The sequence below is a fragment of the Indicator indicator genome, chromosome 36 (genome assembly GCF_027791375.1).
Source record: "Indicator indicator isolate 239-I01 chromosome 36, UM_Iind_1.1, whole genome shotgun sequence".
In the NCBI taxonomy this organism is placed as follows: Eukaryota; Metazoa; Chordata; class Aves; order Piciformes; family Indicatoridae; genus Indicator; species Indicator indicator.
In genome coordinates, this window is record NC_072045.1 from 4,166,082 (window position 1) to 4,231,164 (window position 65,083).

General features: G+C 51.5%; 1 protein-coding gene and 2 non-coding genes across 9 annotated transcripts; 1 reads left to right on the forward strand and 2 right to left on the reverse strand.

The window, feature by feature from the left end:
• Nucleotides 1-3,765: 3,765 nt before the first annotated feature.
• Nucleotides 3,766-30,034, reverse strand: DPP9 (dipeptidyl peptidase 9). 7 transcript variants are annotated; one of them, XM_054396166.1, is made up of 21 exons: nucleotides 29,973-30,028; nucleotides 25,208-25,461; nucleotides 20,700-20,812; nucleotides 18,972-19,145; nucleotides 18,597-18,765; nucleotides 17,812-17,925; nucleotides 17,461-17,589; nucleotides 16,333-16,394; nucleotides 15,674-15,774; nucleotides 13,321-13,498; nucleotides 12,258-12,423; nucleotides 11,715-11,794; nucleotides 9,512-9,664; nucleotides 8,698-8,833; nucleotides 8,025-8,026; nucleotides 7,744-7,860; nucleotides 7,298-7,444; nucleotides 7,005-7,157; nucleotides 5,383-5,525; nucleotides 4,787-4,898; nucleotides 3,766-3,858 (listed from the first exon to the last, which is right to left on the reverse strand). In XM_054396166.1, exons 1-21 carry the CDS (start codon nucleotides 30,026-30,028, stop codon nucleotides 3,766-3,768), a joined length of 2,652 nt encoding a protein of 883 aa, XP_054252141.1. The 7 variants fall into 7 exon arrangements, with proteins under 7 accessions (XP_054252141.1, XP_054252144.1, XP_054252139.1 ...); XM_054396169.1 differs by lacking the exon at nucleotides 8,025-8,026 and having other exon boundaries at nucleotides 7,744-7,889; nucleotides 29,973-30,034; XM_054396164.1 differs by lacking the exon at nucleotides 8,025-8,026 and having other exon boundaries at nucleotides 7,744-7,889; nucleotides 17,812-17,928; nucleotides 18,633-18,765.
• Nucleotides 30,035-32,731: 2,697 nt separating this feature from the next.
• TRNAG-UCC (transfer RNA glycine (anticodon UCC)) lies at nucleotides 32,732-32,803 on the forward strand. Its single transcript has one exon. It is a non-coding gene; the product is annotated as a tRNA-Gly (tRNA).
• A 317-nt stretch (nucleotides 32,804-33,120) lies between these two features.
• On the reverse strand, nucleotides 33,121-33,193 carry TRNAV-CAC (transfer RNA valine (anticodon CAC)). Its single transcript has one exon. It is a non-coding gene; the product is annotated as a tRNA-Val (tRNA).
• Between the last annotated feature and the right edge of the window lie 31,890 nt (nucleotides 33,194-65,083).

Below are 65,083 nucleotides of genomic sequence, written 5' to 3' on the forward strand. Positions count from 1 at the left end.
CACAACCTCCCTGGGCAACCTGTTCCGGTGCCTCCCCAGCCTCCCTGGAAGGAATTTCTTCCTACTCTCCAGCCTAAATTCACCCTCCTCAAGCTTCAATCCATTCCCTCTCATCCTATCATTACAAACCCTTGTCAAAATTCCCTTCCCAGCTTCCTTGCAGCCCCCTTTCAGGTGTTGCAACACCAGGAAGTTCTCCATCTGAGCATCTTTCAGGGTGAAGTGGTGGCTTTCAGGAGCTAATTCCATGGCTTGAGAAGTGTTTGTGTTGTAAAAATAAGTCCCCAGGAACATCTGTTCTCCCTCCACATCCTCTGCCTAAAAATAAAGCCCCACATGTTGGCTGTTCACAGGAGAAATGCCTCCCAGGCTGCTCTCATGCTCAGTCCAACTTCTTGAGGCAGAGCTGTTTGTGCCCAGTTTCAGCCAGTGCAGCCCCAGCCACTTCCCCCAGCCCTCACCTCGCTCAGGAAATGAACTCAGCTCCACTCTACAGCTGCAAACCCTCCCTCCAAGAGCCACCCTGAAACCCAGCTGCCCCCTGGCTTGGTGCTCCCTCACTTTTCCCCACAGGACAGCTGGGTGGGCACCATCCACAGCATTCTTATTTCAATCCCTGACCGAGGCTGTTCCGTGCTGGAAAGCACAGGTTTGGGCTTGGTGATTCCCCAGTTAATAATTCCCAGGATTTCTCAGCCTCCCTCCCCCCTCAAAAGGAAAAAAAAAAAAAAAACCCTTAAAACAACCTCTTTTTGATGGCATCAAATAATCCTACAGCTTCTGCTGCAAGCTTGGAGGATCAAAGGAGCTGACAGCTTTGTAAACTCTTGCAGACAAGAGCATTTCGAGAGTGCATTGCAGGCATTTTAAGAAACACTTGGCTCATTCAGGACAGGAAAAAGCAATTCAAGTTAAGACTGAAAAGAAACAAAACCCCCCGCAAAATGAAGCTCCTTACCATCCACCAGCACCCACCAGGCTCTAAGGGCAGCAGGGAGAAACTTTCCTCTCTCAAGGCAGCTTCAGAGATGTGCAATTTCCTCCATCACTGTCCCCTTCCGCCCCTCCGACCTCAAAAGCTGCACCAGGGGCTGCTCACAGGGGGGTGTGGGTGGAAGGTGAAACAGCTGCAACAGTCAGGGCAAGAAAGCTCAGAGAGGTTCTCCTCCCCCTCTGCTCTGACTTAGAGAGGCCACATCTGCAGTACTGGGTCCAGTTCTGGGCTCCCCAGTTCAGGAGAGCCAGGGAACTGCTGGAGAGAGTCCAGTGGAGGCTACAAAGCTGCTGAGGGGCCTGGAGCAGCTCTGTGAGGAGCAAAGGCTGAGAGCCCTGGGGCTGAGAGCCTGGAGAAGAGCAGCCCCAGAGGGGAGCTGAGCAATGCTCAGACAGAGACAAAGGAGCTGTGGGGGGCAAGAGGCTGGGGCCAGACTCTGCTCAGTGGTGCCCAGGGACAGCACAAGGGGCACTGGGCACAAACTGGCACCCAGGAGGTTCCATCTGAAGAGGGGGAGAAACTTCTTTGGTGTGAGGCTGCTGGAGGCCTGGAGCAGGCTGCCCAGAGAGGTTGTGGAGTCTCCTTCTCTGCAGAGCTTCCAAGCCCCCCCATGGCATTGTGCTCCTGGGCAAGCTGCTGTGGGTGCCCTGCTGGAGCAGGAGGCTTGGACTGGCTATCTCCAGAGGTTCCTTCCAACTCCTACCATGCTGAGTTTCTGTGCAGGGGGTGACAAATACATTCACATTTATGTTCAGACAGCAAAATGCTCCAAGGTCTAAGATGCTTTGCATTTAAAACAGAAGCCTCCAGCTCACACCCTGGGGGCATATAGCCATGGTTTAATTAATGCCTGACTCTCATATAGAAAGGAAAACAGCAAGGCTGGGGTTTGTAAGCTTTGAGCTCCAGAGAGGACAGGCATGGGCAGGCCCAGCACCTGCAAGGAACAGCTCCCCATGCGCTGGGGTGGGAGCAGAGCAGCTGCATCCCCCCCAAGCCACGGCAGGCATCAGGGTGCTGGGCGAGGCAGTGACCTCCAGGGCTGGCATCCAGCAGCCCAAGCTGCCGAAGTGGCTCAAGGTCACGCAGCTCCTGGCTGGCAGAGCCAAGGAAACACAAGGCCCAGGATTCTCAACTCTCCACCCTGCATCTTCAATTGCTTGGATCATGCTTCCCCCGAGGAACATCAGGGCCTTTAATATTCTCTCCACTGCTCAGCCCAGAAAGTGAACAGAGCTCTTTGCTTTCAGCACAGACAGGGCTTTGGCTACGGGCAGCCAGCTGCTGCTGCTTCCTCTTCCCTGCCTTCCCCACTGCAGGCACAGACACCCAAAGGCTCGCTCTCTCTCTCTCTCTCTCTCTCTTCCCCAATATTTTATTGAGTTGCTACATCTTACACTCATAATTATAAAAGAATAAGAATCCATAAAAATATTTTCTTTTCATAATACGCACTTAAAATACTCCAGGGAGAGTCCAGGTGGTTCAGCTGGGGGAAGCTGGGGGGGTGTGGTTGGTTTCTGCTTTCTTTTCTTCTTGCCCCCCACAGCAGAACCCTTGGCTTGAGGAGGGGGATGGGGGTGGGGGTTGTGTTTATTTGCTCCCCTGAGGTGCAGATTGCTCAATCCCCTCCCCCCCTTACCCCCAACCCCACCCCAACTCTCCTCCCCCCAGAACTGCAGTTCCTGTTGAGCAGGTAAATAAAAACCAGCAGAGAGCATTTGCTGAGTAGATGGGCGAGGGGGGAACAGTCACTGACCCGCAGAGAACTGAAGCACAGCCAATTTTCAGTGCACATCTGAAAGCTCAGGGAGCTGGGGTAGGAGAAGGTGGGATGGGGGAGGCAGCACAGAGGATGGAGGGAGGGAGGATTTGCATAAATATCATCCACCTTGCCTTGCAAAAACCCCAAATGCTGCTGTGATCTCTGGAGAGGTGACCTCTGCTTGTAGCCAGCTGCTTCAGGCTGCTGTGCTACCTTGTTGGCACAACTCTGCTGGTGAGCTGCCATTAGAGAGAGGTGGCAGAGGAGGCCCCTGAGTGACCTTCAAGCCACTTCCCTCCATCTGCTCTGCAAAATTCAAATAAAAACTCCAAAAAAAAAAAAAAAAAAAAAAAAAAAAAAGACAAAAAAAAAAGACTATAGTGTTGCATGCTTCTGTAGAGCTCTCCTTGCATCACAGGGCTCCACCTTGTCACAGCAGGGCCAGGACACAGCAGTGGTGCTCAGCTCCCCCCCAGGGCTCACCAGCAGGTAGAGTTCTTCTCTTCCCTCCTGCTCCTGGCTTAAGGCAGCTGCTGAATCAGCTCTTCCATTTCCAGCACAGGCACTGAGTTCTTGCAGGTTGAGAGTTTGGGAACTGCAGAGGTGCAGTGGAAAGGTGGGGGTCAAAAAAAGGACAGGGGAAGAGAGAGATGGACACAAACCTCAGCCTCAGGAGACAGACCACAGTCCATTGATTCCCAGGATAAAGAGGGAGTAGCAGCAAAAAAAGCATTAACAGACAGGCTGGAGGAGAGGAAATGGGATGAGCAGCCGAGCAGGGGCAGACCTCCAGCTTGGGAAGTGAAAGAAGGTGGCACTGTCCAAAAGGGAAGGTGCCCCCCAGCCTCCCCCCTGGCTCTGGTGGGGGACACGCACACACCCCCCAGCCCGAGGCCGCGGGCAGGCAGCCATCTGGGGTCAGCTGGCTGTGGAGGGAGGTGGTGGTGGCAGGGCAGGGCAGGGCAAGGCGAGCTGTCAGTGTCCAGTCTGCAGAGGCCTGGTGCTCTCAGAGGTATTCTTGTAGAAAGTGCAGCAGTGTGATCTCGTAGTGCTCCCCCGACTCGGGGCACCGAATACTGTGTCTCTCGTTGGGGTAGATCTGGGCAGAAGCAGAGAGATGGAGCAGTGAGCCAAGAGCTGCTCCTTCAGCATGGACAACCCCCCCTGATAAACCATGGGGTGGGTTGGGTTGGAAGGGATCTTAAAGATGGTCCAAGTTCCACCCCCCTGCCATAGGCAGGGACACCTCCCCCAGCCCCGGTTCCAACCTGGCCTTGAACACCTCCAGGGAGGAGGCATCCACAGCCTCCCTGGCCAACCTGTTCCAGTGTCTCCCCATCCTCACTGGAAAGAATTTCTTCCTCTTCTCCAGCCTAAATCTCCCCTCCTCAAGCTTCAATCCATTCCCTCTTGTCCTCATAACGAGTCCCTTCCCAGCTTTCTTGTAGGTACCTTTCAGGTACTGGAATACCAGGAATTTCTTCCTCCTCTCCAGTCTCCATCTCTCCTCTTCCAGCTCAAAGCCACTGCCCCTCATCCTATCACTCCCAGCCCTTGTCAAAAGTCCCTCCCCAGCTCTCCTGCAGCCCCTTCTCAGGTACTGGAAGGCAGCTCTGAGGTCTCCCTGGCAGCCCTTTTCCCTCAAGCCAGTCTCTATCAGGACAAAGAGGTGCCAGGGAATGCCACAAGCAGCAGCTCCCTCCCTCCCCACCACTGCTGCCACCAGCCAAGAGAGACATAGCAGCAGTTCAGCCAGAAGGAAAGTTCCAGGCCTGAGAGCAGGAGCCCTGTTTGCAAAATGCTTTTAGGCACAGGCCACAGCTGCCAGCAGTGGAACAGCCACAGTGCCACCTCCCGGCCTCAACCGAGGCATTTCCTGGCATCTACATCCAGCAGGATGTGCCAGCAGCTGCCTGCCTCCCTCCACCTTCTCCCACCCCCAGAACATACAGCACAAAACTTCCCCCATCTCCCCCCTCCCTTTCCAAATGTAAAAGACCTTCCCACTTCACTCTTCTTCCTCCTACCTGCAGCTGGTAAGGTTTTCCAGCCCGGATTAGCTGTGATACCAGGAAGTTGGTGTGAAAAAAGTGCACATTTTCATCCAAAAAGCCATGGAGGATCAGCAAACGGTTTGGCCTGCAGATAGGGGGAGAAAGGAAGGTGAGAAGGAAAGGTGAGAATCCACCTAAGAAGCTCTGCAGTAGGTCTGCTGCCAGGCAGCAAGTCAGAGTTGAGTGATGGACAGAGAGCCCAGCAGCCATGGCCATGGGGCTGGGGGTACAAAGGGGTGAAGCACTGGAACAGGCTGCCCAGGGACGTGGCCCTGTCCCTAGAGACATTCAATATCAGACTTGCTGTGGCCCTGGGCAGCCTGCTCTAGTTGGGAGATATCCCTGCTGCCTGCAGGGGGGTTGGCCAAGATGCCCCTGGAGGGTCCCTTCCAACCCAAAGCATTCCTGTGACGCTCCAAAACCAGTGGCACCCCAGTTAAAACCCGGCTGGATTCCAAGCCGCTTCTAGTCCAGCCCGCCGGGATTCAGCAGAGGTGCCTCTGGTGGCACCACAGAGGAGCCAGGAGGAGGTGGTGAGCTGCTGACCCACCCAAGGCTGCAGCACTCACTCGTTGGGGAGCTTCTCCACGTGCAGTGCCACGGAGCCAGCCTCATAGCCCTGCTGGTTGTTCTCTGGGACGTCCATGTACCGCTCGGTGTAGCCGGTGTCGTAGGCCATCCACACTGTCACTGGAGCTCCTGCTATAGCAATCTGCCAACACACACACCCCCCCTTCACTTGCACCTCAACAGCTCCCTGTTTTCTTCAAGGGGCAAGGAATCATCAGGGAATTGTCAGGGTTGGAAAGGAGCTCAAGGCTCAGCCAGTCCCAACCCCCCTGCCATGGGCAGGGACACCTCACACCACAGCAGGTTGCTCACAGCCACCTCCAGCCTGGCTGCAAAAACCTCCAGGGATGAGGCTTCCACCACCTCCCTGGGCAACCTGTGCCAGTCTCTCACCACCCTCATGGGCAAGAATTTCTTCCTAACATCCAATATGAATCTCCCCACTTGTAGTTTTTGCTCCATCACCCCCAGTCCTATCCCTCCCTGACGCCCTAAAAAAAGTCCCTCCCCAGCTTTCTTGGAGCCCCCTTCAGATCCTGGAAGGCCACAAGAAGGTCTCCTCAGAGCCTTCTCTTCTCCAGACTGCACAACCCCAACTCTCTCAGTCTGTCCTCATAGCAGAGCAGCTCCAGCCCTCTGCTCATCCTCATGGCCCTTCTCTGGACACCTTCCAGCAGCTCCAGATCCTTCTTATAATAGAGGCTCCAGAACTGGATGCAGTACTCCAGGTGGGGTCTCACCAGAGGGAAAAAGAGGCTCTGGATTTTCTGTCACTCAAGGCCAGGATTTGTCTCCAGCAAAGCCACAGAAAAAGCTGTGGCCCCTCCTGGCTGCAACAGGGCAAATTCCTGCACAGAAAAGCAACTGGGGAAGGGTCTGGAGAACAGGGCTGGTGAGGAGCAGCTGAGGTGTTTAGCCTGGAGAAGAAAATGCTGAGGGGAGACCTCATTGCTCTCTACAGCTCCCTGAGAGGAGGCTGGAGACAGATGGGGTTGGTCTCTCCTCTCTAGTGACAAGTGATAGGATAAGAGGAAACAGTCCCAGGTTGCCCCAGGAGAAGTTTAGGTTGGACATGAAGAACAATTTCTTCCCCAAGCAGGTTGTCAAACCCTGCAATAGGCTGCCCAGGTGGAGTCCCCATCCCTGGAGGATTTAAAAGCCATGCAGATGTGGTGCTGAGGGCCATGGTTTAGCACCAGCCTTGGTGGTCTTGGGTTAATGGTTGGGCTCAGTGACCTTAAAGGTCTTCTCCAGTCTGAATGATTCCATGACTCCATAGCAGCACTAAAGGCTTCCTCTTTTCAAGGACATGTAGAATTATCCAGAAACTGTGCTGAGGACTTGAGAAGGGGATTAGGCTCAGTCCTCCACTGACAGTCCCTGGGGAACAACTCCATCCTCATCCATCTACAACCTGGAAGCCCAATCCAGAGCTTCACCAGCAGCTACAGGCAGGACCAAGAGACATGTTCACCCAACCATCAGAAACATCAAGCACAAAAAACCCCACAAACACCAAAAAAAAAAAAAGCCAACCTCAGATACCAAGCTAAAAAAAAAAACAAAACCAAAATCTGAGAGAACTAAATGTCCTGAGGTCCAGCTTGATGTCCAGACTCACCTTGAAGACATTGGGCTTACAGATGAGGCCCATGAGGGAGAGGAACCCCCCATAGGACCAGCCATGGATGGCTACCCGACTCAAGTCGATGAACCCGTATTTTTCTGCTACATAATGTAAACCTTCCACCTGGTCCTCTATCTCCACCTGACCCTAGAAAGGGCAACAGGGAAGCTCAAGTTAGCAGCTTGCTAAACCTACAGGCAGAAAAAGAGCAGCACTCAAGAGAGGAGAGACACAGGGAACACAGAGCCTTAAACACCAGAGCTTCATCACCAAAAGGGGCAGGTTACCATCTGGTTCTTCAGGGCCCCTTCGAACTTGAGGCCTCTCTGGCAGGATCCCCTTCCATCAATCACCACCACAGCATAGCCCAGGGAGGCCAACGTGTTCAGCCTCAAGTACTTGATTCCCTTGAAGGAGTTGTTCACCAGCTGCACCTGCAGGAGGAGGGAAGAAAGGTTGCAGAGCTGAGCAGCTGCCTTCTAGTACCTTCTGCTGCCTGTCCCACGCTGTAGCATCTTCAGTTGGACAGCAGCCACTAATGGAGCTATCAGAGCCAGGCAGATCAGACTAAATGCTGCAAAAATCATCTGAGGTTTGAAGCAGAGTTCAGAGCAGAGGTTCAGAGCTTGCTGCTAACTGAAGTGTGAGTCCTGCTGCGTGACTGAGCCAGCCAGAGCTCTGCCCTGGGCAGCAGTCCCACACCTGCCAGCAGCCATTTCATCTGGGTGGTTACCTGAGGGCCTCCATACACAAAGAGCACCGTGGGATGCTTCTTCCCAGGCTGGACATCATGAGGTTTGTAGACCATGCCATAGAGCTCCACGTCTGACTGAGTGTGGAAGTGAAAGATCTCAGGTGGGACGTAATCCGGGGGACAACCTGCAGGAGGGAGGTGCAGAGAGAGCCTGGCAGGGCAGCCTGCAGCAGGGAGGTGCAGAGAGAGCCTGGCAGGGCAGCCTGCAGGTGGGAGGTGCAGAAAGAGCCTGGCAGGGCAGCCTCTGCTTCCTACCCTACCTCTGAGCTCATCCTGATCAAACCTGACCTTAGCTACGGCTCTTCCCATGCCAACAACACCAAACTGAAAGCACTCAGCCTCTGCCTGCCTGCACAGGGCAATGTGCAATGTGCAATGTGAGTGAAGAGATCAACCTGGGCTAGGGCAAGCTGTCCCTGCCCATGGCAGGGGGTTGGAACCAGATTATCTTGAAGGTCCCTTCCAACCCAAAGCATTCTATGAATCTATGAATCATCAGCTGGGTGTTAGATGAGGTACCCTGGGCCCCAACAGCAAGATGTGGAAGGTTAAGGACAGGGATGGGGTCACCACACATGCAGGAAGGGTTCAGGTGCTGTTGTGAGCTGTATCTAAAGCTTTAAAGGCTTGGAAGGAAGCAGCCACTGCACCTCAAATACTGGTCCCCTGCCTGTTCAGAGAAATCAAGAAACCACAGCCATGTAACCCTGCCCCCCTGGAGCAATGCTTTCACTCCAGACATGACACAGTGACACCCTGAAAGCCCAGAAGCCATCTCCTGGATGAGCCACCCACTGGAGATCCCTCCCCTGCCACACAACACAACCATTCTCCCTCAGAAGGAAGTGTCTCAGGCCACTCCCCTGTCCATCAGCACAGTGGGAAGGGACCCAGAGACATACGCAAGCATTGCCAAGGTGCTCCAGGACTTACTGGCTGCCTCCATCATGCTGGCCCAAAACTTGGGCTGCTTGTGGAGAGGGTCATCATCAGAGCCACTGAGCTTGTAGACGTGCACACAAGGTGGAGTGCTGACACTGCTGTAGTGGCTGATGAACATGTCAAAGTTCTGCAGGGGGAGAGAGCAGAGTCAGGAGAACAAGGTCCCACCCTTAATCCCACATCTGACCTCCCCTGTGCTCTTCTCAGCTCCCACATCATAGAATGGTCAGGGTTGGAAGGGAGCTCAAAGCTCAGCCAGTTCCAACCCCCCTGCCATGGGCAGGGACACCTCACACCACAGCAGGTTGCTCACAGCCACCTCCAGCCTGGCTGCAAAAACCTCCAGGGATGAGGCTTCCACCACCTCCCTGGGCAACCTGTGCCAGTCTCTCACCACCCTCATGGGCAAGAATTTTTTCCTAACATCCAATCTGAATCTCCCCATTTCTAGTTGTTCTCCATTCCCCTCCAGTCCTATCCCTCCCTGACAGCCTAAAAGTCCCTCCCCAGCTTTCTTGTAGCCCCCTTCAGATCCTGGAAAGCCACAAGAAGGTCTCCTCAGAACCTTCTCCTTTCCTGACTGCACAACCCCAACTCTCTCAGTCTGTCTCCAGAGCAGAGCAGCTCCAGCCCTCTGCTCATCCTCATGGCCCTTCTCTGGACACCTTCCAGCACCTCCAGATCCTTCTCAACTGAGCAAAAGAAGCCCTCAGGACTCATTACTGGCCAGAGTTCATTGCCATTCCCAGTCTGGATCTCTGTCAGCTGGGAGAGGAGGGCATCTTGTAGCCAAGAAACAACCAACCTGGCTCATGGAGCAGCTGTGGGAGAAGCCTGGGGTGGTGAGCCGCACGATTTCGCCGGGAGCCTCGTAGCTGACTACGTAGAGGTGGTGCTCCAGGGGGGTGTCCTTTGTGCCTTGGAAATACACCAGCTTGGTGGCCTCATTGACCCAGATCTGTGGGGAGAAGAGAGGGCTGAGAAACAGAAGGAGGACAACTGCTGCTCTTCTGCCACTTCAGTCTGTCCCCAGGCGGAGGCAGCTTCAAGCACCAACAGCCCATGACAGACTGGGGGGAGCCTGTGGGGACCACTGTTGGTGGGAGAGGACAGAGAACACACACACAGCATGGACAGGGAACTGCAGAGGGTCCAGGAGGTCATGAGAAGTGGTCACTGAGAGACTCAGACAAAGCATTTGTTAAATGAGCATAACAAGTTGGGCTCTCAAGTGAAACAAGGAAGATTCTGTGCTTAAATGTGGCACCTTCAAGAGAGGTTGTGAGGGTGCAGGTGTTCATACAGCCAGCTCCAGGAAGGCAGGAAACTGCTGGAGAGAGTCCAGCAGAGGCTGCAAAGCTGCTGAGGGGCCTGGAGCAGCTCTGTGAGGAGCAAAGGCTGAGAGCCCTGGGGCTGAGAGCCTGGAGAAGAGCAGCCCCAGAGGGGAGCTGAGCAATGCTCAGACAGAGCTAAAGGAGCTGTGGGGGCAAGAGGCTGGGGCCAGACTCTGCTCAGTGGTGCCCAGGGACAGCACAAGGGGCAATGGACACAAACTGGCACCCAGGAGGTTCCATCTGAACAGGAGAAACTTCTTTGGTGTGAGGCTGCTGGAGGCCTGGAGAGGGCTGCCCAGAGAGGTTGTGGAGTCTCCTTCTCTGCAGAGCTTCCAATCCCCCTGGCCATTGTGCTCCTGGGCAAGCTGCTATGGGTGCCCTGCTGGAGCAGGGGGCTTGGACTGGATGATCTCCACCAGAGGTCACTTCCAACCCTCAGCATGCTGAATTTTGGGGATTCTGTGTTCTTTCCAGCAATCATGAGAACAGCCTCACCTGTGCAAGGCTCAGCCTGACAGCTCTAACAGCACCAAACTCCAAGCCACATCACAATGTGTTTTTCATGCCCAGACAAGGCTGCTCCCAAACCCCACCTGGGCCAGCCAGGGATAGAGCCTACAGCTTTTAAATACTGCATTGATCCAGCAGCAGGAACTGAACTGTTTTCCACCTTACACTTTCCAAATGCTATTTCTGGCTAACCCACAGTTTGAAGACCAATGTGGACAGCAAAGGGAAAAAGAAAGAAAGAAAAAAATCCAACTCAATTGGTCAGAGAAACCAGGCAGAGCCCTGTGGAGCACCAAATGCATCAAAATAATTGCTGCTAACACAATTTTAGCTATAACACATGCAGGGAAGAGCTGTGGCCAAAATCAACAGCCTGTACAGTGAGAATCCACATGGGGAGGGGACAGCAGGTTAATTGCAGACTGAGGACAAGCAACAGAACCCAAAATGTGTGGAGCTGCAGGGCCTTTTACCAAGTGAGAAGTGAAAATTCAGATTAATTGGAAGGGAACATACAAGGTCTTTATTTTGACAGGAATCATCTGGGAGCATTAAAAGATCAGACTCAGAGTTAATTCCTGGAGAAAAAAATTAAAAATAAAAAAAGAAAAGGAAGTAGGTTTCTACAGGATTTAAAAAAAAATAATTTCTGGCTATTTTGCAGCCAATAACAGATTCAGTTTCTCCATATCCTAAATTGCTCTGGAACCCCTAAGCTGCCTCTTTCCCAAAGGCTCTTCTGGAGGGATCAGCTGGAGGCCAAGAGTTCACCCAAAGCACTGGGACCTGCCCCCAGCTCACAACTGCTCACTGGAGTTAAAATGCTGCAGCAATCCTGAGCTTCTCCCCAAAACAGTTCTTTGTTGGCTCCTGAAGCTCAGCCTTGTGTGTCCTTTATTTCTTTATTTATTTTTGTTTTATGGGGCTGACTTGCTCCTGGGATTTAGCTAAGGAGCAATCTGCAGCCTGATTAAAAAGGCAATCAGTTCAGTGTGCAGCAGGCTACAGCACTTCTGGGGAAAACAGAGGCAGCAATAAAAAGAGAAACAAAATGAAGCTTAAGTGGTTCTAGCAGGTCCCAGGTGTAGCAGGGGGTGTGGGCCAGGACTGTGGGCAGACAATGCAGAGCTCCAGCACTGCAAGAGAATAAAAATAACAACTTACCTTCGATCCATGCCTGGCCAGCACCTCCCATTCCCCACCAGTCAAGGCAATCTCCTCTTTAATAGGGCACTTGAAGTCATCTGGAGAAAATAACAGGAGAATCAATCACTGCCTTCCCCCCCCAGAGCCAACACCAAGCAAATCAAAGAACCACAGACTGGTTTGGGTTGGAAAAGGAGCTTCAAGAGCACCCAGTCCCAACCCCCTTGCCATGGGGAGGGACACCTTCCACTAGCCCAGGTTGCTCAAGGTCCCATTCAACCTAGCCTTGAACACTTCCAGGCTGGGAGACTCCACAGCTTCTCTGGGTAACCTGTTCCAGTGCCTCACCACCCTCCTGGGGAAAAATTTCTTCCTAAAGCCTCCTCCAAATCAAGCTTCTTCCAGTTTGAAGCCATCACCCCTTTGTACAAAAAATCTCTCTCCTGTAGCCCCCTTCAAATCCAGGAAGGCTGCTGTAAGGTCTCCTCAGAGTCTTCTCTTCTCCAGGAGAAGGGAACTCCTCCTCCAGAGAGGGAATGGCCACCAAAGCACAGCTCTTACCCTCACTGTGGACATATGGCTGCACCCAGTCATGGCTGCCTGGCTTGAGGACTGCTGTGACTCTGTAGAGGTGACAGAAGCCTGTTTTGCATTCGTTGGCTCGGATAAAGCAGAGCTCTTCCTCCTCTCCCTCAGGTTGGATGAAAGGATAGAAGATGTCATGAACCTGGCACAGGAGGCAAAGGAGCCATGAGTGATGTGTGCTGAGCCTGGGGAGACTCAAGGGAGGGCTTTCAAAGGAATGGAGAAGGGAGAATGGGGAAAAGCCATTCCACACTTTCCCACTCCCACACAACCTCTGGGCTCACAGAGGACCAAGTGGCTCTGGGCCTCCCATAGCCACCACCAAGAGCCCTGCCTCTGAGGTGGACACTTCAACCACGTGAGCCTCACTAGGTGGCTGCCATCCAGCACCTCAGGAGTGCCATGGTGGCGACTCCAGGCCCCTTTCTCACTTCTTAGAGGCTGAACTTTATTCTCTGTCCCCCCCTAAAAATAAAAAAATACACCAAACCCCAGGGCTTAAGGCTGCTCACACTTGAAGAAGCCATTTGATCCTGGAAGAGAACACCCCCAAATGAATGGCAGTGTCACATCCAAAGTGCCTGTGTCTCCCAGGAATGTCAGCAAGAATTAAAGGAACAATTCCAACTGTAAGGAGATGGCAGGATCACAGAATTGTCAGGGTTGGAAAGGACCTCAAAGATCATCCAGTCCCAACCCCCCTGCCATGGGCAGGGACACCTCACACCACAGCAGGTTGCTCACAGCCACCTCCAGCCTGGCTGCAAAAACCTCCAGGGATGAGGCTTCCACCACCTCCCTGGGCAACCTCTGCCAGTCTCTCACCACCCTCATGGGGAAGGGATCCTCATCCCTTCCAGTGCTGAGTGCATGGGAGTGAAATCCTTCCCATGGATTGAACAACCCTCCCTAAACCAACACCAAATCTGGCATTGCTGCAAAACAATCTGCTGGAGCATGGCCTGAACCAGACACACAGCCAACAGGAAAATGGTTATCTGTGGAGGAAGAAGGGCCCACCAGCCCCTGAGCCTCTCACATTTATCCACACATCAGTGGTTTCTTCATAGATGACAAATGGCTGGACGTTTTCTGGCACACTTTTGGCAAGTTCAGCACGCTGCTCCTCGTTCTCTGGGACTGGGATGAAGAGTGCTGGAGGCAAAAGGATCAGCTGCAGTCGCTGCTGAGGTCTGTCTAGGAACATAGCCCAGGCACTGGGGAAAGAAGTTGGGAGGTGAATGTCAGTACCACAAAATAGATGTCCCTTCCTACCACTCAGAACATGCAGCCCTCTCTTGTTTGGTTTTTTTTCCTCCCTCCCCACCCTTCACTGGCAGAAAGGATTGAGGCATCTGAACGCAGAGCTCTTCTCCTCCTTGCTGCTCTCTAATCTGCTGGAAGCTTTGCCAACAAACATGGATTGCCAGACATCTCTAGGATTTCACCAGGGTATTGCTCAGACAAGATGTCTGACAGCTTTGCCAGTGTCTGTTCCAAGGGAGCACTGTTAACAGAACCCTGGCTCCAGCACATCACTCTTCCTCGGGCGGCCCCTCCACAGCAGGCAGCACCATTTGTTTCCCAGCAAGCTGCTAATGAGCTGGAGTGATCCCCCTGAAAGTGATCCCATTTGTAGCTTCCTCCCCACAGGCTGCTTTGGGCTGGAAGGGACCTTCAGGATCACCCAGTGACAAACCCATGTCTGAGGGCTGGGTGTCAGGAAGGAGGGGACAGCCTCTGCTCACCTGCTCCCTGTGACAGGACAAGGAGCAATGGATGGAAACTACAGCAGAGGGAGTTGCACCTCAAGGGGAGGAAAGGCTTCTTCACTGTGAGGGTCACAGAGCCCTGGTGCAGGCTGCCCAGGGAGGTTGTGGAGTCTCCTTCTCTGGAGCCTTTCCAGCCCCATCTGGATGTGTTCCTGTGTGACCTGTGCTGGACTCTCTGGTCCTGTTCTGGCAGGGGGTTGGACTTGAAGACCTCCAGAGGTCCCTTCCAACCCCTACCATCCTGTGAAGCCATGGGCAGGGCCACCTCCTCCCAGAGCAGGCTGCTCTAGCAGAGAAAAGCACAGACCAAAGACAAGTGCTGAGTGAAGAAGCTACTTCAGTCTCAGCCTTGTTCCTCTCCAAGGAGAGTCATTTGAAGCAGTGCTGCACTGCAGGCCTCTCAACATGACAGATGGCAAAGCCTCCACTGCATAGTGAGGCTACCCCAAGGCCTGGAAGTGCATCAAGGGAAGTCTCATCATTAAGGCAGACTTTGCAAAGGAGCTAGGCTCTGCTCAGCACCTCAGTGCCTGTGGATTTCATGGACTGATATATTCAGCACATTTAGATAAGCTCTGGTGCAGAACAGCAGCAGCACCAGTGGGGATTATCTTCCATAAAGCTGTATGAATTTAGTTTCCAGAGCAGAAAGTTAATGATGAGTTACAGAATGCAGTCTTCAAAAAGAGAGCTAAGTCACCTTAACTCCATCTGCATGGAAGATGCTTGACAGCCAAGCAAGCTTCTGAGGGGCCACAAGAGGAGAAATCAAGGGGCCACCAAGGAGGAGGAGGAGAAATCAGGGGGTCACCACCAAGGAGGAGGAGGAGAAATCAGGGGGCCACCAAGAAGGAGGAGGAGAAATCAGGGGGCCACCAAGAAGGAGGAGGAGAAATCAGGGGGCCACCAAGAAGGAGGAGGAGAAATCAGGGGGCCACCAAGAAGGAGGAGGAGAAATCAGGGGGCCACCAAGAAGGAGGAGGAGAAATCAGGGGGCCACCAAGAAGGAGGAGGAGAAATCAGGGGGCCACCAAGAAGGAGGAGGAGAAATCAGGGGGCCACCAAGAAGGAGGAGGAGAAATCAAGAGCTTTAACATTTGAGATCAATCAGATGGGTGTGAGTTCTGGAAGTCCCCAGGCAAGGCTGGCCAGCACGAGGCTGTGGCTGGCATATGGAACAAGTGAGCTGTGGGAGCAGCCAGGTCTCAGAGCAATCTTTTCCCTTCTCCACAAACTGCTCCCTTCCCCCTGATACATTTAGCATCGATCACAGCCTGGACCAATGAGCAGTGATAAAACTCCTGCCAGCACATCCTCCTTGTCAGCAGGAAGCATATGGGGCTTGTGTTAAACATCTTCAAACTCCCAAAGAATTCTGCCCAATGTCATCTCAACTTGGTGGCTGGAACTTAAGCCTCACAGCTTGGCACTCTGGACTCCATCTGATCAATTCCTACTTTGTAGGACGTCGTAACACTGAAGAAGTCAAATCCTCATGTGCCATTTTTTTGGCATTCAGCTTTTAAACCAGGTTGTGACTACAGAAACAAAGCATGCTGAGGGCCTGCAGTGGCCAGGGAAGCCCTTGGGAGCCTTAGTTTGGAAGCAAAACTTATTTACTATTTGCCATCTCGGGTCCATCCGGCACGGGCAATGTACTCCACGGTTGGAAACAAGGCAGCAAAAGGTTGCACCAGCTCCTTGTCCTGGGCACACAGGATCTGCAGCACAAAAAGAAGGTCCAACAGCAAGTCAGGCTGCAGCCAGATCACCCCCCAAACCTCCTCAGTGAAACAGGAGAATAAGGAAGTTTAACTCCTGGCATCAAGAGTCAGGCCAGGAGAAGCAAATCTGCCTACAAATGGCAGGAAGGGAGAAAAAAAAAAAAAAAACAAAAACAAAACAAACCAAGATCCAAAGCAAAATGATTTTGGCATTCAGCCACCACAGAGGATACAGCCAGGGACTGATGCCCAGGATTAGATTGAGCTTCAGCTCTCCTGCTCTACTACTGAGCATGGAGTACCAGCCTAACCCAACCTCTCCCTCCCTTCTCCCAGCTGCCTCCCCACCAGAACAATACTTCTCAGCATTTTAAAAGTGCTTCTGTTTCTTGGATAAACAAATTACAGACCCAGCTGTTGAAAAACAAAGGCTGACACTCTCTAGGAATTCCTATTGGAACACTATTTAGGAATTCTTAAGTGTCCTTGTCTCAATTCTAAGGAGCAAGTGAACCCCCCCTGTGCAATGTCCCATTCTGAGTTGGCAGCACTTACCTTACCCTTGCTGTCTGTCTTAAATTCTGCCAGTTTTAATGTAATCTTGGGGTTTTTGCTGCCTGTAGGAGGGAAAGAACAGCAAAATAAGTCAACTTCAACGCACCATGGTTATGCACAGCCTCAGGGACTGCAGCCAGTGCTGGTGTCCCCAGCAGAAGGGCACAGAGCTGTTGGAGCAAGTTCAGGAGACCACAAAGATGATCCAAGGGCTGGAGCAGCTCTGCTATGAAGCCAGGCTGAGGGGGAGCTGGGGGTGTTCATCCTGGAGAAGACTCCAGGGGGACCTTAAAGCTGCCTTCCAATACCTGAAGGGATCCTTACAGGAAGGCTGCAGAGAGACTTTTCCTGAGGGGTGTCTAGAGACAGGACAAAGGGGAATGGTTTGAAGCTGAGGGAGAGCAGGGTTAGAATGGATCTTAGGAAGTTCTTCAGGGTGGTGGGACTCTGGAAGAGGCTGCCCAGGGAGGCTGTGGGTGCCTCCTCCCTGGAGGTGTTCAAGGCCAGGTGCAGCTGAGTCTAGTTGGGAGGTGTCCCTGCCCATGGTGGGGGATGATCTGATCCCTAAGGTCCCTTCCAACCTAAGCCATTCTGTGATGATTCTGTGACTCTAGAAGAGAACTGACTCTGCTCCTGCTAAAATGGCTGTGTGTGGATGTACACAGATCAAAGTGCTGGGAGCAAACACCACTGTGATCACGAGAGCTGCTCTGGGCATGGCTGAAGTTTGCTTCTGCCTTGCATAGTTGGCTCTGTGTGTTCTCAGGAGGGAGAGGAAAGCTGGTATTCAAAATGCATTCCACCAGATACATTCCATCTTCTCAGCAATCCTCTCACTGAAGCTGAATTTTAAATCTCATTGCTTTCTTTGGGACTCAGAGACTCAATTAGGTCTCAACATTTACAACCAGCTCCTAGCTGCAGTGCTGAGGGCCATGGCTTAGCAGCAGCCTTGGCAGCATTAGAGAATGGTTGGAATGATCTTAAAGGTCTTTTCCAACCAAAATGATGCTGTGGTTCTATGATGCACCACCCCACTAGGTACCCAGATTCATCCAAGAGTTCAGAGCACCAATCCCACAGCAGGAGCCAAGAGCAGCATTAGCAGCCCTGTGGTATTTCACTTACCTGTCCTGGGGTATCGATAGGAGTCTGTTTTTCTCTCCTCCAAGGCAGGTGAAGGAACATGAATTATCTCCACCTCTGACTCATCCACTTCCTCATACAAGATCCTCAGTGTTTTCAAATCCTCTGCACCTAGGGCAGACAGCAAGCACCTCTGCTGCAGTCTTTTGCCAGCTGCTCCTCACTTGCCCCGAGCAGTGCAGCAGCACCACCTGGAAATACTCTTCAGAGCTCAACCCCAGTCCCTCAGAGGTTTGGTTCTTTCAGGAACAGACCAAACCCCCAAACCTTGACCTAAAATACCATTCCCAGCAGGGGCAGCAGCAGAATTTGCTAAGCAGAACACTGACTGACCTTCCGTGGAAGCCGTGGGACACCACCAGTAGCCTGTGAAGCGATCAAACTCCTCCTGAATGACAAAAGTGGCTACACCAGCAGACTTGGGGTCATCAAGGACATTGGACAAGCCTGAAGAGGAACAAAGGAGACTGCATTTAAATCTCCTAGGAAAAAGCTGGTCCAAAGGAAGAATGCATTTGTAAGATCTGGGTTCAGTTTTAGGGCCCTCACTACAAGAAAGGTATCGAGGGGCTGCAGCAGGTCCAGGGAAGGGCAACAGAGCTGGGGAAGGGTCTGGAGAACAGGGCTGGGGAGGAGCAGCTGAGGGGACATGAGGTTGTTTAGTCTGCAGAAGAGGAGGCTGAGGGGAGACCTCATTGCTCTCTACAGCTCCCTGAAAGGAGGTTGGAGCCAGGTAGGGGTTGGTCTCCTCCCCACTAACAAGTGACAGAACAAGAGGAAACAACACCAGGGGAGGTTTAGGTTGAACATTAGAAGAAACTTCTCCACTGAAAGGATTCTCAACTACTGGCACAGGCTGCCCAGGGAGGTGGCTGAATCCCCATCCCTGAAGGTGTTCAAAAGCCACAGAGATGTGGTGCTGAGGGCCACAGCTTAGCACCAGCCCTGGTAGAGTTAGAGAACGGTTGGACCGAATGAGCTTAAAGATCTCTTCCAACCAAACTGAATTCTATGACATGGAGCACTGTGGTGGGAATAAATCATGAAGACATGAGTCCTTCCAGCCCACACCTGGCAGAAGGGGCTTGCTTTTGCCCCCAGCCCCAAGCAGCAGTTACCTTTATGGCAGTAAGTCATTCGCTTCTCCTCCCCTGTCTCAATGTTGGCTACCCAGAGGTCGTTGTTATTGATGAATGAGAAGAAGGCAGGGTCAGCTGGGCAGATCTTGGGATCCATCCTTGGCCCTGTGCACTGAGTTTTGATCTCCAGAGGCTTCATTGGAGACACCTACACAGCAACAAAACAGCTCTGTACCAAAGCAGCTTCCAGCTTCCTACTGAAAAGTCTCAACCACAGAATAGAGAAGAGCTCTGGGAAAGGAGAGCAAACATTGCCCTGATGGCACAAGAGAGATGCCCAGAACCAGCTGGACTGTGGAGCCATCCCCAGTCCAAACCATTAAGTGACATTGATAAGGTCATTGGCAGACTCACCATGAATCCATTCTTGCCCCCATCTCGACAATGAAAGAGGCTGTTGCTGGCCTGGAAGAGGAAGAGGCCACTCTCACTGTGGAAGTCATAAGATGTGATCCCAAAGACACCAAGCCTCTTGCGTTCCCTCAGCAGCTCCTCTTCTCTGGAATACATCCCATGGTGAGGAGTCGCCTAGGGAGGAAGGAAAAGGTAACCTGAAAAGATCTGCAAGGAGAGAAACTTAACACAGAACTCAGGAATGCTCCAAGAGTGGCACAGCAGCAGGTCTGTGAGTGCCCCAGAGCCAAAGCCAGGCAGCAGTCTCACCACACAGGGCCAGAACCTGTGTGCCTGAAGTGCTTCAGCAGCAGAAGGAGGCCTACAAGAAGGCTGGAGAGAGTCTGCTTCCAAAGGCCTGCAGTGGCAGGATGAGGGACAATGGTTTGAAACTAGAGGAGGTTTAGACTGGATGTGAGGAACAAGTTCTGCACCAGGAGGGCAGTGGAGCACTGGGACAGGTTGCCCAGGGAGGTACTGAGGCCGCAGCCCTGGAGATATTCAGGGTGAGGCTCAACAGGGCTCTGGGCAACCTGATCCAGTTGGGGATGACCCTGCTGACTGCAGAAGGGGTTGGTCTGGATGAGCTTTGGAGGTCCCTTCCAACCCAGACCATTCTGTGCTTCTATAACCACCGCAGTCCAGGCTACAGGTGTGGGTCCAGGGGAACCAGACCAACCACAGGCCCCCAAGTTTCCTCTGCACCAGAGGGAGGAATTGCCAACCTGTCACTGCTGCAGTTGGCACTTCAGCAAGCACTGAGGACAGCTGTACTTGCTCTGCTTATGCAAATCAGATGTAACCAATTAACTTAATGACTTTATCTCCAGCCTTCACAAACAGTTTCCATGTCAGACACTGCAAACAAAAGCTCTTCCGGGCATCTTGAATTACCCTGAAGGGGACTGAGCATTCCAAACAGGGTCAGGTTTTCCACCAGGAGCCTTTTTAGCAGGGAAGAATGACAAAACCCCTCCACTTTCCTCCTGAGCAGTGCTGTCAGTGACAAAGGACAGCAGGGAAGGGAAAATTCCTCTCCTTTCTGCTTCACTGGCAGTGATGTTTAGGGCAGAAGCAGCAGTTTGAATTCAGCTTAAGCAGGACAGGTGACAGACAGGCACTGCACTGCACTGAGCACATCAAGAGCCCAGCCAAGACACCCAGAGAGAGGTGCACTGTCCTGACAGCTTAGAACCAGAGGCAGACTGGAGAGGTGCTGCTTCAGACTCCTCTTTGCTAGGTCAGCCTTTTGCCTGCCACATCAGCTGCTTTCATGCTCACTGCCAGCCCTGCTGCACACACAAGTGACTATTTTGTGTTATGAAGCAAAGCAATTCTTGACACAGCATCCCTTGACACAAGATCCCTCCCAACACCATCCCTTCTGTGTCTGCCACACTGCCATCTGCACAGCAGAGCTGTACCCACCCCACAGCCCCACAATCAGCACTGTCAGCCCAGGCTCTTCACACCTTCACAGCATCATGGAATGGTTTGGATTGGAAGGGACCTTCAAGCTCATCCAGTTCCAACGCCCCTGCCATGGGCAGGGACACCTCCCATGAGCTCAGGTTGCTCAAGGCCTCATCCAGCCTGGCCCTGAACACCTCCAGGGAGGGGGCAGCCACAGCCTCCCTGGGCAGCCTGTTCCAGTGTCCTCCCCACCCTCAGTGTAAGGAATTGGCTTACCTGAAAGTGATCCAGCATCTGTTTCCATGACAAGAGCAGCAGGGCCTCCTTCCGTACCTTTTTGGGAATCTCTGAGTAAAGAAGGGAATTCTCTCTGCTCCCATAGGGCATTCCTGTCAGGGGGACAAAAGCAGCATTCCTACCTCAGATTAATTAGCCAGGATCAAGAGGATCAAGAGCAAACTGAACACCACCAACAAAAATATCTGATAACAGAGGAGCTGAGGCTGTCCAGAGGCTTTTCCAAGCTATCATTCCCAAGCAGCTCTCAGCTCCATCAGGAATAACATCCAATTGATTTACACTTAGACACTGATTTATTCAGAGCTTTCCCTAAGCACAATTCACCACTAAAAGTAACCTCCCCAGAACTGGCTACATCCAACTTTTCCCCTCTGTGGACTGTTCAACCCACGCCCCAGCTCCACTCTGAAACAAGCCACTCCCTGACCTGGTGACTCAACATTAACTCTCCACATTTCTCAGCTAGGAAATTTGCTACAGGGGCCTCATTCAGGCCAAGGCTGGCAACAGCCTGCAAGAGAGAAAAGGAGAGGAAGAGGGAAAAAAAAAAGCAAGCTTGGAAGCTCTAGAGAAGCCTTTCAAATGTGAACCACAGCACTACACACTCCAAAGTTTCCTTGTCATTTTCCATAAGCTATCAAGAGCTGCTGGCCTTCGTCCAACTTCCAAAACAACCACCAGAACCGCCCCCCCCCCCCCCCCAAAAAAAAAATAAATAAATCCACCCTGATACAGAATTTTGGCAGCTTCAACAAAAAAAAAAAAAAAAAAAAAAATCAAAGACCAGGAACTCTACATATGTTCCTTGGAGCATCTTTTCTAAGGCTGCCCTCCCTGATCAGAATCACACCCAGGGAAAAGGTGCTGTGCTATTTTGTCTACTCTGCACATGCTCTGGGCAGAGGAGGAAGATTCCTGAGCTGGAGAAGGCAACAGTAAAAGTTCCTTCAAATTAAAAACTGAAATATTAATAAGGACTCAGGAAGCAAAAGCAATATGTGAGAGCACAGAATCCTCAGAGAGAGAGAAACACCAAAGTGCTGAGCATGTGGTGTTTAATATAAGCAGCATCTGTCATGATACAACAGAAAGTTCTATGGGGACAGCCCAGGAATGATTTAAGATGTCCAAAAGGGGGGGGGGGGGGGGGAAAAACAAAACAAAAAAACCTGGAGATAGGAACAAATGACTTTTTATATATCCACATTTGGTACTTGTGTGACTGGCATCTGGAATTCCTTTCTCCTTCTGCCTTCTACACTGACCTCAGGCTGACTACAAGAAAACTGTTGCCTCCCTCCCAAAAAGAGATGCAGATTTGTCCCCAAGTGAGAAAAAGCATGCAGGGAAGTTCTTCAGGAGTCTTCATCCTCTTCCTCAGCACTCAGTCACTATCAGTACTTACAGAGGTAACTCTTCCCTTTGACTCTGCCTGATGAGACCCCACCTCCAATTCTGCCTCCAGTTCTGGTGTCCCCAGAAGAAGGACACAGAGCTGCTGGAGTGAGGCCAGAGGAGGCCACAAAGGTGATCCAAGGGCTGGAGCAGCTCTGCTGTGAGGCCAGGCTGAGGGAGCTGGGGGTGTGCAGCCTGGAGAGAAGACTCCAGGGGGACCTCAGAGCTGCCTTCCAATTGCTGAAGGGATCCTACAGGAAGGCTGCAGAGAGACTTTTCCTAAGGGTGTCCAAAGACAGGACAAAGAGGAATGGTTTGAAGCTGAGGGAGAGCAGGGTTAGACTGGAGCTGAGGAAGTAGTTCTTCAGTATGAAGGTGGTGAGACTCTGGAAGAGGCTATGGATGGCTCCTTCCTGAAGGTGTTCAAGGCCAGGCTAAATGAGGCCTTGAGCAACTGAGTCTAGCTGAGAGGTGTCCCTGCCCATGGCAGGGAGGTTGGAGTAGATCTCTGAGGTCCCTTCCAACCTAAGCCATTTTATGATGCTATGATTTAGTGGTGGGGCAGAAGGCCAACGGTTTCAAACTGGAGGAAGCTGGATTTAGATGAGACATTAGGAAGGAATTCCTCCCCAGGAGGGTGGTGAGGCACTGGAACAGGTTGCCTAGAGAAGTTGTGGAGGCTCCAAGCCTGGAAGTGTTCACAGGGACCTTGAGCAACCAGGGCTAGTAGAAGGTGCCCTGCCCATGGCAGGGGGGTTGAACTGGATGATCTGGAAGGTCCCTTCCAACCCAAGCCATGCTGTGATTCTCTGATGACCACCACAGCACACTGGTCTTGAACACTTCTGAGCTGCTGAAATAGGCTCCTGGAACTTAACAGCACAGGTGTTCAACTCAAGAGATGATCCCTGTGGCGTTTATCCTTTAGCAGGAATGCCTGGAAGTGGTTCCCCTGTGTTCCCTGGCAGGCACTGATCTGCAGTGATGGCTCAGTCTGCTCTGTGCCCTGCACACTGCCAAGCCACTCATCTACCTTCACTCCTGGCTCTGGCTCCTACAGGAGTCCCCAGCCTTGCAGAACACCGACCAGCCAGTGCTGTTCTGGCTGCCACTTCATCCAAGACAAGAACAAACAAAAGCTTTTAAATTAGCCACTTAAGTCCTCATGGCTTTAGTCCTCTAGATCAAAAACCACCTCAAAGTCAGCTTGGCCTCGAAATACTTTAAATAGCTTTAGATCAAGTCTCACCTTTCAGACTCAACTAAGTCTGGCTGCTGCTCTTTACAGCAGCTCTTGTGTCCTAAGAACGTTTGAGGAGCTGTAACAAATCAAGTCAGTGGCACACAGGAGCTGCTTAATGACAAAACAAATCAGTCCCTCAAATCCAGCATCCTGTGTCCTACCCTGACCTACACTCCACTGGAAAAAAAAAAAAAGAAAAAAAAAAAGGCAGCAGCAGCAGCAATAAACCCAACAAATCAACCCCAACCCAAAAAAAGGTCATTTCAGGAAAGCCAGGGCTGTGTGGAGTTGTCTTTACTGGCCCCAGTAATGATCAGCCCATGCCCCAAAGCATAACAGACTCTTTATAAAGTCTATAAAGCTTCCCCCATGTTACCAACCACCAAATTATCCAGTTACTAAAATCCAGCCACTCTGTCACTAATTACACTCTGGCTCCAAGGATAATGAGGGACCTGTACAACACAGCTTGCTGCTCTTCTTTCAGTCCTGCTGTAAGGAAGGAAAAAACCAAACCCCAAAAGATATTTCCCTGCAAATACCATCCCCAGCTCATTCTCACCTCAGCTTTTAGGGTTTTATTTCCACCCCTACTCCTGAAATCATTCTACCTGGTACTTAATAAACCAGGGAGACATCAGCACCTCCTCCATGAGCACCCAGAACTTGCAACACACAGCTAGCAATTACTGCCAGCAAATTCCCTTCATCCATCAGGTAAATCCCTTTTCTCCTAACCTAGAGGCATGAGGCAGTCCTGAGCTGGAGGAACATCCCTTCTCTTGCCCCATCACCTAGGCTGCCAAAGGACACTTGAGTTCACAGCTCCATCACGAGGTAGGTCTGGCTGTGCCTCCCCTTGTCACTAAGCAGAGCTGCTGTGGTGTGAGACTGGAGAGCTGCCATGGAACCACAGAACCATTTAAGCTGGAAAAGACCTTTAAGGTCATCAAGTCCAAGCACTGACCCAACACTGCTAAGTCCATTATTACACCATGCCCCTCAACATCACGTTTACAGGGCTTTCAAATCCCTCCAGGGAGAGGGGAACTCCACCACTGCCCTGGGCAGCCTGTTCCAAGGCCTGACAACCCTTCCTGATGTCCAATCTAAACCTCCCCTGGTGCAACCTGAGGCTGTTCTCCTCTTGTCCTGTTGCTTATTGTTTGGGGGAAGAGACCAACCCCCACCTGGCTCCAGCCTCCTTTCTGGGAGTTGCAGAGAATGAAATTGTGCTCTTATAGGTGGACAGCTGGCAGCAGTGAGTTGGGGCAGATGTGGTCCATGTTAATATGACCATCTCAGCCCTCCTGAGTGTGTTTCAGCTCACTGTGTGTAAACATCTGACAGATGTAGGCTGCTCCTCCTGCAATAATGGACTTAGCAGTGTTGGGTCAGTGCTTGGACTTGATGACCTTCTGGGGAAGAAATTGTTCCTCCTGTCCAATCTAAACCTCCCCTGGTGCAACTCAAGGCTGTTTCCTCTTGTCCTGTTGCTTGTTCCTTGGGAGAAGAGATCAACCCCCACTTAGTTCCAACATCCCTTCAGGAAGCTGTAGAGAGCAATGAGAACCCCCTCAGCCTCCTCCACACTAAACACCCCCAAAAGTCCCCTCAGCTGCTCCTCCCCAGCCCTCTCCTCCAGACCCTCCACCAGCTTCGTCGCTCTTCTCTGGACCCGCTCCAAGCCCCTCAACATCCCTCTTCTAGTTCCAGGCTTCACTGGTGATGGAGTGTGCAAACCTTGAGCAGCTTTCATCCCAGTTCCCTCACCTCCTAAGCATCCTTTCCCTCCCCTGTTTAGCTTGGAAGCTGTCCCACAGCACCTGGAGAGGCAGGAGCTTACCCAGGTAGTAGAGGCGGTGGGAGTGCGGGCTGGACTCTTCTGTTTTCCGGACGAACTGGAAATCATGGGGAGCTTTGTTCACTATCATGCCCGAATACTTCCTGCTGCTGTGAATAATGTCACGCAGCCCATCCCAAGAATGCTTTTGCACCTGGAATTGGGAAGGCACATCCTCCATCTCCACCACTTCAGAGCTGTCTGACAGCGCGTCCACTGCGGTCATCCTCTCTTCCCCTTCAGGGCTGGACAAAAAACTGAGGGAGAAGAATTAAACCTTAAGAAGCCTTAAAACAAACAAACAGACAAAAAAAAAAAAAAAAGATCAAGCAGGAATATTTTGTTGTTTAAAGAAAGCTCTAAGGGTGCAACAAGCTTAAAAGAACAGGCATCAAACTATAGATCCTAGAATTCTCTGTGCTCAAGGATTGCATTGTAAGCGTCCGCTGAAAGGAAAAATCCACCTCCCAGCTCACACTGAGACCTGTTAAATGAAGATATTGACCTCAGAGTCCTGTTAAATGAAGATATTGACCTCAGAGAGTCCTGTTAAACGAAGAAATCACAGAATGTTAGGGGTTGGAAGGCACCTTGAAAGATCATCCCAGTCCAAGCCCTCTCTCTGCCAGAGCAAGTCACACAGGAACGCATCCAGGCAGGGACTGAATGTTTCCAGTGACCTCAGAAACTCCCTCTCCCAGACTCTAGGTGATTCTAGAAATCAGCTGTCAGAAGGAAGTACAAGCAGCAGATTCTGGTGCACACAACAATCAGCTTGACTCAAAGGAAAACCACCCCAGGAATGTGGGTGGCTAAGTCATCAAAGCTATGACCCATCAGAAAGGCATATCAGCTCCTGGCCTGGAAGCCCTCAAAAGTGAAGTCCCCTTCCTGTCCTGAAGGAAAGCAAACCCATCACTTGAAGAGGCTTAAGCCCAAGCACAGCACCTCACTTACCTGACAAGCTCCTGCAGCCAGGAATGAAGGAGGAGAGATGATAGAAGAGGGAGAATAGAGCACAGGGATCTCTGCTAGCAGCCAGCTGGCAGCAGAGGCAGATCCTGGCTGGCCCCTGCCAAGTGTGGCAGGCGCTCCTCACACGAGCCCCAGCCACAAGTTCTTGAAGGAGAGCCTCCAAAGAACACCTCCACATGCAACTACAGCAAATGTTAATGTGAGGAGAGGTGGACTAACAGACTTGCCCAAGGTCAGTGATGTAATCTACTGCAAAGCAGGAATGAGCCCAGGACTAGGGAAACCAGTTTGTGGCACCCCAGCCAAGAATGGATTTCCCTCCAGAATGTTGGAGAAGCTTCAGTGCCCTCCTTGAGGAGGTTTGGGGGTACCCAGAAGGATGTTACAAAGGATTTCAGAAGAATTTCAGTTTACTGACAAAAAAAAAAAACCAAACTCATGAGGCTGGAGAAGTTTGCTCTGTGGAGAGAGAATCACACAGCACCCAGACAGCAAAGCAGTGACTGAGGATTAAAACTTGTCCTCAGCAACCCCAAGATTTACATTTCCAAATGAGATGTTTCTTGAGTGCTGCCTGTCATTTGGGACAGCCACCTGCCTCCTGACAGGAGAGCAGCTTCTGACAGCAAGGATTAAGCAAGAATGACACAGAAAGCAAATCTTTGAAGACTTTCAGCCTCAGGAAGATGCACAAGGAATTCCTTCCCAGCAGAGGGGACCAGGGGAAAGGAGAAGGGTGGTTATTTATATCAGCACAAGAAAACACCCACCTCTGCCCATTTTCTACCAGCAGGATTTTGCAGGCTCACAGGATGTTAGGGGTTGGAAAGGACCTCTGGGGAATCTTCAAGTCCAACCCCCCTGCCAGAGCAGGACCAGAGAATCCAGCACAGGTCACACAGGAACACATCCAGATGGGGCTGGAAAGGCTCCAGAGAAGGAGACTCCACAACCTCTCTGGGCAGCCTGCTCCAGGGCTCTGGGACCCTCACTGTGAAGAAGTTCCTCCTCATGTTGAGGTGGAACCTCCTGTGCTGGAGTTTATATCCACTGTCCCTTGTCCTATCACAGGGTGTGACTGAGCAGAGCCTGTCCCTGTCCCCTCCCTCCTGGCCCCCAGCCCTCAGATATTTATAGACATTTATTAAATCCCCTCTTAGTCTTCTCTTCTCCAGACTGAACAGCCCCAGGTCCCTCAGCCTCTCCTCACCAGGCAGTGCTCCAGTCCCTTCAGCATCCTTGTAGCCCTCTGTTGGACTCTCTCCAGCAGATCCCTGTCCCTCTTAAACTGGGGAGCCAAAACTGGATGCAATATTCCAGGTGCAAGGCAGAGTAGAAGGGGAGGAGAGCCTCACTTGATCTCCTGGACACGCTCCTCTTTATGCACCCCAGGATCCCATTGGCCCCCTTGGCTACAAGAGCACATTGCTGGCCCCTGGAGAACTTGTTATCCACCAGGAGTACCTCAAGTGTTCTTTGGGGATTGTTTGCACCTTGTAACAAACTCTCCAAAGGGAAGCTCTCACCTAGTCCAACATCTTATGCAATTACAGCAGGAGATGAGCAAACCCAAACCAAAGTACTTCCTTAAACTGCAGGCACAAGGCACAAGGGCTGGAAATAGCAGCTTGAAGATGTGATTCTAAGTCCCTAAATGGTACAAAAAGTGCAAGTAATAAACCAAGAAACAAGCTCCTGAAATACTTCTGTAGGTACTTCTGGTGCCTGCTGCCCAGCAGTACACATCCACAGCTTGGAAATGAAGAGCATTTTGCAATCAAAGGCAGGCAGGAAGCCCCAAGTGAAACCACAAGAAGAGAATGTGATGGGATGTACCCAGGCTGTCAGTGTGGCTGTGGCCTCTGCTGCCTGCATCCAGGGTCTCCATTTCAGCAATTAGAATCACATCTGAAGGCAGAAGTGTTGCCTAGCAGAAACACATGACAGGAAGAACACAAAAAAAACCAAAAACAAAACCAAAAAAAAACAAATCTCCAACTGGGCAAAATTCTCTCAAGTCAATGCCACTGTAGGTCAAGTCAGGCAATTAAAATCACCTGCCTTTGGCTCAAGGTGTCTGACACTTGGATTGCATCTCCCCCAGGAGATGAAACCATTTCCTTCAGCCAGCTTGAGTCCTCAAGAGGGAAAGCTACACCTTTAAGGGCTCAAAACAGCTCACTGGTAACTGTCTCAAGCTGACCTGGAGGCTGGAGCCCCTTCCAAACTGTGCTGCCATGTTTTAATCATAGAGTCACCCAGGTTGGAAGGGACCTCTAAAGCTCATCCAGTCCAAGCCCCCTGCATCAGCAGGGACATCCTCAACTAGATCAGGTTGCCCAGAGCCCTGTTGAGCCTCACCTTGAATATCTCCAGGGATGGGGCCTCAGCCATCTCTCTGGGCAACCTGTTCCAGTTCTCAACCACCCTCATGGTGCAGAACTTTTTCCTACCATCCAACCTAAATCTGCTCTTCTCTAATTTAATTCTTTTTTTTTTTTAAGGATTCACTGGGGAAGTGAAAGGCTCAGCTTTTAGCTTGGAACTTTTCTCAGCCTGCTGATTTTGACACTAGAACAGAGTGGAGCAGCAGGATAAGCAAAGCAGCCATCACACAGTTAGGTGGAGGTGTTGGGAAATACCACTAGGAGACAGCTGGAGTGTGCTGGAGCCTCACAAAACTTGGGTCCTGGCAGGATAGAGAGGAAAAAAAGAAAATCCAGCTGCTTCACCTATGGCTCCAGCCATCTGGACAACACATAGCAAGCACTTGGCAGCACCACATACATGAGTCAACAAGTGTAAGTGGGACTTGTCCACCTAAAACTGCAAAGTGAATTGGGGGATTCCATTATTTAAAGGACACAGAGTTGTTGGAGCAAGTCCAGAGGAGGCCACAAAGATGATCCAAGGGCTGGAGCAGCTCTGCTGTGTGGAGAGACTGAGGGAGCTGGGGGTGTGCAGCCTGGAGAAGACTCTGGGGGGATCTTCGAGCTGCCTTCCAGTACCAGGAGGGATCCCACAGGAAGGCTGCAGAGGGACTTCTCATGAGGGTGTCTGGAGACAGGACAAAGGTTTGAAGCTGAGGCAGAGCAGGGTTAGGCTGGAGCTGAGGAAGAAGTTCTTCAGTACACGGGTGGTGAGACTCTGGACAGGTTGCCCAGGGAGGCTGAGGATGCCTCCTGCCTGGAGGTGTTTAAGGCCAGGCTGGATGAGGCCTTGAGCAGCTGAGTCTAGATGAGAGGTGTCCCTGCCCATGGTAGGGAGGTTGCAGTAGCTGAGCTCTGAGGTCCCTTCCACCCTGAGGCATTCTCTGACCTAGGTCACCCTCCCTGCTAAAGCTGGTAAGTGCTGTTGCAGCAGCACTGCTAACCCCACTCCCCAAACCATCCAGCTACCCCTTGGAGATCATCTCCATGCTTCTCCTGCCAGGTTAGATGGACCAGGCACACATCCACCAAGCCCTCCTTCAAGGGGAAAGCCTTACTCAGAAGGCAACAAGCAATACAGGTGAGAGACCAGCACAGGGAAAAAAAAAAAAAAAAACAAAACAACATGATGAAGCTTGGAACTGGAAGCCAGTGAAAGAAGTTATCTCCCTGAGTCACTTCCTGACCCACAGCTCCTGGCAGAGAGCTCCTCAGGCAGAATGAGACACTTGTGATTTTTCAGCAACCTCCTTCACTGCAGGAGGTAACCACCAAACCTCCTTCACTCCAGGAGGTGATTATTCCTCTGTTCCACACAACCAAAAGGGCAGCAAAGGCTCTGGGAGGAACCAGGGCACCATTACCTTCTCCAACTTCCTGCAGTCTCGTTTTCCAGACGAACCCTCTTTATCTTCTGCATTAACTACTCAGCAAGCTGGGCAGGACAGGAAACTGGGAAGGAAGAGGGGAGAAACAAAACAAAACAAAAAAGCAGATTTCATATAACTGCAGTTTCTCCCATCACAGGCATAAGGCTTGTCTAAAAGCATCCTCCATAGGTCACATTTCCAGCTGAGCAGGGAAGCACCAACAAAATTTTCTTTGGACTGTACTTTATGGTCCAAATTTGTTCTGCCAGCACGTGGTGGATGTTAGCAGGCCAGATAAATGTGAGAGGCTTCACCTGAACAATGGGACTCACTCAGATCTCTGCTCTGCTTCTCTTTCCTACAAAATTCTTCTCAAAGAAAAAAAAAAACAACCAACCAAAAAAAAAAAAACCACCAGAGAATGCTCAACTTTTGACCCTTCCTTGCATTCCCCCTCCCTCTCCCCAAATCTTTAAGTGTTCTAAAGCACCAGGCACTAAGAACTGAGAAAACAGAGGGTCTGGTCCACACACTTACAGGCAAGAGTCAAACAAAGGACACCATAAGGAGCCAGACACAGGGTCAGCAGCCCCACTACCAACAACGTCACAGTCCCACCTGGGACTTAAAAAGCCACATTTGTCTTCCAGGCCAGACTGCTGCTCCCCTCTGCCTCAGCCTGCTGGCAGGGAGCAAGCCCAGCTCCCCACACAAACCCATTTCCCACCAGCACAGAAGGCTCTACCTTCAGTATTGTCCTCTCTCCCCAAATACACTCAAGTACAAAGATCTCTGTCTCCTCCCGAAGGGAGCTGTGAATCACAGGCACGCCCAACACCTGCCACTGTCCTTTGCCAAGGCCACTGCTCTGCCCCAAGAGCCTTTTCTCCACCAAAACCACACTCACAGAAGGATCAGGAGGGACAAAGCGTCGCAAAGAAGGGCCAGCAGCGAAGCTCCTGAGCTGCAGAGGAGAGCAGAGAGGGATGAAGTAGCAGCATCCAGTAATTTAAGGGCAATTTTTGATGCAAGCATGAAGGGCAGCAGGAGAGATGCTGAGGAATGCTGAGTAACCTGGTCTGGGCTCACAGCTGCCCCTGCTTGGAGCAAGGGGCTGGGCTTGAGGCTTCCCCAGGTCCTTTCTAATCTTGGTTATTCTATGATTTTAACGATTCAGAGGAACATCTCCCCCTCAGCCCACCACCACAGCTCACACACAGAAAAGAAACAGTAACATCCTTCAATGCTGAACTCTGAGGTTAAAAAAAAACCAACTCAAACCAGCAACTAAACCCAGAATCTGAACAAAACAGCCAGCAGAGATCAGGAACCCAGCATGAATCCTGACAGTCATTTGTCAGCGAGACCCCAGGGGCCTGCTGGAGCATTCAGAAGAGCCAAAGCCACCTACAGAGTCACCTACAGGAGCCCTGACAAACGTGTCCCTGTCACGGGCAGGGGCCTGAAGATGTCCTTCTCCAAAATTAAAAGCAACTGAGGGTGGAACAAACGGCTAGGGATTTCCCTCCGGAGCTCCAAGCGCTGGCAAAAGCTGCCAGCAGCCTGCGTCCAGCTCTGTACCGCCAGCGGGGCTGAAAGCCCTGCCGGGGAGCTGCTGCCCTTGCTGCAGAGGGAAAGCCAGGCCCGGCGGGAGCAGGAGAGGGGGGAGCCCAGGGCACACAGCACCCTGTATGTGTGTCCCCCACCGCCTCCCACTGCTGGGGACAGCTCTTTGCCTGGGGGAAAAAAAAGAGGAGCTCGCAGCTTCTCACCTAGGAGGGTAGAGAACAGGCTGCTGGCGGGGGGTGGGCAATCAGCTCCCTCTCCTCCCAGGACAGGGCGTCCCGCCCCATCACCCCATCCCTCGGCGGGGGCACGATGTAGTGAAAGGCAAACATGCCTCCCCCCAGGCCAGGCGGCCCTCCCGTGCCCGGCGGACGAACGGTGGGAGGACAAACACCCCCTCAGAGCCGGGGGCGGCGGATACAAGCCATGGTGCGGGAGCCAAATAGGCAACTCTCGGCGGACCCCTCTGGCACCCCCAGCCCGGGAATGCAGCCCACACAGGAGGCAAACGCCCCCTACCCGCCGTCAGTGCCCCCACGCTGGAGTCGGCCGCCACCTCCCCAAGCCCTTCCCGCAACAGGGGAAGCCGCCCATCCCTCAGGTCCCCGGTAACACCCCCTCCCCTCCTCACTCACTCACCCCGGGGCGCGGCGACCTCCCCCTTAACGGGCGGGGGGGTGGCTCCTCTGCGGGAGGGCGGGGGAGGGGGGGGGGGGAAAGCGGCGGCGGCAGCGGCTCCGTCACTCCCGCTCCATGTCCCGGACACTGGGCAGCCCCGGAAACGGGGGAGGGGAGGGGAAAAAGGGGGAGGGGGAGTCGGCGGCCGTGCCACGGTTCGACCTTTCACCCGGCGGCGGAAGTGGCGGGAGCGCGCGAGCGAGGAAAGTACCAACTGGTGGGGGCAGGGGAGGAAGCGCTGAGTGGGAGGTGCGTGCATGGGAGGTGGCTGCGGGAGGATGGAACTATTCTCCTTGGGGAGGGGAGAAGAGAAAGAGAATTGAGGGTTCAAATGAGCAAAGAGGATTTTCTGTCCCCACTCAGCTTCAGAGCCGGGCGTTTATTGCCGCCGTGAGATAATGGCAGTGCTATTTTCGGGCTTCACTGCACTTCCTCCTTTCACCTCTAGAGGATGGTTGGTTCCGGAGGTAAAGGTTGCTGAGGGAGGCGAAGAGCAGTTTTTTCGCCGAGCGTTGGTGGTATAGTGGTTAGCATAGCTGCCTTCCAAGCAGTTGACCCGGGTTCGATTCCCGGCCAACGCAGCACTTATTTTCTTTCTTTATTCTGTTTTTTTTTTTTTTATTTTCCCTATTCGACGGCTAATCCAGGACTCCCTGCACGGGAATGCCCCAGCCTGGCTGCGGGGTTACCCCTCCGAACCACGGCGGTCGTCGGCCGGCCGCGGGCGCTGCCCGGTTGGTCCTGTTCATGGTGCTGTTACTTCTGTGCTAGCCTATAGCGGGGCCCTGAACAGTCTGGGGACGGTGGAGAAATAAATATAAACCAAAGTAAAAAATAAAAGAGCGGGAAAACACACCCAGAAACCCAACCATTTAGAAAGCGAGGAACGAAAAACAGGTGTTTCCGCCCGGGATCGAACCGGGGACCTTTCGCGTGTGAGGCGAACGTGATAACCGCTACACTACGGAAACCCGCACTGGTAACATCTTCTGCGCTATATGGATGAACCTATCAGAACGGCTATGTGTCTCCCTCACCTCACGGCAACCCTGAATCATACTTACCCTAACCACGCCGCGCGGGCTGCCAAATAATTAGCGTTAATGAGTCATTAGTGCCTCCAGAGCCCCACTCCCCTCGGCGGCTGAAGTCAGCGTTTCCGAGCTGCATGCCGATGGCGCACCCCTCAGAGCAGGAACAGCCCCCGAAGGAACCTGGCCGCTTCCTGCTGAGAGGGAGCAGGAAGGGCTCACCCCAAAGCTGGCCCTAGCACCCTACTCCCAGCCATGGGTGCTGGAGGGGGACCCCGACCTGGCCTCACCCTCCATGCCCAGCCTTCCTCTCGCTGCCTGGGCACATCCCCTGAGCACGGCGGGCTTTGAGCCGGGCGGGGAAGTCTGGAGCACGGTATGGAGGGCAGGACCCTGGGCAGGAGGATCGCTCCTCCGTAAGGCAGCTGCCACCAGATGTCGGTAGAATAATGGCAAGAGGCAGGAGGAGCTCTCTGCAGAGCTGCTCCACAGGGAGAGGGTCCAGCCCGGGGGACGGGGGCTGTTTCCGAGCAGAGGGACAGCCCTTGGGGCTCTCACTGCGCGGGGGTGCAGTTTGCTGTCCCAGGAAGTGTAGCTTCGCGAAGGCTCAACGGCGCCAGACTCTGTTCTCGTCGCTGGTGTCTCTCCGAGGCACTGGGAGCTGTGCAAGAGAATCCCAGACGGGTTTGGGTTGCAAGGGACCTTTAAAGTCCCACATCCCCTTGCATTCAGCCGGGACATCCCCAAACAGCCTGACCTGGAATGGTTCCAGGGATGGGGCAGCTCCCACCTCTCTGGGCAACCTGGGACAGGCTCTTTATCAACCTCCCAGTAAACAATTTCTTCCTTCTCTCCAGCCTGAATCACCTTCTTTCAGTTTCAAACCATCACCCCTTGTCCTGTCACAACAGGCCCTACTAAAAAGTCTTTCCCCAGCTTTCTGATCGGCCCCTGGAAGCACCGAAAGGCCACCAGAAAGTCTCCCTGGAGCCTTCTCTTCTCCAGGCTCTCTCAGCCTGGCCTCGCAGCAGAGGGCTTCGAGCCCTTGGGTCATTGCTGTGGCCAGAGCAGGGTGAGGTGATGCCGGCTTCCCATCACTGAGTTTCCCATCAGTGATGTTTTGACAGTCCCAGATGGTTCGAGGAATATCCTCTTTTTATTATCTTAATGTAGTGTTAACAACCCATACACCCCTGGCAATTGTTCTTGCCCTTGTAAAACCTCAGCCCTTGGAATCAGGTGGCAAAGTGAGAATTATTTTTCCTGTTTTGCTTTGTTTGTCGACGTGTTTTATGCTCTGCTGGCTGCAGATAAAAGCTGGGAAGGGAGAAATTAATCACAAATCCAGATGAAAGGGAACAGAACCTCTCTTTTAATAAAACTGACTTTTAAATAAAGCTGACTTTTAATAAAACTGACTTAATGAAACTGACTTTCTGAAAGAATCCATTTTTAATTTTTACATTTCTTGATTTGGGGTCAGAAGGTGATAGAGAGGAGGTTGTCACACGTCCTCTAACTCCAGACCTTGCCAGTACTTTATTCTGCTCTGACTTGTGCTGAGGTTTAGAACATGGCTTTAAAGTCCATGACAAACCTGAAGCCTTGGGATGTGTTTGCCTCACGTTGTTGGTCAACATCCAATGTTTTGTGCTCTTTTTGCCTGCAGCTGGCAGAACCTGCGGGGAGAGGGCTCTGGCAGCAACCTTTGCGCTGTGCATCTGTTGAGAGTGCTGGGGGCAAAACTAATCAATAGCTTGGGGGCAAAGTCCTCTCCCTAGAGCAGGAGGAGGTGGATCTGTAAGTGACCCAAGATCCAAACGCTTTGGGGTTTGTTTTTCTTTCACATAGCTCTTTCAGTCTGAGTGAAAGGAGGAGAGCTGTAGACCAGGCAGCCCTAGGGAGGAAGCTCTTAGAAAGTGCCTGTGGGAGGCAGAAATTATGGCAGAAAAAATTGCTCGTATGGCAGGGAAGGCTGAAATATGAGGAAATGCTGAGAGAACTGGGTTCATCCAGCCCTGAGAAAAGCAGGCTTAGGGGAGACCTTAGCACCGTGTTCCAGTGTTGAAAAGTGGCTACAAAGGAGATGGAGACTCCCTTTTTTGAAGTAGTCACATGAAAAAGATGAGAGGTAATGGGGACAAATTGTTACTGGAGGGATTCCAGTTAGACACAAGAGGAAAAATGTTCACAAAGACAATCAGCCATTGGAATCATCTCCCAAAGGAAGTGGTGGAGTCCCCAGCACTGGACACTTTTAAGATTCAGCTGGACAGATGAAAGGGCATCTTACCTAGACCAAGAAAAGTTGGATCAGATGATCCTTGGGGTTCTTTCCAACCTGATGTTCTATGATTCTCTGAAATTAGATGAGAGACAGAATCACAGCATGTTACAGACGTTGTGCTGCTGGTGTTAACTCCCAGTCCTGCCTAGCTAAGATATTGTGGTGGTTGCTCATGAAGGCAGGACTGAGCTCTGGTAGCCTTGAGACAGGCTTGTAGGCTCCAGATCTTCCTTGCATGGACAACTCTACCTCGGAAGGCCCAGACCAAGCTCTCTCTTCATGCTGGTTGCTGCTTGCTGGAATGGCTCCTGGGGATCTTCTCACTTTACTTACAAGGATCCACTCTCCCCACAGGACAAAGAGACTGGCAGCATTTCACTCTCCCCTCCGACCCTTCACCTATTCCACTTCCTCTGCTCCCAAAACCCCTTGGCACTGCTCACACCCAAGATACCCACCCCCTCCTCTGCCTCACCCCTCTCCCCAGGCAGTCTCCACAGCGCTAGGAAGGATTTGTCACATAGATACCTGGGAAACAGAAAGCAGAGGGGTTATTTGGGGGTGAAGGATGGATATTGGTTTGTTAGGAGGTGAAGGATGGATATTCTCTACTATTATCACCAGCATCTGCCCTTTCTGAACAAGGCAGCCCTCCCCCAGCCAGCCCTTTCAGCATGGCAGCCTCGCTGGGCTTTGTTTGCCTGGCACGCAGCGATGGCTGCCGAGTTCCCTTCTCCCCTCTTCCTCCCTCCGCTGCCTGAAGAGCCTGCAAGGCTGTTCCAGGAGTGGGATGCTCTGGAGCACTGTGGAGCAGGAAAGCTGACAATCAGGGGCTGGGAGACAACGGCTGCCTTGCACAATACCCCCCCAATTAGCCATTCATTTCTGCTACCTCTGAAATGGGGAGCAGAGCCCTTGTGCTGGGAGATAAAACAAGAACGGCTTCAATAGCACTGATTTAAATTAGGTCAGGCTGGCTTTTGTGTGGCAGGGACCACACAATAGCAGTCACACGAGTGTGGAGGGGAGCAGCATAAAGGAAAAGAGGCCAAGCAAGTGGCACAGATGCTCAGAGGTGCTGGGAGATGAGGGGGTGTAGGGATGTGAGTGATAGCAGAAGGGCAGACACTCCAGCCCGTGCTTGATGCTAGCAGATAAAAGGGGAAATGCGGTCAGTAGGGGATGGAGAGGTCAAACAGTGGCTCTGCAGAAGTAAAATTGTCACCTAAGGATGAGAGAGCATAGCCATGGATCCTGGAAGCTGGTCTTTGGTTGTAACTGGTTGTGAGACAGAGGTGTGACAACAATGATCATAGAATGATAGAATGGTTTAGGTTGGAAAGGACCTTCAAGATCATCCAGTTCCAACCCCCTGCCATGGGCAGGGACACCTCCCACTAGCCCAGGTTGCTCAAGGCCTCATCCAGCCTGGCCTTTGAATAATTCCATAATAATTGGAGCCTCCACAGTCCAAACCTTGTCCTGTCCTTGGGCATCCCTGAGCAGAGCCTGGCTCCTGCCCTTCACATCTTTATCCACACAATCGAGGTCATCCCTCAGGCTCCTCTGCGCCAAGCTAAAGAGCCCCAGCTGCCTCAGCCTGTCCACTCAGATGTTCCATTCCCTCCTTCATTTCAGAAAGATCACAGGATTGCTTTGGTTGCACAAGACCTCCAAGACCATCGAGTCCAACCTTCAGGTAGCATCCAGCGTTTCCAGTCACCTGGACTGCTCCACGCTAGGCTGATTGCTGCCACAGAAACCATGCACTGATGGTGGAAAAACCACAGTGCCAAGCTCCTGAACCTCATCCATGGAGAAGCAGGGCCAGCAGGCTGCTTCCTACATGCACACACAGAGACAGCAGAAGCTTCAGTGGCCAGAAGCTGATATTGCAAAGTTCCACACTAAAAATAAGTTGTCCTTTTTTTTTTTTTTTTTTGCACGCCGAGCGTAATTAAGCACTGAAATAGTTGCCTGTGGTAAGGAGGTGGCCCTGAAGGCATCAAGCCAAAAGGAGACATCTTGCTAAAAGGTATGTTCACGTTCAGCCAGATGGTCAGAGCCTTGATGCATGAAGCACTAAGTGAAATTATCTACCCAGTTGATGCAGGAAGCCCGTCTGGAGCAACCATAATAGCCCTAATTCCTCTCCAAATACAAACAGAGGGCTGCTAGTGCTCACTGCTTCACTGCTCTGCTGCTTGGCACAGTTTTAGCTTTTTTTGTTTTGTTGTTGTGGTGGTGGTGGTGAGAACACAACTAAGACACCGCCACAACAGAGTCCCACGGTTCTATTTTCAGTGTCTTTTCCTTCCCAAAGCCTCTGCCCTCGCTCTGGTGAAGCCCTGGAGGTGCCCAGGCACTGCTAGCAAAGTTTGTGGGAGCACAAAATTCTGGTAGGGGATTTGTTCTGCTGCTTCCCTCTGCTTGCTTGCTGCTAGCTCTGGTGTTTCTCCCTGCTCCTGGTGCAATGCAGAGGCAGAAGAGCAAGACTCCAGCTGGCTCAGACAACCTACAGATGTGATCCCTGTGGGTTTTGAACAAGAAGACATTAAAAGGATCTCTAAGCATGTTAAGAGCACAAATACCTCTATATAAATAAAGCAGATCCACACAGTTATGTGTATAGAGAGCTGGAGATCCTTATTCTCGAGCAAATGGCATGACCTGGGATGTTCCCAGATTGGGATTTAGTAAATCCCAGCATTACTGAGGTGGGCTCTAACCTGCAACGCTCATCTGAGTCCTTCAGCTCTCCAGCAACCCCCCAAAGCCACTGCAGGATCAAGGATGTTTTGCAGCAGGCTGCTTTTATTCCCTGCAGATTTATTTTGCTGCTTTGGGCTGGGCTATTTTTATTTATTTAATTGTTGTTGTTATTATTATTTGTTTTGTTGATTTCTTCTTCATTTATCAGCTCCAGCTGAGACAGGAGAGGGTGGGAGGAGGGTTTTGTTCCTCTGGAGATAACAGGAGGCTGTGTCTGTGCAGCCATGGTGACAAGATCCAGGGCGCTTTCTGGCTTCCAAGCAATTTGCTCCCCACCCCTGGCTCCCAAGTAAAAGTGGGGCAGAGAGAGAGGAGCTTTTGTTTCTCAAGTGCTTCAGCTGTTGCTACTAATTAAGCAAAGAGCTCTAGTGCCTTCCCACCTCCCAGGCCTAAGGAGGATCTAGTTGGGGTGAAAGGAGAGTCAAGAGGCTGCACTGCTGCTCCTCAGTACCCTGCCCTCCCTTCAGGGCTCTTCTCCTCGTCCTTGCCCTGCCACAGTCTGGGTGGGTGACCTGTGGCCAACTCTACACCTCAGATTCCCTGGGTGTAGGGGGCAAGAAGTGAGAGAGACCAAGCTCAGCATGAGGCCAGATGGAAGCTCCCACCCTGGTGCTCAAGGTGTTGTTATTGGTTTAATGCAGTAGGTTCCTAGCTCCTCAGACAGGCTGACTGTCAGCAGATTGCTCTTTCCTTCTCCAGCCTGCCCTGGATGTCATCCCCTTCTCTCCCTCTGAGATGCTGGCCCCTTCCCTGAGCTCTAACAGCGTTTCTGCAGCCTCCTCAGTGTGCCTCATTTTAATCTACCCTCTGGTGTCACCAGAATGTGCTGGAGGAGCCAGGTGAGCTGTCAGCAGCCAGGTTTCAGGCCTTGGCACAGGACAGTTGTCCTTTTTTTTTGGACAAGGAGAGCAGAGTGGGTAGAAGACAGTCAATGACAGCTCTGGGGGCTGCAGGGAAAGGAACTACAGAGCCTCTGCCCAGCTCTGCAACAGGGAACACAAACTGTACTGAAGCACTGCGTGCACGTGGGAAGGACTGCAGAGAGGAGAAGAGGCTGGAGATGAGGAGAGAGAAACAACAAAATTGATGTAGGGAAGAGGAATGCTGCAGGAATCCAACAACCCTCGGGACCAAGGTCCCAGCCCTGGCACAGCTCTGCAGGATGCACCAAGGACTGGAGTCGAGGTCATGGCTGCTCCTCTCTACTCCCACTGAACTCTGTTGGATATCTTCAGCCCAGGAGCTCCCAGGGAGAAATTTAGGGCCTCACTCAGGAACAGATGGCCTCCCTCTTGGGCCCCATCTGCCAGGCAACCCTGAAGCAGTTGGTCTCTGCAGTGCTGAGCAGAATCTTGTTTACTTTCCCCTCGTGTCAGCAAGGTGATATGTAGGGTAACACAGGTCTGGATTGTCCAGGAGTGGCCAAGATCCAGAGGTGCAGGAGTGTAACCCAAGAGCCATCTCTGAGGGGACCAGGCACAGTGGCATCAGCCAGCCTGGATCTAAGCCAGAGTGCAACCCAAGAACAGGGCTCAGGATGCTGTGCCTGGGATTCACGTGCAAGAAGAAAGCACAGGGGCTAAAGGAGAAACCCAGAGTGAAGCTTCAGAAGGGGCAAGGTGAGGAGAGGTGCAGGAGAGTGCCAGGAGCAACAGGGATGTGAGCCTTGCCCACAGGGAACTGGTTAGTGCCCAGACTGCTGAGGAACCACATGGTGTGTTTGGCAGAGCCCTTACTTGGTACTGACCTTGCCTGCAGCCAAGTTCTGTGCATGCAGTCCCCATCCCTGAACTGAGGGAAGGGGGACAGCAAGGCAGCACCCTGCCCTCTACAACTCAAGTGTGTGTGATTTTCAGGGTGCTTTGGTCATCTGGACACCCTGGTGAGCCCAGCTTACTCACCCTGTCTTGCTGGCCAGGCAGAAGCTGGTGGCTGCTCTGAAACCCTTGTCAGCAGGAAAACCAAAGAACCTGAAACATCCTTCATGCTCAACTCTTCCCTCACCAGCTTGGAGAGGTGGCCCAGAACCTTCCAGCTGCTGCTTTGGTCCCTGCTCAGATTGCAAGCAGTGTCCCCCCAGCAGCACCATGGAGCTGTGTTTCTAGACAGGATGAAGCCTGCAGAAAACCAGCAGGTGAGAGCAGCTCCCTTTCAGCAGCGCCAGCCAAGGTTGCTGCAGCATGGCTGACAAAAGAGCTTCACTTAGTCTTTTGTAGGTTCTGATCCTAAATCCCTGCGTTGGGGACTGCAGAGGGTGGTTTAGCACTGGCCATGGAGTTAGATAATGGTTGGGCTTGGTGATCTTCAAGGTCTTTTCCAACCCAAACCATCCTGGGGCTCTATATCATGCATCCGTGCACCAGCTCATGTTTTCCAGGGACCTTGGCCCCCGAAGCCAGGCTGCTGAGGTCCTGCTCTCTTAGGTTGCCAGGTTAGGCAGTCAGTGCTCTAATGGTGCTGGGTGAGCAGAGGGCACGGAGCATTACTTTCTCCCCTCCCCCGAGGGTTCCCGTCCCCAGCGGCTCCCGGCCGGGATGCTGCCGGTGGCAGCTCCGCAGTAATCAGCCCAGAGGCAGAAAGTGGAAACTTTCTGCTTGCAGCCATTTAGCTTCATTAGAGGCATCAAAAGAGAAAACAGGCTCCAGGTGGGGCAGGGAGAGGCAGAGACATGCAAGAGGTGGGGGAAGAGGGGGGTTTGGTTTCTGTGTCAGTTAGCAGATCAGCTTCAGCTAAGGACTGGAAAAGAGAGGTTGGAAAGAGGGGAAGGGAACAACCTGCTCTAGTGGGAGGTGTCCCTGCCTATGGCAGGGGGATTGGAACTGGATGATCTTGAAGGTCCCTTCCAACCCAAACTACTCTGTGATTCCATGAAAAGGGAGGTGAGTAGTAGAAGGCTGCTCCTGGTGGAAGAATTCCAGCCTGGCTGGCTTATGAGGTCTGCTCAGGAGAACCTATGAGCACCCAATTGAGCCTGCCCAGGGAGAGCACAGCAGAGCTAGGGCCCATCACCTGTGCTGTTCAGAGAGCTGTCAGGAGGGCCTGCAGCTCTGTAAAATTTGATCTACCTCTGTTTCAAGAGAGCAGAGTAGGCTTGTGCAGAAATCCCATCCTGCTGCCCTAATGCCCCCTCCCTGCCTCGCATCCCTTCTGGAAGAATTCTGTCTGAATTTCTTTTTGAATCCCTTGTGCACTAGGAATTGTAGCCCCTGCCCAGGGCTCTATTCTAGGTCTTCATTGTCCTTCTCACCACAAAGAATTTTCCCTAATGTTTAGCCTAAGTCTTCCTTCTGCAACACAAACCTGATGCTGTTCAGAGGTGGAATATTAAGGGCTGGAGTCACAGCCATAACAATGTATTGATTTCAATGAAGCTGAGCTCAATGGAGAGGAGCCTGCCCAGCCTTGCTCCATCCCCACTGTGCCCTAGGAGAATGTTTTGTGTTCCACTAAATGCCTCTGGAAGTGCCTCTCAGCCCTGTGCTCATTGTGAGCAGCTCTGCATGGACACATGGGAGCAGGCAGGGCACAGGATCAGGCCAGTAGCCACATTTCCTTTTGGCAGCAGGGATTTTGTCAGCTGTGGTCTCCCTGGGCAGGCTGAACTGGGTGCTTGGAGGTTCTCCTGAGCAAACTTCATAACCCAGCCAGGCTAGAATTCTTCTACCAGTAGCAGCCCTCTACCCTTAACCTCCATTTTCATAGAATTATAGAGTCACAGAATGGTTTGGTTTGGAAGGGACCTTCAAGATCATCCAGTTCCAACCCCCATGCCATGGACACCTTCCACCAGCTCAGGTTGCTCAAATCCTCATTCAGCCTGGCCTTGAACACCTCCAGGGAGGAGGCATCCACAATCTCCCCTGGGCAACCTGTTCCAGTGTCTCTCCACCCTCACTGTCAAGAATTTCTTCCTCATCTCCAGTCTCAGTCTCCCCTCTGCCAGCCCAAAGCCATTGCCTCTTGTCCTGTCACTCCAGGCCCTTGTCAAAAGTCCTTCCCCAGCTTTCTTGTAGCTTCATGTCCTCACCCAAGAGCAGAAATGAATTCAGGTCACACCTCTAAGCTCTGTCTCCTTGCTTAGACATTTCACTAAGCCATCTCAAAAAGAGCAACACTAGCACCCCAGTGGCTTTGGGAAGGCTTTGGGAGCAGGGACAGAGCTGTGCACATCTGGCAGGGAGGCAGTGGTTGGGGGCTTGCTTGCTGAGCAGCAGCTTGGATCTTGAATCAGAGAAGATTCAATTTTTGATGACTGTTTCTTGCAGTTAATTCTGTCCCACTCTGTCTCCAGAGCTGAATCCTGAATCCTTCCTCTGTGAGCAGCAGCATCTCTACTCTTCTTCCCAGCTGGGAAAGGGATCTCTTTGGTTGGAAGAGGAGCACACAGGTGCTGTAGGTCCTGAAGACTGCCAGTTGCATCTCTAGATCCACTGCCTCTGCAACAGCTTTCCCTAAGAGTGCAGAGGAGAGCTGAGGCTTTGGGGCTGGCCATGACATAGCAGAGCTGTGGCTGAGCTTGCAGCTGAACTGGAATGATTGAAATGGAAGGCAGGGCTCAGACTGGGCTTGTGAAATACTGCAGTTGCTCCTGCATTCTGCTTCTGTTTCCACCACTGACCCTGGCCAGATCCTCCTGCCTTTCTGTTTCTCTTTGTTCTGCCAGAAAGCAGGGACCTGCAGGCAGGCAGCAGCAGCTGGGTTGATAAATAAGGCAGGAAAAAGTGACCAAAAGAGGTCCCAGAAGGTCCCAGATTCCTCAAGTCCCACTCATGAAAAACTATTGCCTCTTGTCTCTGCTCTGTGCCTGGTTTGTGGACACAGATGTTCTATTATTTCCACATGGATGTTTTGGGTTTGGTATTTGGTATTTTTGGGTTTTGTTGTTGTTGGTGGTTTTGTTTTTTTTTTTTTTTTTCCCTGTGAGCTGCTGTCCACAAGCTGCACATCTTCTAGTCAGGAGGGTTTGTTTGTTAGCCTTGGAGACCTGAGCAGAAATAATCACGTTTGGAGACACCTGCACCCTGCTCCAGCCAGCTCTGCCCTGAGACAAAAAGGAGCTGGCCAGGCAGCCCAGGCAGCCAGGAGATGGAGCAGCTTGCTGCCTCAGCATGGTGCAATCAAGGGACTGGGGACAGAAAGCCTGGGCCCTTAGCAGGGCTCTTCTCTTTGATGAAGCAGATGGGACTGCTTTTTTGTGCCACAGCCACTGTGTGCTGGAGGCGAAGCAAAAAGGTTCACAGATCTGTGGCGAGGGGCTGGGGCTTGGGGCCTTTCATTTTCTTCAAGGGCTCTTGAGGAAGAGCTTTCTGTACCTGCTTGGAATTAATTCTGCCCATCTCCAGTCTGTTCACAGGCTGCCCGTGCTGGAGTTCATGAGACACCTTCCTTTCTCTTTCTGCTCTCTGGGACAGTTGGTATCCTGGGATGGAGCTGCATCAACAGCCAGGACCTGATTCTAGGCAATCACAGAGTGGTAGGGGTTGGAAAGGACCTCCAGAGACCCTCCAGCCCAAACCCCCTGCCAGAGCAGAATCACCCAGGGCAAGTCACACAGGAACTCATCCAGAGAAGGAGACTCCACAACCTCTCTGGGCAGCCTGCTCCAGGGCTCCAGCACCCTCACAGTAAAGTGTTGAGATGGAACCTCCTGGGTTCCAGCTTGTACCCATGGTGCCTTGCCCTAGCACAGGGCACCATCATAAAGAGCCTGGCACCTCCATGCTGACACCCACCCCTCAGATATTGATCAGATCCCCTCTCAGCCTTCTCTTCTCCAGACTAAACAGCCCCAGGTCTCTCAGCCTCTCTTCATGGCAGAGATGTTCCAGTCCCTTTAGCACCCTCATAGCTCTGCATTGGACTCTCTCCAGCAGATCTCTCTCTCTCTTGAACTGAGGAGCCCACAACTGGACACAGTATTCCAGCTGTGGTCTCAGCAGGCCAGAAGGATGCACAGACCTGGCTTGCAGCCTCCAGGAATGGGATTCTCCAAGTCTGCCTGCAGCAGCTAGCTGGCTGACAGCTTTGTCCCATTCCTTAATGCACATCCCTGTCCCCTAAGCCCAAAGACTCCCTCCCTGGTGCCCCATCACCAGAAAGCACTGCTCTGCTTGGGGTTACCTCAGAGCTGCTGGCACACCAAAGCTGTTTGGGTTTTGGTTGAGCACTCAGCATCTGAGCTCTCATGTGGTTGGAGCCCTTTTTTCTTTTTTTCTTTGATTTTTTTTTTTTGTTTTGTAAGAATGAAAACAGAGGATTAATGAGCAGCTTGTGGCTAATGTGCAGGGTTTCTCAGAACTGCTGCTATTAGAGCCCAGTGTCATGTAGGAGGTAAATGGCAGCACATGGTGAACAAAGCAGTGATATAATAGGTTTAAGTAGTCCATTTCCCTTTGGAGTGTTACTGATAACATGCCCAAATGCATACAAGACCATTCCCTTAATGAATAAGACCACTCTCTGGCACAGAACACACTGCAGCTCCTCACAAGGGGTTTATTTTTCATCATTTTCATCCAAAAAAAAAAAAAAAAGCTTGGATGTTTGAGTTGGAGTGGGGTGCAGGGAGGGTAGGACAGAGACAGCAGGGAAAAGGAGAGCAGAAAAGACAAATGGATGAGAGTAGAAGGGGAAGAGAAATGAAGAGAGGGCATTGGATCACAGAATCATAGCATCAGAGCATCACAGAATCAGAACATCATAGAATCAGAGCATCAGAACATCATAGAATCATAAAATCAGAGCATCAGAACATCATAGAATCATAAAATCATAGCATCAGAGCATCACAGAACCAGAGCATCAGAACATCATAGAATCATAGAAGATTTTGGGTTGGAAGAGACCTTTAAAGGTCAGCAAGGACACCTGCAGTCAGCAGGCACATCTGTGACCAGAGCAGGCTGCTCAGAGCCCCAAACAACCTGGCCTGAAATGTTTCCAGTGACAAGGCTTGGACACCAATCTGGGCAGCCTGGACCAGGGTCTCACCACCCTCAAGCAAAAATTTCTGCCTTCTCTCCAGTCTGAATCTCCCCCATCACCCCATCACCCCTTGTCCTGTCACCACAGGCCCTGATGGAAAGTCTGTCCCCAGCTTTCTGCTCAGCCCTTTTGAGTAAGGAAAAGCAGAAATAAGGTTCCCTCCTCTGACATTCATCAGTGTAGAACAGGCATGGTGTGGTTTGGCTCATCGTGGTCTGCAGGAACTCCAGTAAGAGGAACTCACACGGACACCCACAGGGAACACTTAGAGGACTTTTGATCCTGTGTGTTGGAGGGGACACCTCTTTTTCTGGAAGCATCACTGCCAGAAGTGAAAGCCTGAAAACACACCAATGACGCTGAGCCAGTGCTCACTGCTCCCTGCTTCAGCTGCTCAGTGACCATTTCAGTGCCATTTGCCTCTGGCAGTTCAGAATTAGTATCAATTTGGGGTCGTTCTACCCACACCAGTGGAGTTTCTGAGGACTCAGCCTCTCTGAGCACTAATTGCAGCCTAATTCGACCCCAGTGATGCCTCTGGCAGCTTGCTGCAGATGCTCCACGCTGATGCTACTGCAGCTGAGAGCAGAATTTGCCTCTACACCTTCCCTCATGTGCAGTTTGCTTTCCTCCTGGGATGGGCATCTGGAGCATGTGGAAAAGCCCTCTGAAGGACCATGACCACATTTTCTGAACTGGCTTTGAACCAGCATGGTAGGATCTGACTGGACTGCCTTGTGCCACAGGAACTTCAGCTCTTCTGCCAGCTGAAGCCTTCTTCTCATCACCACCTTCTGGAATCTCTGCACAGTGGGGACACTGCATTCAAACCCAGTGTCAGATGACCCTAAATTAAGTGTTCACCACATGCTCCATGTGAGGTGAATTCATAGATTCACAGAATGGGTTGGGTTGGAAGGAACCTTCAAGGTCATCCAGTTCCAGGTCCCCTGGCACTGGCAAGGGCACCTCTACCAGCCCAGGTTTCTCAAGACCTCATCCAGTCTGGCCTTGAACACCTCCAGGGAGGGGGCATCCATGACCTCCCTGGGCAGCCTGTTCCAGTGTCTCCCCAGCCTCACTCTCAAGAATTTCACACAGGTGTAAATTCTGCCAGAATCCAGGAGCAGCAGCATCTGATCTGTGGCAGAATAAATGCAATGAGGATGACTAAGAACCAAGGCTGCCAAATGATTGATTATTAAGTTCCTTCTAAAAGCCTAAGCTGGTGATTTACAGTGTGTTCAGGGATCTAAACCTGGGCTGGTCCACAGCAGACGTGTCCCTATCCCAGCTCTATAGTGAGTAGAGGACAGTAGCAAGTAGAGGACAACAAGAAGACAGATTGAGAGAGTTGGGGCTGTTCAGTCTGGAGAAGAAAAAACTCCAAGGAGACCTTATTGTAGCCTTCCAGTATCTGAAGGGGGCTACAAGAAAGCTGGGGAGGGACTTTTTAGGATGTCAGGTGATGATAGGACTGGGGGGAGTGGAGCAAAACTAGAAATGGGTAGATTCAGATTGGATGTTAGGAAGAAATTCTTCCCCATGAGGGTGGTGAGAGACTGGCACAGGTTGCCCAGGGAGGTGGTGGAAGCCTCATGCCTGGAGGTTTTTCAGGCCAGGCTGGATGTGGCTCTGAGCATCCTGATCCAGTGTGAGGTGTCCCTACCCACAGCAGGGGGTTTGGAAGTGGCTGAGCCTTGAGGTCCCTTCCAACCCTGACAATTCTATGATTCTAAGGTTTCTTCTACCTTTAGTTCTGTAGCTTCCAGCAATCTGTGAGCCCTGCCTGGATGTTTCATCCAGACTATTAAGTTTAATCAACACAGATAGACCAAACTTCCATAAACTTGTCTGAACCCTTTTGAACCTCTTTATACTTTTAGTCTCCACAACATCCTGTGGCAAACGAGCTCCAAAACTTAATTACATGCTCTGTGAAAAAGTTCTTCTTCTGGTTTGGTTTCAACTTGCCTGATAATTTCACTGGGGCACCAACTCCTTGTCTGGAGAGAAGCAGCATCTGAACCATCAACAGGGCACAGAACCCCAGATTTTATTGAGAGGTGATGTGATTTTGACTTCCAAGTGTTAAAACCACCTCTGTAAATGGAACACAGGTCCTGCTTTTAATGCTTAAAAAAATATTGCCTCCAGTGCTCTTGTTTGCTCTTCAGCTTGTTTGTATTTGTTTTATTTTCCCTCTAACCTCTGCTGACAAGCTGCTCTAGCCCCTGACAGATCCAGTGCTCAAGCTCTCTTGTTTACTCAGTTAGCAGGGGCTTTATTTCTCCAATATTCTCCTTTTAGCTGCTGCAGCAGCTGAGGGGCTGCTGCTGGAGACACGAAAGCAGACTCAGCCAAGGCTGGGTGAGTTTGTCTGAGTGACCTCTTTCTCCTCATTATATCTGTGATGGTCTCAGTGTCACCAGTTCAAGTGCATGCACATGGGGTTTAATACAAGGCAGAGATAAAGGCAGGGAGATAGACTTTCCCTGAGCTCCCCTGGGGCAGGAGCAGGTTCTGCTGCTCCTTGATTGTGCCTTTTGCAGACACTTCATTAGAAGTGTGTTCATTACACATCCCCATGCCCTTGTCCTTTCACAGCCCTGCTTGCTCACATGTGGAATTAGAAGGGGGTGAGGAAGAAGCTCACCCTGCCACGAGTACATCTGAGTCCTGATGCAGGCTCCCACACAACCCTGGGCTCTAATGAGCAGTTTTTCACTCAGAGCCTTTTTTTGCCCTCCATGGAGTTGTGTTTCCTGCTTGCAGTAGCTTCCACTCTCTTTTATGCTGTTTGGAACGTGCCTCCTCTTGCTTAAACCTTTGAGCTTAGTCCAAGCATTTCTGCTCAGTCTGGTACACCTCCTGTATCAAATGTTCTGATCTGGTGTAAAACTGAGTTAAGAGACAGAGGAACCAGACCATTGGAAGCTTTCTCTTCCCATCATGTAAATCCAGTTTGCTTCACGAAGCCCTTCCCATCTTACACTCCTGCAGGCACATGCTCTAGTCTGGAAGATGAGATAAAAGATAGTGGATAAGCATCTCCTGAAAGCAGTTTGGTCCTGAGAGTCAGCAAGGAGGCTTTGCCTCTCTGGGGAAAAGGTGGAAGAGTTGGGAAGGCAAAGGGGTGTGAGGAAACCAGATGTGTTTGAGAGCTGCTTCCCTGAGAGTTCATCTCCTTCAGGAGGGCAAACCGTTGTGTAAATCCATGTGGCTCTACAAAAATCAGCTGAATGAAGCTGGCTGTCAGCTGCCAAGGGCCAGGTGTAAGTGAGATTTGAGTCCAACTGCATGCAAACAAGCAGGACCATCTCCAAAGAAGGGTGCAAGGAGGGAGGAGTGCGTGCAGAGAGGGAGATGCCCGCAGGGAGGGAGATGCCCACAGGTAGTGCCGTGTGTGTGTGCATGTGGAAGGACAGGAGGCACGAAGAGCAGCTGGGCATGGGGAAGCCACCACTCCTGTGTGTAGGCAGCACTCTGGCTGTGTGTGCAGGGAGAGGGATTTGGGAGGGGGGAAGAGATGAGCTTGGTCTAGGTGGGAGCTGTGTGCCAGCCCGCAGAGGGAGGCTGGATCCGTGCCTGCAGCGCTGGGAAGCGTTCTAGGGGACGCTGAGGTCTCAGAGATGAAAGAGAGTTTTTAAGCACACCTCGGGAAAGGATCTGGAAGGCGTGGTGGAGCTCCTCTGCAAAAGGAGGAGGAAACACGGGGGCTGCGAGCGTGTGGCTGCGAGCAGGGCGCTGCTGTGTTGTTTGTGAGGTGTCTTCGGGGCGTAGCTGGCATCGTGCATCAGCGAAGCCTGCGTGGGCTGGCAGAGGGGAGCGCCAGCTCCGGCTGCCCGCACAGGGGAGGGGGTTTGGGAAGGGCTGAGCAAAGGCAGCCCCGCGGCTCTTTGTCTGAGCTGCTTTGCTCCCTCAGTTTCAGTGCAGGATCTTTCTGTCTGGGGTGGCTCTCAGCACACCTCTCCGCTCCCTCTCTCAGCCGGCTGGGGCGGCAGGCCCCTGGAACTGCGGCTCTCCGGCGCTCGTTGAGGAGCATCGGCAGGAGCAGGAGCGGTTCCCTTGGAAACCTCTGGATGCCCAGCAACAAGTCGCTGGCAGCTGCCATGTGACCAGGTACATTAATCAGACGTGTTGTATGAATCAGGTCAGTCAGGGCCAAAGTCCAGCTCGCTCCCCCCTTCACTTCCTTGCTAATTACCGAGCCCTAAAGGCTGCTCTGAGTAGGGGGTGGAAAACAACTTGAAATAATTAAATAAAACCTTGACCTTTCCTCTTGTGGCTTCTAAGTTCATCCCAGACTTTCTCCAGAAGAAAAAAAAAAAAAAAAAAAAGAACTGTTCAATCCTCTCTTCCCCCAAAACGGATCTAGAATGCAAATGAGTGAGGCTCAGGAGACTCCCAAGGTGGAAAAGCCAGAGAGAATGAAGCTGCTGTAGACAGAGAGAGAGAGTTTCCAGGGCTCTGCTTGCCCTACATCTCAAATATATCCTTTGAACGAGTAGCTCAGGCTTGAAACAGCTTGGGCTTGACTGGTACACCTCATGTTCACAGCTCAGGTCCCTTTGAAAATCAAGTTTTTGAAGTCTCAGCTGAAATTGCTGGCCAAAATTGCTGGCTAGATGGCACAGGGAGGACCTGAGCCCCAAGTCCTGCCTGATATCTCTGAACAAAGGGGCCAAAGCTCTCTGAAGGACAGACAGTGCCTGTACACTTCTCACCCCTTGTCAACAAACTGCAAAATCTGCTTGGTAGATATGCAGCTGGAGGGTTTATTCTTCATCATCCCTCATGGCCCATTTCTTTCACCTCAGGTTTAAGAAAGAAGGTTTAAGGTGTAAGAAATAAACTCCAGGTTTAACCTGGGTTGGATCTCAGACCATGACCCATTTGACTTAGGAGCAACAGACTCAAAGGCAGAAGCTGGAGGAAAACTATAGATGATTTTGTAGCTGTAGCCTGGGCCAGGAGATAAAGAATGAACAGAGAACAAATTGGGAGAGTCTTAGTGAGCAAATGAGGTAAAGGGGAAATTAAGGATGAAGAGATCCAGCTGGGTCTGATCTCAATCCCTTACTCTGGGTTTCCTTTCTAGCAACATCCTCTAAGGGTCCCCAAGATTCACTGTGCTGTTGGTTTATATTCTGGAGCGACATGGACACCCCTCAGTATTTCCCCAAAGATGCTGTTTACAATTTCAACTCCTGTGCTTTTAACATTTCCCCCAAATTCCTGCTTTGCCTGGACAAAGCCAAAGAGCAAAGGCTTTGAGATTTGGCTCCTGACTGAAAAGCTCTCACAGACACAATGTTCAAGGCCAGGTACTAGCAAGGCTGTAACATCCTTTACCCAGACACCAGGCTGCATTCTTCCTGCTGTGACTAATGCAGTGCAAGGTCGTTGGGTACTGCTCAGTCTCCATCTTCTCCTTCAAGAGATCAGTGTTTGAGGCTCCCAGGGTCTTCACTGATTCATGCTGGCACATTCTGCTCATAGCCATCTTTAGCAGCAGCAGAAATGCTGCAGGGGCCAGTCGGATTCTGGACCGATGTAACCCAGCCTAGGGACTTGGCCCCAAATCCACCGTGGTACAGAAGACCAGAAAATAAACAAGAGCTGGAAACAGAGCACCTGGCTTGATTCTAATGATGGTGTCCCTTCAATAACATCCAGTGCCACTGAAAATTCACTGTGAGGTGGGGAGACAATGGAGCAGGTTGTTCAGGGGCGTTGTGGATGCCCCCTCCATCGAGGTGCTCAAGGTCAGGTTGGAACCTGGGCTAGTGGGAGGTGTCCCTGCCCATGGCAGGGGGGTTGGAGCTGGATGATCTTGAAAGTCCCTTCCAACCCAAACCATTCTATGAATCTATAAAAATGAGCTCCCTTCATCTCATCTGCTTTTAGGTCCAGATCTCGAGACCTCACTATTTACCTGCAGGAGATCCTTTCATAGCAGGCAGCAGCTTCCCCAAATCAGATCTGAGCACAGACCTCAAGCATGACCTAGAGTAAGCCTTTAATTCTGGACCATTTTGATTTCTCGTTGATTAATGTCACAATCATTATTTTCCCCTTGGTATCATGTGCTAATAAATCCTGTGCACAGGATGGACTGGGGGACAAAGCTTTACCTCAACCCTCTGACCACCCAGGGCAGCCTTGAGGAATTGGTGTCTGCCACTTGTGTAGTGGCAACCCAAGAGGTGTAACACAAATCCATCCCAGCTGCCACCCCCCTGCCACAGCCACAAAGAGATGTGTGCTCCTGGGTGCCAGGGTTAGGGATGAAATCTGCTCTTACTAGAGAGTGATTTGTTCTTCAGCATGCTCGAGGGAGTAGCTGTCTGACCTCCTTGCTCCGGGAATATAAGAGAGCCAAACTGATGCCTGATGCTCAGATCTGCTCTGCAATTCGACTCAGAATCCCTGGGAAGGCTGGAGTTGGGCTGGAGTTTTGTGTAAGCTCCTAAACCAGGATGACAAAAGGGTGTGTAGGGTGAAACTCGACTCAGCCCTTGGGATGGGAAACCAGAGGGAACGAGCCACATGCACTGAGGGACGCTGTGATGGGATGGAACTGACAGGCTGGGTAGGGTTTGGTCCCGGGAGACACCGAGCAACTTAAAGCCCCCGAGCAAACCCCGCAGGTCCTTGCTGGGGCTGAAGCACAGGAGGAACCCCGCTGGCCCTCCTGTCCCACCCGTGAATGGAGACAGCTCCTTCGCCCTCCTCCCCTCCACCGTCCCCTTTCCAGGGGCTCCAGGCGCCTCTCTCCCGGTGCCCAGACCTGTTGCTCTCTGCCAGCCCTGCCGCTGCCCGCCCGGCCGCGGGAGGAGGCTGGGGCCGCAGCGCAGGCAGCTCTCCATGATGTAATCGGTGCAGCCGCGGCACTGGCGGGCAGCAGCCGCCTCCCGTTGGCCAAAGCCGAGAGTCCCCGCCCGGGTGCTCCTCCCGCCGCCCCCCCCGCCCCCCGCCAAGGCTCATAAAAGCCCCGAGGCAGAGGCAGGGCAGCTTTCCCAGCCCCTCTGCTCGCAAGGGTGACCCGGGGACAGGTGAGCTCCAGCACGGGGATGCTACGATGCCCGGGGGAAGGCACCTGTGGAGCCGGTGCCACAGCTTCCAGCTCCGGGAGGGACAGAGAAACCCCGGGCAGGGTCGTGGGGAGCACCCGGGGCGAGCTCAGGGGAAAGGTTCGGCTTTCTCCGGTCCTTGCCCTGGGGGCAGCCGGGGCAGAGGGAAAGGGGGCTGGGCTAGACTGGGCTAGACTGGGCTGGACTGGACTAGGCTGGGCTGGGCTGGGCTGGGCTGCGCTGGGCTGGGCTGCAGAGCGCGGATCAGCACCGCGGACAGCGCCCGAGCGTCGGGTCCAGGCGGGCACCGGGCATCGGGCACTGGGCACCGAGTACCTGTACCGAGTAGCAGTACCGGGAACCGGGTACTGCAAACCGGCACTGGCACCAGCCGCCGACACCGGGAACAGGGCTTTGGGTACGAGCACCGAGCACTGGCACCTGGCACCGGGCATTGGGCACCAGGTATGAGCACCGGGCACTGGCACAGAGCAGCAGGTACTGGGCACCTGGCACTAGGATCCAGCACCGGAAACCAGCACTGGGCACTGAGCAGCGGGGACTGGCACTGGGTACCAGGCACTGGGCATCAGGTGCTGGCACTGGATACTGTGTATCTGGCACCAGGTACCAGCACTAGAACTGGTGCCAGGCACTAGGCACCAGCATTGAGACTGGCATTGGAACCGGGCACTGGCATCAGGCACCAGCTCCAGCCTCAGAAGGTTGGGGCAGGACTCTCCCTGGGGCACCACTGCTTTGGTCCCCCTCCCAGACCCTGATGCTAAATTGCTCACTGGGTACTGACTGGGCCAGGGTGAGTCCAGTCCTGGAGGGGACAGTGGCAAGGGGGTTCTGGAGGAGGGAGGAAGGGGAGCTGGCACAGCCCAGGTCACCTGCCCAGTGCCCAGTGTGGGGGCAGGAGTGCCCATGTTGTTCCATGGTCCAGCTGTGATCCATGGTCCACACCAGCCCTGGAAGGTCACTGAGCTCCACCGAGAAGGGCACTGGGGAGGCTGTGATTGGGAAAGTTGGGATCTGGCTAAGAGTCAAGGTTGGAATGGGGCGAGAAGGGAGCTGGGGGTGGATGGATCTGTGCTTCCCCACACAGCCCTGGAAAAGCTTCAACCACAGCTTGAGACCTGGGGTAGGGCAGGGGCTGAAATCATTGAGGGAGCCAAGAATGTGTGGATCTGGACAGGATCCACACCGTCCAGCTGCTCCCACATCAAAGCTTTGTGCTGGAAAACTCAGATGGGTGCCTTTGAAAATGTGGTGGTCTGGTAGTTTGTGTCTAAAGTTGTTCTTAAAATTCTCTAGTTTAGGGGAGAAGGAGAAATCTTTCAGCCTGCTGCTCTTGGGAGTCAATTCTTAATGAACAATGATTCAAAAAGATTTCTCCTCAATAATTTATTCTGAGTACTCAATATTTGTCTTGCTTCAGTGGTACGTTTAAGGCTTCATCAGCAGAGTCTGCAATATTTAAGTGCTCAGTGGCTATATCAGAGTGGATTTGGTCACAAAATCCTTAACCCACCTCCCCTTCCCCCCTCTCCCCCCCAAATCAAGTGGGATCAAATGAAACAAAGTTTTTCCATTTCAATTTGGACAAAAAAAAAGAAACCAACAAAGTCTTTAACTCTGCCTCAGCTCAGGAATTGGAACAAGCTGGAATAAAATGGTTGTTTTTCCTGGTTAGATTATTAAATCATGGATATCATTTAGAGGATAAAAAATGGATAAAACAAAAAAAAAAAAAAAAAAAAGAAAAGCAAAGTGAGCACTTTGAGGAGAAAGCCTTTCCCAGCCCTGTTGTCGGCTGTGAGTGATTGGCTGTGTTTGCTTTATCTCCATTTTTGGAAGCTGGGACTAAATGAATCCTATTCCCTGAAAATCCTCACCCAGCTCTGCTAAACACAGGTTTAAAGCCTCTGCTGAAGGAAAGCTCAACAAGGTGACATAATCCAAGGCTCTGATCTCTCTCTTTACACCGTGGCAAGGGGGGGCTGAAACTAAAGGATCTTTAAGATCCTTTCCAACCCAACCCATTCTGGGATTCTACACCAATATTGTTCTGAAGTAGCATTGGGCTGAGGGAGGCAGAGGGGAACAGAGCTGTTCTCTATTTAAAGGAAGTTCCCATTTGATGGTTTAGAATGGAATATTTGGGAGGGAAGGGGGGGGGAAAGGAAAAAAAGAAAAAACGGGGCAAAAGGGAAAAAGGGAAAAAAAAAGAAAAAAGGGGGAAGGGAAAAAGGAAAAAAGGAAAAAAGAAAAAAGGGGGGGAAAGGGAAAAAGGAAAAAAGGAAAAAAAGGAGGAAAAGGACAAAAGGAAAAAAAGGGAAAAAAGGGGAAAAAGGACAAAAGGAAAAAAAAGAAAAAGGCTCTTTCCCTTCAGACTTTGCTTATCACAGCCTTCATAGAATCACAAGGTTGGAAAAGACCTTTAGGATGATCAAGTCCGACCATAACCCAACTCCCATGACCACTAAACTATATCCTGAAGCACCACATTTCTATACTGAACAAACCAGTGGTGGAAGTGCTTCCCTGTGGGATTGGAATGGAGAGATCTCTGGGGTGGAATGTTGAGCTCTCTTCCTCTTAGCTACCTGTAGATCCTCCCTCAGTTCTGGCTCTGCACAGTGACTCTGCTTGGGATCTTCCTTCCGTGCCACACAAAGCTGAGGTTCAGTGCTTGCAGTTCCTTCTCTCTTCCAACAGCACTAAAAAGTCTTTTTGCCTTCAAGTTCAGCTGTAAAATAAGGGCAAGAAACCTTCTTCTTCATCTCCTACCCCAACACAGGCATGCAAAGAACTTGAGGAGAAACCAGAAAATGATATTGCAGCAAATATCTCCTCCTGCCTTTGTGGCTGTTTTCTGCACTCTGGGCAAGTGCCTAATCAGATTTCAGATCTGATATCAAAAATATTAGGACTGATGATATCACATCCCCACAGCTAACTACATTTGGTATCATGCAGAGTTATGTTGCTTAGCCCAGGTCACATTCCCAGCTGTCTAGGGTGTATTTTGTCACCTCTTTGTTGTTGTTGTTGTTGTTTTTTTTTTCACTGGCATTTTTTTCTGCCCAGCTCAAAGCAAATGCATCTCATAGAAAGATAAAATCCTGCCTCTTGTCTGAGCAACCCTAAGACAGAGGGTTCTGAAGAACAGGGGACTCAGGGTAAGATCTCAGCTTAATTCAATTTAATTCCTCACCCTTATTCAGCAAAATGCATAAACTCAGAGGGCTCTGAAGAACAGGGGACTCAGGGTAAGATCTCAACTTAATTCAGTTTAACTCCTGGTCCTTATTTAAGCAAAATGCATAAACTTGAAATCAAGCTGGCAGGAGGTTCTCACCTTGCCTGCTGGAAGGAAACCCTGTTAAGTTTTGCTAGAAATAAACACTGCTTGGATGATTTTTTTTTTTTTTGGTTGTTATTTAATTTTGCTGAAGGCAAGATCCTCCTTCCCCTCTCCTCCTTCATCACAGAGACAACGTGTTCCAGTCGCTGGGCTTTGTGTGCCTTGCACAAATATTTGCTTGTGCATTGCCTGCCACTCCAGTAATGAGCTGCTTTTCCACTGCAATCATGGCATCTGGTAGGGTTTGAGGCTGGGAGTAGCTGGGAGACTGGGAGGTGCTTGGGAATCTCAGCAGGAAAACGAGAGTGGATTTCAGACGCAGGATCTGCACCAGCCTTTGAGCCTGGATAAACACGGCCAGGTCCTCCTCTCTTTGGCACAGATTTGCTCCACCCCAGACACCTGAACTTGGCACACAGAGCTAGGCACCATGCCTGCTCCAGGCACCTGCATCCACACTGCATTTTACCTGTGGGCTCCTTTGGCCACCTGCAGACATGTGGCTGTCTGTGTGCGAGAGGCTGTGGCTGTCCCTGCCTGCACCATGGTCCAGCACCGCACTGCGACACCAGTGCGGTCCTGCCTCCCCCGATGCTCTCCACTGGCCACCAGGAGATGAAGGCTCTGGCTCAGCCAGGAGCTGGAACACCAACATCCCCCCTCTGAGCTGAGCAAACACTTCAGCAGGATTTAGGAGTGCAACTGAATCAGGGTCAGGAAGGGATCTTAAGGAAGAATTCCGAGCAAAGCTTTTGGCTTTTCTGCTTGCTGAGATCAACGGAGTTGTCTCCACTAAGATATTCAACCCCTCCAGAGCAATCTGTTACTAGGAAAGCAAAAGAAATAAACCTCCCATGGAATTACCCCTACCTAGGTCCCCAAAGCACTGAAGAGATGAGAAGCAGGTGATGAAATTACAGTGGCCTTCCCTCAAAGGCTGTTGTGATCCTTGTGTGGCCTCCAAGTGCGTCACCGTTTAACATCTCCTTACAACTGGATGAGTTTAGAACCAACCTTAGTGTCCTGGTGGGAGCTGTGAAACAAGTCAGTGTGGATCTCACCTGGAAAATAAGTGGAGTGGGCTTCCAAATTCATTAGTGAATTCTATTTAAATGAGCTGTCTTTAGCTGCTGCAATATCGTTGCAAATGCCCTCAGTAAAATAGCTGCTGGGACAGTAACACAATAAAATCTTCTACATTTAAGCCTAGAGAATGAAATAAGGAAAGAAGAGAAGACAAATAAAAGAGCTAAGGGACAGTTAATGCAATCTTCAGAATTGATACTTGTGCCTGAGTGTCCCAAGGCTGCCCAGGATATCTGGAGACTTCAGCCCAGCTGCATTGTAGAATCACAGAATGGCTTCAGTTGGAGGGGATCTTAGAGATCATCCAGTTCCCACCCCCTGCCATGGGCAGGGACACCTCCCACTAGCCCAGGTTGCTCAAAGCCTCATCCAACCTGGTCTTAAACACTTCCAGGGGTGAGGTGTCGATAACTTCTCTGGGCAATCTGTTCCAGTGTCTCCCTACCCTCATAGCAAAGAACTTCTTCCTAATGTCCAATCTAAACTTACCCTGCTCTAGTTCCAAACCATTCCCAAGTCATGTTCAGAAACAGAGCAGCCCTCTGTGATTTTCCAAAGCTTTTGATGTTTCCAGGTGCCCAACATGACTTATTGAGGGATTGTCCCCCTGCTGAGGCCATGCCTTGAGTACTGGCTTCAGTTTTGGGGCCCTAATTCCAAGAAGGACACTGAGGAGCTGGAGCAGATCCAGAGAAGGGCAACAGAGCTGAAGAAGGGTCTGGAGAACAGGGCTGGGGAGGAGCAGCTGAGGGGATTGGGGGTGTTTAGTCTGGAGAAAAGGAGGCTGAGGGGAGACCCCCTCAAGGGTTCAGCCCAGATGAAAACTGCACAGACTCAAGCCCCCTGACTCAGGAGCAACAGGCAGGACCTGCTGACCATGCTCCCTGCATCAAAAAGAGAGTTTCTCTTAAGAAGAAGGAGAAAATTGCACAGCTCCCAGGGAGAACAACAGCAAATTTTTCCAGTTCAGCTCACAAAATTATTCATGTTGTGGTCTGTGATTCTTCCTAATCAAATATTCCATTGCTCTGAGTTGCCAGATGAAGGTGCATGGAAAAATCGATGGCAGAAAGCAATAGAAAACTTTTTTTTTGGCCCTCCTGCTCGGTTGGAGGGCACTGCCTGGAGGGCAAAAGTTCCAGAGAAGGACATAAAGCTTTGCAGGCTGCAGGCTCAGACCTTGCACTGAACCTAGCAGAAGCAACAGGAATTTCTCCTGGGTGAGGAGAGCAAAGGACAGTTCTAGAATCATAGAATTGTTTGGAAAAGGCCTCCAAGATCATCAAGTCCAACCATCAACCCAACCCCACCTTGGCCATTGTCCCTGTCCCCAGGGGCCATGTCTGTGCACTTTTTGAACACCTCTAGGGATGGGGACTCCACCACCTCCCCAGGCAGCCTGTTCCAGCCCTTGATCACTCTTGCGGCAAAGAAATTTTTCCTAATCTCCAACCTAAACCTTCCCTGGTGCAATTTCAGGGCATCTCCTCTCCTTCTATCACCTGATCCAGGGAGAACAGACCAACCCCCACCTCACTCCAACCTCCTTTCAGGCAGCTGGTCTCCCCTCAGCCTCCTTTCCTCCAGGCTGAACACCCCCAGCTCCCTCAGCTGCTCCTCCCCAGCCCTGTTCTCCAGACCCTTCCCCAGCTTCATTGCCTTTCCCTGCACCCACTCCAGCCCCTCAATGTCTTTCTTGGAGTGAGGGCCCCAAAACTGGACCCAGTACTCAAAGTGTGGCCTCACCAGTGCTGGGTCCAGGGGAACACTCCCTGCCCTGGTCCTGCTGGCCACACTACTGCTGATAAAGTCCAGGATGCTGGTGGCCTTCTTGGCCACCTGAGCAGAATGCCATCCAGACAAGCCCTCCCTGAGTTCAGAAACTCACAGTCCTGTATGTTTAATGAGTTATCAGCTGCTCATCCAGGTTGTTTAGGTTTGCTCAGCAGTCATCCATATTGTGCAAGCCCAGGGGACAAGAGTTAACCTGATCCCATGGGCAGGTGCAGCCATCCCTCTCAGATCCCAGCAGGATAAGGAGCAAGAGGAGAGCTCTGCTGTTCCCTGCAGCTGCAGCCAGCTCTGAGCATTGCCTGCCTCTTGCAACAGCCACTGTGCCCAGCTGGTGACAGGAGCAGGGCCACACTCTGAAGGAGAGGCCAAGATTCTCTCCTGCTCTGGCAGAGGTGAGTTGCTGGCTGCAGCTCCCTGCTTTTCCCAGCTTGTCTCCAGTACTGCCCAAGGCACAGTCAGAGCTGAGGACTGAACCAACCAACCAGAGTGGTCAGGTTGAGTTTTGCAACCCTCATCTGAAAACTTCAACCCATTCCCAAGTCAGGCAGCTCGGAGTGTCCCTTCTTCCCCCCCTCCCCTCCTTTTTTCCTTTTTTTCTGTACAAAAAGGGCATTGTGATACCTAATTCCCAGGCTACCAGAAGACCAAATTAAGTGATATTCATAAAGCTCTGGAGATCCAGGAGCAAATGGAACTAGAGAAAAGCAAAAGGTTATTATCTTGTCATGTTTAGCCTGGGAGGAAGATTATCCATCTACCTTGCCAGACCTATTTATCGTCTTATTTTCTCCTGGCTTATCTTTTATCATCTTTCTAATCTGCTCCATCTAATTCAGCCCAACATTTTCTTCCAGCACAGCTCTGGCTGCCTGCTGCTGAAGGGGTGTTTGGCCACTGAGGGATGTGCAGGTTTTGCCCAAGTCTACAGGTAGGTAGAACGAGAGATGCTAATTAATGAGGTCACAGCTTTTACAGATAAACGAGCTGTCTGCTTTTGTCTAGAAGTCAGGCTGGATGTTCTTCAGTGTTCTTCAGTGAGGTGCATCAAGAAAAGTGTGGCCAGCAGCTCTAGGAAGGTTCTCCTCCCCCTCTACTCTGCCCTGCTGAGGCCACACCTGCAATACTGTGTCCAGTATGGGGGGCCCCCAATCCAAGAGAGACAGAGACCTGCTGGAGAGAATCCAATGAAGGGATTTGAACATCTCTTCTGTGAGGAAAAACAGAGACGTGGGGCTGTTTAATCTGGAGAAGAAAAGGCTGAGAGGGGATCTATAAATATCTGAGGGGTGGGCATCAGGATGAAGGTGCCAGGCTCTTGTTGGTGGTGCCCAGTGGTAGGACAAGGAAGAACAGGTACAAGCTGGAACACAGGAGGTTCCAGCTCAACATGAAGAGAAACTTGTTTGGTGTGAGGGTGCTGGAGCCCTGGAGCAGGCTGGAGCAGGTTGTGGAGTCTCCTTCTCTGGAGACTTTCAAAACCCAGCTGGATGCTTTCCTGTGTGACCTGCCCTGGGTGATCCTGCTCTGGCAGTGGGGTTAAAAGAAGTCCTTGGCCTGAATTTGGACAGGATGGGCTCCATTCTGTGTGACATACACTGCTCTGAACAGTGCAGAGCTGTTCTGCTCCCTGGGATGTGTGTTTGATGTACACAGACACAAAATATGTATTTAAGAGCAGGTAGCACAGGAAGTAGATTTCTGTGATGGGAAGGCATTGGAGCAGGCTGCCCAGGGAGGTGGTGGAGTCACCATCCCTGGAGGTGTGGAAGAAAAGAGTAGATGTGGCACTTTGGGACATAGTTTAGTGGTCATGAAGGTGTTGGGTAGAAGGTTGGACTTGGTGTTCTTAGGAGGCTTTTCCAACTGTAATGATTCTGTGAAGTACTGGGATGCAGCACCTTAACCATGCAGTATGCTAAGTTGAATTGGAGGTGGAGAGTGTTTTCTTTGAGTGCTGCTTATGACTGGGCTGAGCTGACTCAGAGAAAACAACCAAGCACAAGAGCTTCTAGTCCCTTCCTGGGTTCAACAGCCAAACTGCAGCACGCTGGAGATGTCTCTGAATACCAAAACCCTTTGCATTTTTTCTTTTCCATCTATAATCAAGCAGCACTTTCCTCCCCTTGTTCCTAGTGGATGCATTAGAGCCTAAAGTTTATAATCTCCAGAGTTGTTTCCTGGAATAGATGTGAGAGGAGCACTTGGTTAGGGACAGCCAGGAGAGCTGGGAGAGCTGATTACCTTCAGGCAGTCTCAGTGGAACATCCCAGGGTTCCTACAGGCAGAGCCTAATGCAGGACTTACAATGCTGAACAGACTCCCATTATGGGGCTGGCTATGTTGATGCACATCCAGATGGAGAGAGCTCCTTGTTAAAATGCACACCAGTGGCTCCAAAACACAGCAGCTCAGTCAGGGTTCATTAACAGCCAAATCGTTCCAAGGGACATTGTTTCAGAGAGGAAAGAATTTCATTTCAGTCAGGATTGGGAGGGGTTTTTTTTGTTGTTGTTGCATAGAGCCTGGAGATTTTGCTCAGGGTTGTGTTGAAAGTCTCCTTTAGATGGAGACCAGAGCTCAGCTGTGCAGCCCCACACTGAAGGCTTTCACAGGGTTAACCCAAGGTGCTCATGGAGCATCTCCCACAGTGGCACCCCAGCATACATTAAAATGAATCTGTAGTGAAGAGGTGGCTTTAAAGCCTGTGCCTACTACAGGAATCAGGAGCTGATGTGAGAATTGCTCTGCTACCTGTCACAGGCTGCATGCTGCTAATGGAGGATCTCTGCCCATGACAGTAATGGGAGAGCTTTGTTCAGCTCTCAACCTTCCCTTTCAGCAGGCACACCAGCAACTGCCCCAGCCCTGTGCAGCGTTTGAGGCAGGGAGGGGCTGCTGTGCTGGGGAAATCTTAGTCCAGTTTAATCAGCAGGTATTAACTAAACAAAAGAATTACCACCTGGAGAGGCCAATGAGTTGCTGCACAGCCTGAGAGTCAACTTTCTCTTACTTGTTTACCAAAGGCCACACACTGGGACCACAGAAGACATTGAAAGGGTTTAGTAACACACTGCAAGTAAACATCTAATTACCAGGTCTGAGAGAGGGAAGGAATGAAAAAAAAAAAAAAAAAAAAAAAAAAACCCAACCATGATGAAGCTCTCAGTCATTGCAGCTTGGATGGAGTCTTGCATGCAAGATGCTGGCAGCTCTCACCTCACATGAGATGTAGCTCTCATCTCTCCCATCTATGCCACTGCTTCTTCCTGGCTGCCTGCTCATTCAAAGCTCAGCTCTGTTTTTAAAATCTACTCTCTCTGAAAGGGCTATCTTTAAAAGAAAAAAAAGAAACCAAACAACAACCCAAAAATTGTACAGCAAAAGGGACAAAATTGCTCCTCAACAAAGGAGCCTATCAACAGCCTGTCAATAATGTGCCAAAGGCCAGAACCTGCCTTTCAAAGAGGCTCTGCAGCCTCCATGTGTACTTTTGAGAGCAATTAAGGGACGTGAACAACATGGTGATTATCTCATGGGTGACATTTTCATTGCCTCTTTGGGAAAAGACAGAGATGGGTTTGAGATGGATGTGATCAATGTTCACCCCAGGCCCACAGAAATGGCAGGAGAAGAAAGTCAAATGCACAGGAAAAGGAAGGAGGGAGGAAGAGACGATGAAGACAGAAGGATTTTTAAATCTCAGGAGCTGAAAGAAAAGCCTAAGGTGAGAAGAAGGAGGACACAGCCTTAGAAATGAGAATGGGAACATCAGCAGGGCTGGCAGAGCTTCAGAGGAGGGCAGGAATAGGAGAGGGAGGGACTGCAGGATTCCTGGTGGAGAAGTAAAGGAAGAAGGGAATGAATCCCTCAGAGTGAGGAGAGAGTCCAGAGCAAATGACCCAGACAGTTGTGCTTGCACAGGGAGAAGTCTCTTGGAGGCACGTCAGCACACCTCCTCCAGAGAAGGAGACTCCACAGCCTCTCTGGGCAGCCTGCTCCAGGGCTCCAGCACCCTCAGATCTCCTCTCCATGAAGACACAAATCCACCCTCGCAGGCTGTGCCACTGATTCCAAGCAGATCTGACAGACATCAGCTTCTGCTCTGCCTCCTCCAGGACTGCCTTCTGAAGGGGATCTTAATAACCACAACCACCACCACAACTCTCATGCTCCCAGTTAAACATTGGGAAGAACTCTCCACCATAGGCAAAGTCTGCTGAAGACAGAAACTGATGTTCACTCTGGAGGAAACCCTGGGGGGGTATCAGCAGAATGCATTCACTGTGAGCTCCTCCAGTGAGCTGTGATGGGAAGAGCATGGAGGGAAAAAACCACAACCAGGTAAAGTGGTTAAAAACAACTTGGATTTTTAGCCCCTTGGTCTCCCACAGAAATCTTTGGAGATGCTGAACTTCTTAAAACCAGGCCACCAATCATGTTTTGGAAGCCTAACTGAAGCTCCTGTGTTTTGTGTTTTCAACCTGTCCATAATAATTTTTTTTCTTCTCTCCAGACCAATTTGCTGTCCTGATAATTAATGTAGCTAATGGTTGAGGTTTTCTTCTTTCATCAGCAGTTTTGCTTTTTTGGTTGTTGTTGGGTTTTTTGTTAACACAAGCAGGGAGAACATGAAGAAACAATCTCTGGAAGGATACAGCCTAAAAGCAATGTTGCCATCTGACTAAAAACAACTCCAACATACACATAATCCTCAGGAAAATTCATCTCCACCCTCCCAGCAGACCCTGGTGAGAGCCCTTGAAGTGGTAATTAAAGTCTATTGAGTGGCAACTGCACCTGTTTAGAGAGGAGAGTGCAGGGAAGAGGTGCACAAAGGGGGATGAGCAGTGCAGAGGGAGCGTGTGAGAGGAGCTGCTGGAGGTGGGGATGAAGGGAGGTGGAAAGAAGAGGGGGGAAAAAAAATCAACCCAGTGTCTGTTGGAGAATCGATGCAGTCAGATTTGCATTTCCCCTTCTTCCCTCGATTTGCTTTCTGCACCCTCTCTCAGCACAGCCAGCTCCTGGCCCACTCTCACACCCACTGATGGAAACTCCAGGGGGTTTTCCCCCAGCCAGCCTGAGCTCTGGAGCAGCTGCTTCTCTGGTGTAAATCAACAGAGGCCCACCGAAGTCCTTGTGGGCTTGCAATCAGCCAGTGCTCATTCACACCAGCTGAAGATCCGTCCCAGGGACACTCATTAGCAGTCGCTGGGCTCCTCGGGCTGGCAGCCAGGACATGCCAGCTCTTGTCTTCTCTTTTTTCTTTTCCCTAGAAGGGAGCACATCCCTTTGTGTCACCTTTGTCACGCCTGTGCAAACCCTCCAGCATCTGGAGGAGTAAAGCAGAGATGCTTCCAGACTTTGGCAGATGTGGCTGAGAGCAGGGAGGAGGCAGAGCTGAAGGAGATGGAAGGACCCAGCGAGGTGCAGTGCTGTGTGAGCAGGGAGGCTGCTGGGGTTTGCCTACCTGCATGGCTCCCAAAGGTCCTGATCCAATGGCACCAAAAAATGTCCCCAGAATCCAAGCTAAATTGACTCAGACATAGATAATGAATGGTTCCTGTGGATTTTTCCATGCCCTTGCAGATCACCACAGACCCAAGGACCACAGACTGGGGAGCTGCTGGCTTGTCCAGTGAACTGACACTCTGCAAGCAGACCTGAGGGCCAAATCCATAGAATCAAAGCACCACAGACTGGTTTGGGTTGGAAGGGACCTTAAAAATCCTCTAGTCCAACCTTCCTGCACGGCAGCAGGGACACCCCAACTAGAGCAGGTTGCTCAGAGCCCCAAACAACCTGACCCGGAATGGTTCCAGGGATGAGGCATCTCCCACTTCTCTGGGCAACCTGGGACAGGCTCTCACCACCTCCAGCATCCAAAATGTCTTCTTTTTCTCTAGACCAGCAGATCAAGGGGTAGAAAGAAGGGCACAGCAAGTGTTTGAGGAGGAGAGTAAGAGAGAAAGGAGGTTTAGGTAGGACATTAGAAGAAACTTCTTCACTGAAAGAGTTCTCACAGACTGGCACAGGCTGCCCAGGGAGGTAGTTAAATCCCCATCCCTGAAGGGGCCACAGAGCTGTGGTGCTGAGGGACATGGTTTAGCCCTAGCCTTGGTAGAGTTAGAGAATGGTTGGGCTGGATGATCTTAAAGATCTTTTCCAGTTGAGATGATTCTATGTCTCTATGACATGGTTTGGTGTAGAGATCTGGACTGCTCTAGCAACCGGGGAGCCAGAACCAGCTGCACAGCGATCCAGAGGCATGGTCTGGGGATTTGTCATCCCAAGACCCATGGGTTGGTAGCAGAAATCCTGGCTCCTTCTGCAATAATCCCAACTTCGCCTCTGATACCACTCAAGAGGGTTTTGTGCTGTTTGCTCTGCTGGGCATTCCAGATGAGGCTGTAAAAGCTTAGCCCAAGGCCCTGGCAAGAGCTTTCTCTTTGCAGAAGGAG

Excerpts from the sequence above, each read along its gene's own strand:
- DPP9 (XM_054396169.1), bottom strand. The coding sequence starts at position 30,028 with ATGCAGAAGATAAAGAGGGTTCGTCTGGAAAACGAGACTGCAGGAAGT. Across the intron at positions 19,146-20,699 it reads AGATGCTGGATCACTTTCAG|GCGACTCCTCACCATGGGAT; the intron begins GTAAGCCAATTC and ends CTTCCTCCCTAG. Across the intron at positions 7,445-7,743 it reads TTGTGTATGGAGGCCCTCAG|GTGCAGCTGGTGAACAACTC; the intron begins GTAACCACCCAG and ends CTCCTCCTGCAG.